This window comes from Hordeum vulgare, chromosome 1H (assembly GCF_904849725.1).
Source record: "Hordeum vulgare subsp. vulgare chromosome 1H, MorexV3_pseudomolecules_assembly, whole genome shotgun sequence".
Taxonomy (NCBI): Eukaryota; Viridiplantae; Streptophyta; class Magnoliopsida; order Poales; family Poaceae; genus Hordeum; species Hordeum vulgare.
In genome coordinates this window covers 52,011,303-52,083,391 of record NC_058518.1, presented here as the reverse complement: position 1 = coordinate 52,083,391, position 72,089 = coordinate 52,011,303, and the positions used below count along the sequence as shown (strand labels likewise).

General features: G+C 44.6%; 2 protein-coding genes across 2 annotated transcripts; both read left to right on the top strand.

Annotated features, from left to right (window-relative positions):
- Positions 1 to 29,943: 29,943 nt before the first annotated feature.
- LOC123419311 (ultraviolet-B receptor UVR8) lies at positions 29,944 to 47,735 on the top strand. The gene is made up of 15 exons (XM_045107154.1): positions 29,944 to 30,257; positions 30,352 to 30,428; positions 30,886 to 30,964; positions 35,888 to 35,947; positions 36,373 to 36,474; positions 36,560 to 36,653; positions 37,010 to 37,052; positions 37,129 to 37,174; positions 37,268 to 37,308; positions 37,422 to 37,524; positions 45,584 to 45,638; positions 45,719 to 45,785; positions 45,950 to 45,986; positions 47,009 to 47,088; positions 47,266 to 47,735. Exons 1-15 carry the CDS (start codon positions 30,008 to 30,010, stop codon positions 47,389 to 47,391), a joined length of 1,260 nt encoding a protein of 419 aa, XP_044963089.1. The 5' UTR covers positions 29,944 to 30,007; the 3' UTR covers positions 47,392 to 47,735.
- A 4,201-nt stretch (positions 47,736 to 51,936) lies between these two features.
- LOC123419150 (nitrogen regulatory protein P-II homolog) lies at positions 51,937 to 55,744 on the top strand. The gene is made up of 7 exons (XM_045107140.1): positions 51,937 to 52,224; positions 52,306 to 52,351; positions 52,445 to 52,472; positions 52,561 to 52,648; positions 54,694 to 54,761; positions 55,024 to 55,093; positions 55,418 to 55,744. Exons 1-7 carry the CDS (start codon positions 52,029 to 52,031, stop codon positions 55,528 to 55,530), a joined length of 609 nt encoding a protein of 202 aa, XP_044963075.1. The 5' UTR covers positions 51,937 to 52,028; the 3' UTR covers positions 55,531 to 55,744.
- Positions 55,745 to 72,089: the final 16,345 nt, after the last annotated feature.

Sequence of the window (72,089 nt, the reverse complement as noted above, 5' to 3'; positions counted from 1 at the left end):
ATAACTTAGGAATGGACTTCTCCATCCCTTGCATATTGTAGTTCATCACAAAGCTCTTGTAGCTAGGTGGAAGCGACTCAAGGATTCTTTCAATAACCGAGTCATCCGAAAGATTAACTCCCGGCTGAGACAAGCGGTTGGGCAACCCAGACATTTTGAGTATGTGCTCGTCGACAAAACCATTTCCTCCATCTTACAACTGAAGAACTTGTCGAAGACTTCATATCTCTCGACCCGGGCGTGATCTTGGAAAACCATTCTCAGCTCTTGGAACATCTCATATGCTCCATGTTGCTCAAAATGCTTTTGGAGCCTCGGTTCTAAACTGTAAAGCATGTCGCACTGAATGAGGGAGTAATCATCACTATGCGACTGCCAGGCATTCTTAACGTCTTGAGCTGCTGGGAATTTAGGTGCGTCACCTAGCGGTTCATCAAGGACATATATTTTCTTGGAAGCTATGAGGATGAGCCTCAAGTTACGGACCCGGTCTGTATAGTTACTTCCATCGTCTTTTAGCTTGGTTTTCTCTAGGAACGTGTTGAAGTTGAGGGGAACATTAACGTGGGCCATTGGATCTACAATATAGATTGTAAAGACAATTTTAGACTAAGTTCATGATAATTAAGTTCATCTAATCAAATTATTTAATGAACTCCCACTCAGATAGACATCCCTCTAGTCATCTAAGTGATACATGATCCATATCAACTAGGCCGTGTCCGATCATCACGTGAGACGGACTAGTCATCAATGGTGAACATCTCCATGTTGATCGCATCAACTATACGACTCATGTTCGAACTTTCGGTCTCTCGTGTTCTGAGGCCATGTTTGTACATGCTAGGCTCGTCAAGTCAACCTAAGTGTTTTGCGTGTGTAAATCTGGCTTACACCCATTGTATGCGAACGTTAGAATCTATCACACCCGATCATCACGTGGTGCTTCGAAACATCGATCCTTCGCAACGATGCACACTTAGGGGAACACATTTCTTGAAATTTTAGTGAGAGATCATCTTATTTACTATCGTCGTTCTAAGCAAATAAGATGTAAAAACATGATAAACATCACATGTAAATCATAAAGTGACATGATATGGCCAATATCATCTAGCGCCTTTGATCTCCATCTTCGGGGCGCGGCATGATCACCATTGTCACCGGCATGACACCATGATCTCCATCATCATGATCTCCATCATCATGTCTTCAAGAAGTTGTATCACCAACTATTACTTCTACTACTATGGCTAACGGTTAGCAATAAAGTAAAGTAATCATATGGCGTTTTTGATTGACACGTAGGTGATACGTCTCAAACGTATCTATAATTTTTTATGGTTTCATGCTATTATCTTGTCTTCTTTGGATTTTTTATGTACCTTTTATATCTTTTTTGGGACTAACTTATTAATTCAGTGCCAAGTGCCAGTTCCTGTTTTTTCTGTGTTTTTGACTCTTTTCAGATCAGATTTTGGAACGGAGTCCAAACGGAATAAAAACCCTGAAATGATTTTTTCCCGAACGGAAGAAGATCAGGGGGCCTCTGGGCCAAGCCAGGTGGGCTCCAGGGAGCCCACAAGCTCCCACTCCGCCACCAGGGGAGGCGACGGTGTCAGGGCTTGTGGCCTCCCTGGCAGCCCCCTGACCTAGATCCTTGGCCTATATATTCCCAAATATTCAGCAAAAAATCAGGGGAGCCTCGAAAATACTTTTCCGTCGCCGCAAGCTTCCATTTCCGCGAGATCTCATCTGGAGACCCTTCCCGGCGCCCTGCCGGAGGGGACTTTGGAGTTGGAGGGCTTCATCATCATCATCATCGCCCCTCCAATGACTCGTGAGTAGTTCACTTTAGACCTACGGGTCCGTAGTTAGTAGCTAGATGGCTTCTTCTCTCTCTTGGATCTTCAATACAAAGTCCTCCATGATCTTCATGGAGATCTATCCAATGTAATCTTCTTTGGCGGTGTGTTTGTCAAGATCCAATGAATTGTGGATTTGTGCTCAGATTATCTATGATATATATTTGAGTCTTTGCTGATTTCTTGTATGCATGATTTGATATCCTTGTAAGTCTCTCTGAGTCTTGGGTTTTGTTTGGCCAACTAGATCTATGATTCTTGCAATGGGAGAAGTGCTTGGTTTTGGGTTCTACCATGTGGTGACCTTTCCCAGTGATAGTAGGGGCAGCAAGGCACACATCAAGTAGTTGTCATCAAGGGTAAAAAGATGGGGTTTTTATCATTGGTTTGAGATTATCCCTCTACATCATGTCATCTTGCTCAAGGCATTACTCTGTTCTTATGGACATAATACACTAGATGCATGTTGGATAGCGGTCGACGTGTGGAGTAATAGTAGTAGATGCAGAAAGTATCGCTTTACTTGTTTTGTACGTGATGCCTATAGATACAGTCATTTCATAGATATCGTCACGACTTTGCGCGGTTCTATCAATTGCTCGACAGTAATTTCTTCACCCATCGTCTACTTACTTTCATGAGAGAAGCCACTAGTAAACACTACGGCCCCCGGGTCTATTCACATCCATCGTTTACACCTCCGCTTTTACTTTGCTTTGTTACTTTGTTGCTTTCAGTTCTCACTTGGCAAACAATCTATAAGCGATTGACAACCCCTTCATAGCGTTAAGAGCAAGCTTTTATGTTTGTGCTAGATCTTGAGATACTCCTCCACCGGATTGATACCTTGGTTCTCAAACTGAGGGAAATACTTACCACCGCTACGCTACATCACCCTTTCCGCTTCGAGGGAACACTAACGCAAGGCTCCAAGGCCACGGGGGAAATCCTTTGCATACTTGCCTAGGAAGTCCCTTAAGGCGTAGCCGTAGCAGAAGGATCAAGCCAAGTATTCTCCCGTCGACGTGCCTATTTCTGGCGCCATTGGAAGGTGTTTTGTTGCAGTAGCTGAAGTATTTCTGGCGCCGTTGCCGGGGAGGAGAAATCAAGATCTATCCAAGTAGGTCTCACAAACTCTTCTCTTGCATTTACTTTTGTTGCCAGTTGCCTCTCGTTTTCCTCTCCCCCACTTCACATTTGCCATTTTCATCTGCCTTTCTCCTTCGCCATTTTCTTTTGCCTTTGTCGTTTCTCTTTGCCGGTTTTCTTGCTTGCTTGTGTGCTTGTTTGTTTGTTGAAGTCATCATGGCTGAAAACACCAAACTTTGCGACTTCTCGAGCACTAATAATAATGATTTTATTAGTACTCTGATTGCTCCCGCCACTACTGCGGAATCGTATGAAATCAACGCAGCTTTGCTGAATCTTATTATGAAAGAGCAATTCTCTGGCCTTCCTAGTGAAGATGCCGCATCCCATCTTAATACCTCCATTGAGCTTTGTGATATGCAAAAGAAAAGAGATGTGGATAATGACATGATTAAGTTGAAACTTTTTCCTTTCCCGTTGCGAGATCGCGCAAAAACTTGGTTTTCTTCTTTGCCTAAAAATAGTATCGATTCTTCGGATAAGTGCAAACATACTTACATATCCAAGTATTTTCTGTCGGCTAAGATCATATCCTTACGTAACGATATCATGAATTTCAAGCAACTTGATCATGAACACGTTGCACAATCTTGGGAGAGGATGAAGCTTATGATTAGAAATTGTCCCGCTCATGGCTTGAGTTTGTGGATGATTATACAAATCTTTTACACTGGCTTGAATTTCGCTTCTCGTAGTATATTGGACTTCGCCTCAGGTGGAATGTTCATGGAAATCACGTTAGGAGACGCTACAAAACTCCTAGACAATATCATGACCAACTACTCTCAGTGGCACACTGAAAGGTCGCCTGCTAGCAAAAAGGTGCACGCTATAGAAGAGATTAACTTGCTTAGTGCTAAGATGGACGAGTTGATGAATTTGGTTGCTAGTAGAAACGCTACCATAGATCCTAATGAAATGCCACTATCTTCTTTGATTGAGAGTAGCAACGCTAGTTTGGACGTGAATTTTGTTGGTAGGAACAATTTTGGCAACAACAATGCTTTTAGAGGAAACTATGTTCCTAGGCCTTTCCCTAGTAACTCCTCTAACAATTATGGCAATTCCTACGGCAACACTTATGGAAATCACAACAAATTACCCTCTGATTTAGAGAGTAATATCAAAGAGTTCATCAACTCTCAAAATATTTTCAATGCGTCCATAGAGGAAAAACTACTCAAAATAGATGATTTGGCTAAGAGCGTTGATAGGATGTCTTGTGATATTGATGCTTTGAAAGTTAGATGCGCTCCTCCCAAGGTCAACTTGGATGAAACTTTGAAAGCTATGTGTATCTCTATGAATGAGAGCAAAGAAAGAACCGCCCAAATTCGCGCTAGACATGAATGGTTTAAAAGTGTGTGTTCTAGTGACGCAAATCACGAAGATCTTAAAGTGCTTGGTGTGTCTCCTCTTGAATCTTTGTTTTCGCGTGTCAAACCTACTTATGGAGGGGCTGGATATGAATCCACTTTGGTTCAAAAACACCCCAATGATTCGGAGTCCACCTATCTTGATTGTAAAGGTGTGGAGAGTGGAGTAGAAGAAGTCAAAATTCTGGGTAGTAATGAAACTCCCACTTTGGATTTCAAGGAATTCAATTATGATAATTTCTCCTTGTTTGAATGCATTTCTTTGATGCAATCCATTGCAAACTCTCCACACGCTTATAGCCAAAACAAAGCCTTTACCGCACATATCGTAGATGCTATGATGAAATCTCTTCAAGAGAAGCTCGAACTAGAAGTCTCTATACCTAGAAAACTTCATGATGAGTGGGAACCTACTATCAAAATCAAGATCAAAAAGTATGAGTGCAATGCTTTGTGTGATTTGGGTGCTAGTGTTTCCGCGATTCCAAAGTCTTTATGTGATATTATTGGTTTTCATGAGATTGAAGAGTGTTCTCTTAATTTGCATCTTGCGGATTCTACTTTCAAGAAACCCATGGGAAGGATCGATGATGTTCTTATTGTTGCAAATAAGAACTATGTACCCGTGGATTTCATTGTACTTGACATAGATTGCAATCCTTCATGTCCCATTATTCTTGGTAGACCTTTCCTAAGGACTATTGATGCTATCATTGATATGAAGGAAGGGAATATTAGATTTCAATTTCCTAGGGCATAGAGAACTTTCCTAGAAAGAAAATAAGATTGCCTTATGAATCTATGATGAGGGCTACTTATGGTTTGAGCACCAAAGATGACTATACGTGATTCCATCACTTTTTGCCTAGCTAAGGGCGTTAAACAAAAGCGCTTGTTGGGAGGCAACCCAACGAATTTATCCTTTTTCTTTCTGTTTTGTCTTTTCCACACTTTCATAATTCTGTTATGATTGTGTTTTTTGTGTTTCTTTTTGCGTTTGTGCCAAGCAAAACCGTTATGATTAGTCTTGGGGATGATCGTTTGGTCATGCTGGAAAAGACAGAAACTTTCTGCTCACGAAAAGAATTTTCATTTTGTTTCTGTAAGAGATTTTGAGTTTATTCTTTTTGCTTCTGATTTCTACGCAAATTATTCAGACTGTCGTAATTTTTCATATGTTTTGAAGTAACAGAGGTATACGAAATAAACAGATTACTACAGACTGGTCTGCTGTTAACAGATTCTGTTTTTGTTGTGTTGGTTGCTTATTTTGATGAAACTATGGATAGTATCGGGGGGTATTAGCCATGGAAGATTAAAAGTAGAGTAACCTAACATCAGCACAAGTAGAATTTAGGGTTTCTACAATACCTAAGGAAGTGGTGGTTTGCTTTCTTGTACTAATGTTATCACGAGTTTCTGTTTAAGTTTCGTGTTGTGAAGTTTTCAAGTTTTGGGTGAAGTTCTTATGGACCAAAAGATAAAGAGTGACAAGAGATCAAGCTTGGGGATGCCCAAGGCACCCCAAGAGATTCAAGGATGTCGTAAAAGCCTAAGCTTGGGGATGCCCCGGGAAGGCATCCCCTCTCTCGTCTTCAATCCATCGGTAACGTTACTTGGGGCTATATTTTTATTCACCACATGTTATGTGTTTTTGCTTGGAGCGTATTGTATCGTAGGAGTCTTTTATTTTTGTTGTGTCACAATCATCCTTGCTTCACACTAAGAGAGAGATACATGCACCACGGTGATTTTGTCGAGCTTCACTTATATCTTTTGGTAGACAATTCAGCTCACATGTGCTTCACTTATATCTTTTGAGCTAGATACTTTTGCTCTATGTGCTTCACTTATATCTTTTAGAGCACAGCGGTGCGTGGCTTGGTAGTTGATCTATGCTTTGAAAGTAGTCTCAAAAGTGGTATTTATCCAAAGGGATATGAAAACTTCCACCTTCATGTGCATTGAATAGTTAGAGAAGTTTGATTCATCTCAATTAGTTTTCAGTTGTGGTTATGGTAATATTGAAGTCATGCTAGTAAGGTGTTGTGGATCTAGAAATACTTGTGTTGAAGTTAGTGATTCCCGTGGCATGCACGTATGGTGAACCTCTATGTGATGAAATCTGAGCATGATTAGTATATTGATTGTCATCCTTTGCGTGGCGGTCGGGATCGCGCGATGGTTTATACCTACCAACCCTTCCCCTAGGAGTATGCGTTGAATGCTTTGTTTTGATTACTAATAAAACTTTTGCAACAAGTATATGAGTTCTTCATGACTAATTTGAGTCCATGGTTTAGATGCACTTTCACCTTCCACCATGACTATCTTCCTAGTGTCGTGCAACTTCCGCCGGTGCACAAAACCCACCATTAGCCTCCCTTAAAACAGCCACCATACCTACCTACTATGGCTTTTTCAAAGTCATTCCGGGATATATTGACATGCAACTACCACCATGACATGTGCCACCACATCTACATTGCCATTGCATGATCGTAAGATAGCTAGCATGATGTTTCCATTGATGTCTATGCCATGCTAGATCATTGCCACGGTACACTACCGAAGGCATTCCATATATTGTCATCGTTACACTAAGTTTTGAGTTGAAAGTGTGATGATCATCATTAATGGAGCATTGTCCCATGTGAGGAAATAAAATAGGCCAAAGAAGCCCACAAAAAAAGAGGCCAAAGAGCCCACCAAATAAAAAAATGAGAGAAAAAGAGAGAAGGGACAATGCTACCACTTTTTCCACACTTGTGCATATTAAGCACCATGATCTTCATGATTGAGAGTCCCTAGTTTTGTCACCACCATATAGCTAGTGGGAAATTTTCATTATATAACTTGGCTTGTATATTCCAATGATAGGCTTCCTCAAAATTGCCTTAGGTCTTCGTGAGCAAGCAAGTTGGATGCACACCCACTAGTTTTCTTGAAGAGCTTTCACATACTCGTAGCTCTAGTGCATCATTTGTATGGCAATCCCTACTCATTCACATTGATATCTATTAATGAGCATCTCCACAGCTCATTGATATGCCTAGTTAATGTGACAATCTTCTCCTTTTTTCTCTTGCAACCTCCACCACATTCCACACCATCTATAGTGCTATAACCATGGCTCACGCTCATGTATTGCGTGAGAGTTGAAAAGGTTTGAGAAAGTAAAGGTGTGAAACAATTACTTGGCCAATACCGGGGTTGCGCATGATTTAAATTCGTTGTGCAATGATGATAGAGCATAGCCAGACTATATGCTTTTGTAGAGATAACTTTCTTTTGGCCTTGTTATTTTGAAAGTTCTTGATTGCCTTGCTAGTTTGCTTGAATTATTATTGTTTCCACGTCAATAGCAAACTATTGTTTTGAATCTAATGGATCTGAACATTCACGTCACATAAGAGGAATTACAAAGGACATCTATGCTAGTTAGCTTGAAAGCATCAAAAATTCATTCTTTATCACTTCCCTACTCGAGGACGAGCAGGAGTTAAGCTTGGGGATGCTTGATACGTCTCAAACGTATCTATAATTTTTGATGGTTTCATCCTGTTATCTTGTCTTCTTTGGATGTTTTATGTACCTTTTATATATTTTTTGGGACTAACTTATTAATTCAGTGCCAAGTGCCAGTTCCTGTTTTTTCTGTGTTTTTGACTCTTTTCAGATCTGATTTTGGAACGGAGTCCAAACGGAATAAAAACGCCGAAATGATTTTTTCCCGAACGGAAGAAGATCAGGGGGCCTCTGGGCCAAGCCAGGTGGGCTCCAGGGAGCCCACAAGCTCCCACTCCGCCACCAGGGGAGACGACGGTGTCAGGGCTTGTGGCCTCCTTGGCCGCCCCCAGACCTAGATCCTTGGCCTATATATTCCCAAATATTCAGCAAAAAATCAGGGGAGCCTCGAAAATACTTTTCCGCCGCCGCAAGCTTCCGGTTCCGCGAGATCTCATCTGGAGACCCTTCTCGGCGCCCTGCCGGAGGGGACTTTGGAGTTGGAGGGCTTCTTCATCATCATCATCGCCCCTCCAATGACTCGTGAGTAGTTCACTTCAGACCTACGGATCCGTAGTTAGTAGCTAGATGGATTCTTCTCTCTCTTGGATCTTCAATACAAAGTTCTCCATGATCTTCATGGAGATCTATCCGATGTAATCTTCTTTGGCGGTGTGTTTGTCGAGATCCAACGAATTGTGGATTTCTGATCAGATTATCTATGATATATATTTGAGTCTTTGCTGATTTCTTATATGCATGATTTGATATCCTTGTAGGTCTCTCCGAGCCATGGGTTTTGTTTGGCCAACTAGATCTATGATTCTTGCAATGGGAGAAATGCTTGGTTTTGGGTTCTACCATGTGGTGACCTTTCCCAGTGACAGTAGGGGCTGCAAGGCACACATCAAGTAGTTGCCATCAAGGGTAAAAAGATGGGGGTTTTTATCATTGGTTTGACATTATCCCTCTACATCATGTCATCTTGCTTAAGGCGTTACTCCGTTCTTATGGACTTAATACACTAGACGCATGTTGGATAGCGGTCGACGTGTGGAGTAATAGTAGTAGATGCAGAAAGTATCGGTCTACTTGTTTTGGACGTGATGCCTATAGATACAATCATTGCATAGATATCATCACGACTTTGCGCGGTTCTATCAGTTGCTCGACAATAATTTGTTCACCCATCGTCTACTTGCTTTCATGAGAGAAGCCACTAGTAAACACTACGGCCCCCGGGTCTATTCACATCCATCGTTTACACCTCCGCTTTTACTTTGCTTTGTTACTTTGTTGCTTTCAGTTCTCACTTGGCAAACAATCTATAAGGGATTGACAACCCCTTCATAGCGTTGGGAGCAAGCTTTTGTGTTTGTGCAGGATCTTGAGATACTCCTCCACTGGATTGATACCTTGGTTCTCAAACTGAGGGAAATACTTACCACCGCTATGCTACATCACCCTTTCTGCTTCGAGGGAACACCAACGCAAGGCTCCAAGGCCACGGGGGAAATCCTTTGCATACTTGCCTAGGAAGTCCCTTAAGGCGTAGCCGCAGCAGAATGATCAAGCCAAGTATTCTCCCGTCAACGTGCCTATATCTGGCGCCATTGGAAGGTCTTTTGTTGCGGTAGCAGTAGGTCATACAACAAATTAAGACAACTCCTATGGCTCCTGCGAGTTGTCATACTCATCGACATGTAAGTCGTGAATCCTATTACAAGAACATGGGTTTATAGCAAGAACGTTCACCTACGTTACAGCCATAAGGGTGATATGCCAATTGGTATTTACCCTTCATAAGGACCCTCTTCATCGAATCCGATCCGACTAAATTGGGAGAGACAGACACCCGCTAGCCACCTTATGCAACAAGTGCATGTTAGGCGGTGAAACCAGTCTCACGTAAGCGTACGTGTAAAGTTGGTCTGGGCCGCTTCATCCCACAATGTCGCCTAATCAAGATAGGACTAGTAACAGTAAGCAAATTGACCAAATCATCGCCCACAACTTACTTGTGTTCTACTCGTGCATAGAATCTACGCATAGACCTAGCTCATGATGCCACTGTTGGGAACATAGTAGTAATTCAAAAAAAATCCTACATGTCACCAAGATCAATCTAGGAGATGCTAGAAACGAGAGAGAGAGAGAGAGCATCTTCATACCATTGAAGATCACTAAGTGGAAGCGTTGCAATGAACGCGATTGATGGAGTCGTACTCGTGGAGATTCAAATCGCGGAAGATCCGATCCAGGCACCGAATGAACGGCACCTCCGCGTTCAACACACGTACATCCCGGGGACGTCTCCTCCTTCTTGATGCAGCAAGGGGGAAGGAGAAGTTGAGGGAGAGCTCCAGCAACACGATGGCGTGGTGGGAGCTCGTGGTTCTCCGGCAGAGCTTCGCTAAGCTCAACGGAGGAGGAGGAGGTGTAGGAGGGGGAGGCTGCGCCAGGGGAGAGGGATAAAGTGTGTCGCCGCCCTCTCACCCCTCCTCTATTTACATGGGGAAGGGGAGATTGGGGCGGCTACCCCTAGATGCCCTAGGAGGGGCGCCGGCAGCCAAAGGGGTGGCATGCCTCCCAAGTTGGTGGGAGGCAGCCCCCACGCCCTAGGGTTCCCAGCTCTAGGTGCCTTGGGCCCTTGGGTGGTGCGCACCAGCCCACTAGAGAGCTGGTTCCCTCCCACTTTCGGGCCACGTGGCCCTCCAGGATAGTGGCCCCTCCCGGTGGACCCCGAGAACCCTTTCGGGGTTCCCAGTACAATACCGATAAACCCCAAAACCTTTCCGGTGATCAAAACTGGACTTCCCATATATAAATATTCACCTCTCGACTATTCCGGAACTCCTCGTGACGTCCGGAATCTCATCCGAGACTCCGAACAACTTTTGGTAACCACATACAATTCACATTACATCTCTAGCGTCACCCAACCTTAAGTGTGTAGACCCTATGGGTTCGGGAACCATGCGGACATGACCGAGACACCTCTCCGGCCAATAACCAATAGCGGGATCTGGATACCCATATTGTCTCCCACATCTTCCATGATTATCTCATCGGATGAACCACGATGTTGGGGATTCGATTAATCCCGTATACAATTCCCTTTGTCTATCAATATGATACTTGCCCGAGATTTGATCGTCGGTATCCCTATACCTTGTTTGATCTCGTTACCGCCAAGTATCTTCACTTGTTCCGTAACACATGATATTGTGGCTAACTCCTTATTCACATTGAGCTCATTATGATGATGTATTACCGAGTGGGGCCAGAGATACCTCTCCATCACACGGAGTGACAAATCCCAGTCTCGATTCGTACCAACCCAACAGATGCTTTCGGAGATACTGTGGTGCACCTTTATAGTTACCGAGTTACGTTGTGATGTTTTATACACCCAAAGCATTCCTACGGTATCCGGGAGTTGCACAATCTCATGGTCTAAGGAAATGATACTTGACATTAGAAAAGCTCCAGCAAACGAACTACACGATCTTGTGATATGCTTAGGATTGGGTGTTGTCCATCACATCATTCTCCTAATGATGTGATCCCGTTATCAACGACATCCAATGTCCATGGTCAGGAAACCATGACCATCTATTGATCAACGAGCTAGTCAACTAGAGGCTCACTAGGGACATGGTGTGGTCTATGTATTCACACATGTATTACCGTTTCCGGTTAATACAATTATAGCATGAACAATAGACAATTATCATGAATAAGGAAATATAATAATAATAACCATTTTATTATTGCCTCTAGGGCATATTTCCAACAGCGCCCCCCTAGGGCGCGCCCTGCACGCTTGTGGCCTCCCGGCAGGTGCCCTGCCCCCTACTCCAAGTATTCTGGGTTTATTCTGGTCCAAGAAAAATCGTTCCGGAGATTTTATTCTGTTTGGACTCCATTTAATATTCCTTATCTGCAATACTCAAAACATGAAAAAAAAGAAACTAACACTAGGCTCTGGATTAATAGGTTAGTCCCATAAATAATATAAAACAACATATTAATGCATATAAAACATCCAAAACAGATAATATAATAGCATGGAACAATCAAAAAATTATAGATACGTTGGAGACGTACCAACAACAATCTCCACAAAGGGTACAAATGCCTAGGTATTGCTACTGCAACAAAAGACCTTCCAACAGCGCCAGAAACAAGCGTGCTGACGGGAGACTATTCTTGTCTTGATACTCCTCAGCAACGGCACCAGGAATCCTTCTGCTACGGATACGCCTTTAGGGACTTCCTTGGCAAATATGCAAAGGATTCCCCCGTGTCCTTGGAGCCTTGCGTTGGTGTTCCCTCAAAGTGGAAAGGGTGATGTAGCACAGCGGCGGTAAGTATTTCCCTCAGTTTTGAGAACCAAGGTATCGATCCAGTGAAGGATTATCACAAGTACCTGCACAAACACAAAGAGCTTGCACCCAACGCTATGAAGGGGTTGTCAATCCCTTATAGATTGTTTGCCAAGTGAGAACTGAAAGCAACAAAGTAACAAAGCAAAGTAAAAGCAAAAGTGGAAACGATAGGTGTGAATAGACCCGGGGCCCGTAGTGTTCACTAGTGGCTTCTCTCATGAAAGCAAGTAGACGGTGGGTGAACGAATTACTGTCGAGCAATTGATAGAACCGCGCAAAGTCGTGACGTTATCTATGGCAATGATTATATCTATAGGCATCACGTCCAAAATAAATAGACCGATACTTTCTGCATCTACTACTATTACTCCACACGTCGACCGCTATCCAGCATGCATCTAGTGTATTGAGTTCATAAGAACAGAGTAACGCCTTAAGCAAGATGACATGATGTAGATGGACAATCTCATATCTACGATAAAAGCCCATCTTGTTACCCTTGATGGCAACAACATGATGTGTGCCTTGTTGCCCCTTCTGACACTGGGAAAGGTCACCACACGGTATGAACCCAAAACCAAGCACTTCTCCCATTGCAAGAATCATAGATCTAGTTGGCCAAACAAAACCCAAGACTCGGAGAGACTTACAAGCATATCAAATCATGCATATAAGAAATTGGCAAAGACTCAAATATATATCATAGATAATCTGATCAAAAATCCACAATTCATCGGATCTCGACAAACACACCGCCAAAGAGGATTACATCGGATAGATCTCCATGAAGATCATGGAGAACTTTGTATTGAAGATCCAAGAGAGAGAGAGAAGAAGCCATCTAGCTACTAAATACGGACCCGTAGGTCTGAAGTGAACTACTCACGAGTCATTGGAGGGGCGATGATGTTGATGAAGAAGCCCTCCAACTCCAAAGTCCCCTCCGGCACGGCAGCGGGAAGGGTCTCCAGATGAGATCTCGCGGAAACGGAAGCTTGCGGCGGCGGAAAATTGTTTTCGTGGATGCCCTGATTTTTTCTGGATTTTTAGGGAATTTATAGGCCAAATACCTAGGGCAGGGGAGCGCCAGGGGGGCACAAGCTTTGTTGCCGCAGCCTCCCCCCTGGCCACGGCAACAGGGCTCGTGGGCCCCTGTGGGCCCACTAGCTTGGCCCTCAAGCCTCCCGATCTTCTTCCGTTCTGGAAAAATTTATTTCAGGGATTTTATTCCGTTTGGACTCCGTTCCAAAATCAGATCTGAAAAGAGTCAAAAACACAGAAAAAACAGGAACTGGCGCTTGGCACTGAATTAACAAGTTAGTCGCAAAAAGATATCAAAGGTAAACAAAACATCCAAACTTGACAAGATAATAGCGTGAAACCATCAAAAATTATAGATACGTTTGAGACGTATCAAGCATCCCCAAGCTTAACTCCTGCTCGTCCTCGAGTAGGGAAGTGATAAAGAATGAATTTTTGATGCTTTCATGCTACCTAACATAGATGTCCTTTGTAACTCCTCTTATGTGACATGAATGTTCAGATCCATTAGATTCAACACAATAGTTTTCTATTGACGTGGAAACAATAATACTTCAAGCAAACTAGCAAGGTAATCATGAACTTTCAAAATAAGAAGGCCAAAAGAAAGTTATCCCTACAAAATCATATATTCTGGCTATGCTCTATCATCATTGCACAACGAATTTAAATCATGCACAACCCCAGTATTGGCCAAGTAATTGTTTTCACACCTTTACTTCCTCAAACTTTTTCAACTCTCACGCAATACATGAGCGTGAGCCATGGTTTTAGCACTATAAGTGGTGTGGAGTGTGGTGGAGGTTGCAAGACAAACAAAGAGAAGATGGTCACATTAACTAGGCATATCAATGAGATGTGGAGATTCTCATAAATAGATATCAATGTGAATGAGTAGGGATTACCATACAAATGATGCACTAGAGCTAAGAGTATGTGAAAACTCTTAAAGAAAACTAGTGGGTCTGCATCCAACTTGCTTGCTCACGAAGACCTAAGGCAAATTTGAGGAAGCCTATCATTGGAATATACAAGCCAAGTTATATAATGAAAATTTCCCACTAGCTATATGGTGGTGACAAAACGAGAGACTCTCAATCATGAAGATCATGGTGCTTACAAGCACGATTGTGGAAAGATAGTAGCATTGTCCCTTCTCTCTTTTTCTCTCATTTTTTTGGTGGGCTCTTTGGCATCTTTTATACATACATACATACATACATATATATATATATATATATATATATATATATATATACATATATGATTTTGGTGGGCATCTTTGGCCTCTTTTATTTCCTCACATGGGACAATGCTCCATCAATGATGATCATCACACTTACAACTCAAAACTTAGAGTAATAATGACTCTATATGGAATGCCTTCGGTAGTGTACCATGACAATGATCTAGCATGGCATAGACATTAATGGAAACATCATGCTAGCTATCTTATGATCATGCAATGGCAATGTAGACGTGGTGACACATGTCATGGTGGTAGTTGCATGGCAATATATCTTGGAATGACTTTGAAAAAGCCATAGTAGGTAGGTATGGTGGCTGTTTTGAGGGAGGCTAATGGTGGGTTTTGTGCACCGGCGAAAGTTGCACGGCACTAGAGAAGATAGTGATGGTGGAACGTGAAAGTGCATCTAAACCATGGACTCAACAATAGTCATGAAGAACTCATATACTTGTTGCAAAAGTTTTATTAGTAATCGAAACAAAGCATTCAACGCATACTCCTAGGGGAAGGGTTGGTAGGTATAAACCATCGCGCGATCCCGACCGCCACACAAAGGATGACAATCAATGGACTAATCATGCTCAGACTTCATCACATAGCGGTTCACCATACGTGCATGCTATGGGAATCACCAACTTCAACACAAGTATTTCTAGATCCACAACACCTCACTAATATAACTTTAATATTACCAAAACCACAACTCAAAACTAATTGAGATGAATCAAACTTCTCTAACTATTCAATGCACATGAAGGTGGAAGTTTTCGTATCCCTCTGGATAACTACCCATTTTGAGACTACTTTCATAGCATAGATCAACTACCAAGCCATGCACCGCCGTGCTCTAAAATATATAAGTGAAACACATAGAGCAAAATCAACTAGCTCAAAAGATATAAGTGAAGCACATGTGAGCTGAATTGTCTACCAAAGGATATAAGTGAAGCTCGACAAAATCACGGTGAGTGCATGTCTATCTCTCTAGGTGTGCAACAAGTATGATTGTGACACAACAAAAATAAAAGACTCCTACGATACAATACGCTCCAAGCAAAACACATAACATGTGGTGAATAAAAATATAGCCCCAAGTAACGTTACCGATGGATTGAAGACGAAAGAGGGGATGCCTTCCCGGGGCATCCCCAAGCTTAGGCTTTTACGACATCCTTGAATCTATTGGGGTGACTTGGGCATCCCCAAGCTTGATCTCTTGCCACTCTTTATCTCTTTGTCCATAAGAACTTCACCCAAAACTTGAAAACTTCACAACACGAAACTTAAACAGAAACTCGTGATAACATTAGTATGAGAAAGCAAACCACCACTTCCTTAGGTACTGTAGCAAACTTAAATTCTACTTATGCTGATGTTGAGTTACTGTATTTTCAATCTTCCATGGATAATACCCCCCTGATACTATCCATAGTTTCATCCAAATAAGCAACCAACACAACAAAAATAGAATATGTTAACAGCAGACCAGTCTGTAGCAATCTGTATACTTCTGTACTTCACAAATTCTGAACAATTATGACAGTCTGAAGAATTTCTGTAGAAATCAGCAGCAAAAATAATCAACTCAAAATCTCTTACAGAAAAAAAATGAAAATTCTTTTCGTGAGCAGAAAGTTTCTGTCTTTTCCAGCATGACCAAACGATCATCCCCAAGACTAATCATAACGGTTTTTCTTGGCACAAACGCAAAAAGAAACACAAAAAACACAATCATAACAGAATTATGAAAGTGTGGAAAACACAAAACAGAAAGAAAAAGGATAGATTCATTGGGTTGCCTCCCAACAAGCGCTATTGTTTAACGCCCTTAGCTAGGCAAAAGGTGATGCAATCACGTATAGTCATCTTTGGTGCTCAAACCATAAGTAGCCCTCATCATAGATTCATAAGGCAATCTTATTTTATTTCTAGGAAAGTTCTCCATGCCCTTTTTTAGAGGAAATTGAAATCTAATATTCCCTTCCTTCATATCGATGATAGCACCAATAGTCCTTAGGAAAGGTATACCAAGAATAATAGGACATGAAGGATTGCAATCTATGCCAAGTACAATGAAATCCACGGGTACATAGTTCTTATTTGCAACAATAAGAACATCATAGATCCTTCCCATGGGTTTCTTGACAGTAGAATCCACAGGATGCAAATAAAGAGAACACTCTTCAATCTCATGAAAACCAAGAATATCACATAAAGACTTTGGGATCGCGGAAACACTAGCACCCAAATCACACAAAGCATTGCACTCATAGTTTTTTATCTTGATTTTGATAGTAGGTTCCCACTCATCATGAAGTTTTCTAGGTATAGAGACTTCTAGTTCGAGCTTCTCTTCAAGAGATTTCATCATAGCATCTATGATATGCGCGGTAAAGGCTTTGCTTTGGCTATAAGCATGTGGAGAGTTTGCAATAGATTGCATCAAAGAAATGCATTTAAACAAGGAGCAACTATATAATTGAATTCCTTGAAATACAAAGTGGGAGTTTCATTACTACCCAAAATTTTGATTTCTTCAACTCCACTCTCCACACCTTTATCATCGAGATAGGTGGACTCCAAATCATTGGGGCATTTTTCAACCAAAGTGGATTCATATCCAGCCCCTTCATCAATAGGTTTGACACGCGAAATCAAAGATTCAAGAGGAGTCACACCAAGCATTTTAAGATCTTCGTGATTTGCATCACTAGAACGCACCCTTTTAAACCATTCATGCCTAGCGTGAATTTGGGCGGTTCTTTCTTTGCTCTCATTCATGGAGACACGCATAGCTTTCAAAGTTTCATCCAAGTTGACCTTGGGAGGAGCACATCTAACTTTCAAAGCATCAATATCACAAGACATCCTATGAACGCTCTTAGCCAAATCGTCAATTTTGAGTAGTTTTTCCTCGATGGACGCATTGAAAATCTTTTGAGAGTTGATGAACTCTTTGATATTACTCTCTAAATCAGAGGGTAATTTGTTGTGACTTCCATAAGTGTTGTTGTAGGAATTGCCATAATTGTTAGAGGAGTTACTAGGAAAAGGCCTAGGAACATAGTTTCCTCTAAAAGCGTTGTTGTTGCCAAAATTGTTCCTACCAAAAAAATTAACGTCCAAACTAGCGTTGCTACTCTCAATCAAGGAAGCTAATGGCATGTCATTAGGATCTAAAGGAGCGTTTCTACTAGCAACCAAATTCATCAACTTGTCCATCTTAGCACTAACCGAGTTAATTTCTTCTATAGCGTGTACCTTTTTGCTAGCAGGTGACCTTTCAGTATGCCACCGAGAGTAGTTGGTCATGATATTGTCTAGGAGTTTTGTAGCGTCTCCTAACGTGATTTCCATGAACGTTCCACCTGAGACGGAGTCCAAGATATTGCGAGAAGCGAAATTCAAACCAGCGTAAAATATTTGTATAATCATCCACAAACTCAAGCCATGGGCGGGACAATTTCTAATCATTAACTTCATCCTCTCCCAAGATTGTGCGACGTGTTCATGATCAAGTTGCTTGAAATTCATGATATCGTTACGTAAGGAGATGATCTTAGCCGGCGGAAAATACTTGGATATGTAAGCATATTTGCACTTATCCCAAGAATCGATACTATTTTTAGGCAAAGAAGAAAACCAAGTTTTTGCGCGATCTCGCAACGAGAAAGGAAAAAGTTTCAACTTAATCACGTCATTATCCACATCTATTTTCTTTTGCATATCGCAAAGCTCAATGAAGGTATTGAGATGGGATGCGGCATCTTCACTAGGAAGGCCAGAGAATTGCTCTTTCATAACAAGATTCAGCAAGGCTGCGTTGATTTCATACGATTCCGCACTAGTGGCGGGAGCAATCGGAGTACTAATAAAATCATTATTATTGGTACTCGAGAAGTCACAAAGTTTGGTGTTTTCAGCCATGATGACTTCAACAAACAACCAAGCACACAAGCAAGCAAGAAAACCGGCAAAGGAAAACGGCAAAAAGGCAAAAGGCAAAAGAAAACGGCAAAGGAGAAAGGCAAATGAAAATGGCAAGTGTGAAGTGGGGGAGAGGAAAATGAGAGGCAACTGGCAAAAAAGTAAATGCAAGAGATGAGTTTGTGAGACCTACTTGGATAGATCTCTCCTTCCCCGGCAACGGCGCCAGAAATACTTCTTGCTAGTGCAACAAAAGACCTTCCAACGGCGCCAGAAACAAGCGTGCTGACGGGAGACTATTCTTGTCTTGATACTCCTCAGCAACGGCACCAGGAATCCTTCTGCTACGGCTACGCCTTTAGGGACTTCCTTGGCAAATATGCAAAGGATTCCCCCGTGGCCTTAGAGCCTTGCGTTGGTGTTCCCTCGAAGCGGAAAGGGTGATGTAGCACAGCGGCGGTAAGTATTTCCCTCAGTTTTGAGAACCAAGGTATCGATCCAGTGAAGGATTATCACAAGTACCTGCACAAACACAAAGATCTTGCACCCAACGCTATGAAGGGGTTGTCAATCCCTTATAGATTGTTTGCCAAGTGAGGACTGAAAGCAACAAAGTAACAAAGCAAAGTAAAAGCGAAAGTGGAAACGATAGGTGCGAATAGACCCCGGGGCCGTAGTGTTCACTAGTGGCTTCTCTCATGAAAGCAAGTAGACGGTGGGTGAACGAATTACTGTCGAGCAATTGATAGAACCGCACTAAGTCGTGACGTTATCTATGGCAATGATCATATCTATAGGCATCACGTCCAAAACAAGTAGACCGATACTTTCTGCATCTACTACTATTACTCCACACGTCAACCGCTATCCAGCATGTATCTAGTGTATTGAGTTCACGAGAATAGAGTAACGCCTTAAGCAAGATGACATGATGTAGATGGACAATGTCATATCTACGATAAATGCCCATCTTGTTACCCTTGATGGCAACAACATGATGTGTGCCTTGCTGCCCCTTCTGTCACTGGGAAAGGTCACCACACGGTATGAATCCAAAACCAAGCACTTCTCCCATTGCAAGAATCATAGATCTAGTTGGCCAAACAAAACCCAAGACTCGGAGAGACTTACAAGGATATCAAATCATGCATATAAGAAATTAGCAAAGACTCAAATATATATCATAGATAATCTGATCACAAATCCAAAGTTCATCGGATCTCGACAAACACACCGCCAAAGAGGATTACATCGGATAGATCTCCATGAAGATCATGGAGAACTTTGTATTGAAGATCCAAGAGAGAGAAGAAGCCATCTAGCTACTAACTACGGACCCGTAGGTCTGAAGTGAACTACTCACGAGTCATTGGAGGGGCGATGATGTTGATGAAGAAGCCCTCCAACTCCAAAGTCCCCTCCGGCAGGGCACCGGGAAGGGTCTCCAGATGAAATCTCGCGGAAACGGAAGCTTGCGATGGCGGAAAAGTGTTTTCGTGGATGCCCTGATTTTTCTGGATTTTTAGGGAATTTATAGGCCAAAGACCTAGGGCAAGGGAGCGCCAGGGGGGCACAAGCTTGGTTGCCGCGGCCTCCCCTTGGTCGCGGCAACAGGGCTTGTGGGCCCCGTGTGGGCCCACTTGCTTGGCCCTGAAGCCTCCTGATCTTCTTCCATTCTGGAAAAATTTATTTCGGGGATTTTATTCCGTTTGGACTCCGTTCCAAAATCAGATCTGAAAAGAGTCAAAAACACAGAAAAATAGGAACTGGCGCTTGGCACTGAATTAATAAGTTAGTCCCAAAAAAGATATAAAAGGTAAACAAAACATCCAAAGTTGACAAGATAATAGTGTGAAACCATCAAAAATTATAGATACGTTTGAGACGTATCAGGTATCTCCACCGGCCATGTTTTTATCTCACGTGATGTGGTGTTTGATGAACATGTTTATGCCTTTGCGAGACTCCATCCTAATGTCGGCGCCCAACTCCGCAAGGAACTCGTTCTCCTTCCGTCTCATCTTCTTCCTACGTCACACACCATACAGGGGTGCTGTAGATTCTGACCATATGTCTTTGTCACCTAACCCCATTGCAAGTGTGGAAGAATTTGGAGAAGAAGTTGGAGACAATTCTCATGATTTTATGCAGCCACCAAACTCCCCAGGGCCAACTGATGCAGAAGATCTGGGCATTGATCCCGACACTCCCTCTAGCAGCCGTATCCCCTCGGGATCCCGTGCGGGTGCTGCCCGAGAAGAATCTCTCTTGGGTTTAGGGCGGTCGCTAGGTGGGTCGGCTATACGGTCCCTTGCTCTGGACAGGACCGCTACACATGTTACTAGTCGGCCCTCCTCCACGACCCGGACCGACCCACGTGGCCCCGGTGGGGCGATAGCCTCGACGGGCGGTGCACCCCTTCATGACCAGACATCCGCTGCCTCTCAAAGTTGCTCGATGGCAGTTCCGGGGATGTCCTTCGCTCGCTGGCCTCTGATTCGCTATAGTCGGATCCAGCGCTGGCTGCTACATCTGATGATGTTTCCTCTACGGTTGCAGGACCTCATGTCTCACCTTCGCAAAACCGCCTGCAACAACAGCTTGTCCGACCATGTGTACCTCCTCCTGCGCGTCTACATACCAGGTCGCAAAGTGGTATTGCTAAACCTAAAATTTACAAAGATGGCTGCATTCGTTAGGGCTCTTTTTGTGTCATAGGTGAACCACAAAACCTTGAAGAAGCGCTAGGTACATCCTAGTGGAAAGCTGTTCTGGATGAGGAGTATGCGTCTCTCATGGACAATAAAACATGGTGTTTGGTTCCTCCAGTCAAGAGTAAAAATGTGATTGACTGCAAATGGGTTTACAAGGTAAAAAGAAAATCATATGGCACCATTTAAAGGTACAAAGCTTGTTTAATTGCTAAAGGATTTAAGTAGCGGTATGGAATTGACTATGAGGACACTTTTAGCCCTGTAGTAAAAGTTGCTACTATCAGATTAATTCTTTCAGTTGCAGTATCTATAAATTGGTGTATGCCACAACTAGATGTGAAGAACACGTTCTTGCATGATGTTGTGGAAGAGGAAGTGTTTATGAGACAACTTCCTATGTATGAGCATCCTAAACTACCACAACATGTTTGCAAACTTGATAAAGCACTGTATGGGTTGAAACAGGCACCACGAGCTTCGTACTCTCGTCATTCCTCTAAGCTACAGTCTCTTTGTTTCTTTCCTTCAAAGGGAGACACCTCATTATTTTTTATCATCGCCATGGGATCACTATTTTTATGCTTATTTATGTTGATGACAAAATTGTTACAATCTCATCTTCTCAAGCTATTGAAGCTCTTCTCAAAGATCTTCGCATGGACTTTGCTCTCAAGGATGTAGGAAGTCTTCACTATTTTCTGGGCATTGAGGTAAAAAAGTGTCAAAGATGGAATTTTGCTATCACAAGAGAAATATGTGTAGGATATCCTTCAACGAGTAGGTATGATAGGATGCAAACCATCCCATACTCCCTTGTCTGTCTCTGGAAAGCTATATCTTCATGAAGGAGAGTCACTTGCATTAGAGGATTCAACGAAGAATAGAAGCATGTAGGGGCCCTACAGTATTTAACATTGAGTAGACTAGATATATCATACTCATTTAATAAGGTTTGCCAATTCTTGCATGCTCCTACTACTGTTCACTTTACAGGAGTCAAAAGAATTCTCACGTATCTTCAGGAAACAAATATCATGGACTTCGTCTCAGCAAGTCAGACTCAATGTTGGTCAGTGCATTTTCAAATGCAGACTCGACAGGATGTCCATATGATAGGAGATCAACGGGGGGATTTGCAGTATTTTTGGGCAGTAATCTGATCTCTTGGAGTGCTCGCAAGCAAGCTACTGTTTCTATATCAAGTACATAAGCTGAATATAAGGCATTAGCAAATGCCACTACTGAAATTATATGGGTACGAAATATGTTGATGGAGTGGGGTGCCCAACATACAAAGGCATCATCTCTCTGGTGTGATAACCTTAGTGCTACGTACTTGTGTGCTAATCCTGTTTTTCATGCCAGGACTAAACATATTGAGATTGACTATCACTTTTTCTGTGAAAGGGTAACCAATAAGCAATTGAATATCACATTCATACCCACTCGTGATCAAGTACCAGATGGGTTCACTAAACCATTGTCAGTTCGGCATCTCGAAGCTTTTAGACACAATCTCAACATGGATAGTTGTGATTGAAGGGGAGTGTTAAACATATTGTTACGGTGTCGTATAAACCGTTAGCTAGCTAGGTTGCGTGAGTTGTACTCTGTTAGGATTGTTGTGATTGTTTCTTGTAGATCAATCCAGCCTAACAACCCTTGTAATCTTTCCTCTATATATTAACACGTAAGGCATCCCTCCAAGGCACACGTTTAACCTATCTCTTTCTACATTGACTCATTCACCATTCTCATTTGTTGGAACCTTTGGAAGGAACGAAATGGTAGAGTGTTTGGACGAACGGGATACGACTGACAATATTTTCCACGAGCTCAACTTGTGGGTTCAGGCTGGATGGAGTGGAGTACAATAATTTTCTGTTAGGATTGTTGTGATTGTTTCTTGGAGATCAATCCAGCCTAACAACCCTTGTAATCTTTCCTCTATATATTAACATGTAAGGCGTCCCTGCGAGGCACACGTGTAACCTATCTCTTTCTACATTGACTCATTCACTATTCTCATTTGTTGGAACCTTTGGAAGAAACGAAATGGTAGAGTGTTTGGACGAACGGATGGTAGAGTGTTTGGACGAACGGGATACGACTGACAATATTTTCCACGAGCTCAACTTGTGGGTTCAGGCTGGATGGAGTGGAGTACAATAGTTTTCGGAGCACTTGCCTAATGTAACTTGGGAGTGGTGGATGTGAGGCGAGCCGACTTGTGGTTCCTTTCATCTTTTGTAACTTCAGTTGTCTTCTATAAAGTTATGGTAAAAAAATTATGTACTTTGAAAAAAATTTAAGACATGCTAAGCGAAAATGCCTTTTGGAGCTCGACCTCCATGGTGGCCTCTTTTTGAAAAAACCAAAATTCATATTTTTACAATTTAAAAAAATCTAAAAAATACAGATATACATGGAGGCATAACACACATGTGTGTTAATTTTTAGGACAAAATACGGTGAAATGAGGCTTGTGCAAAAAAAAGACAAATGAGGGTTTTTAACACATGATACTATTCATCCTCAAAGTTCAGAAATTTATCTTTTTATAAGTCGCATTTAAAAGTATTTCATCCTGAATTTTTACACATACATACATTTCATCCTTATATAGTTGCATATTTGTTTAGAATTTTTTTAAGTCGAAAAGTTTAAATTTTGATTTTTTTAAATAAAAGGCTTCATGGAGCTCGGTCACCAAAAGCTAAAGGCGCAATAATAAACTAGGCTAATAACACTTTGTGGTTTGTTAAGGGGCGTGCTAAGTGTTTGTCGGTGGATCTTTTAAAATTTTCGTCGAGTTTAGAGATGTTACATTTGACGCCCTCACTTCCGCAACAAAAAGTCATGTTGCGAGAATCCTTTTGCAACATAGATATCTTTTTTCGTTATTTCTTTTGCGAGGTGCAACATATATCTCATTGCAGAAACATTTATAACAAAGGTTCAGTTGCGGTTTTTATTTGTAACAAAAGTCCTGTTGAAAGCCATGTCTTGTTACTTGATGTTTTTTCAACAAATGTATCCTTACACAATTGTTATTTTAACATATGCCTTGTTGCACAAACATCGCCCGTGGCGTAACAGATGGGATGACGTGGCTCGTTGGGCTAGCAAAAATAGATTTTAACATGTGTGGGTGGATAGATGGGATCCAAAGACCGCGTGGGCGATGGAGCGCAATGTGTGATTGGTCAGTTGAATAGAATAATTTTCCATTTCTTAGGTTGTCCGTAATGGAAGTATCATAGGTAGTATCATGCATGCTAACTAGGAAATTTTGATGAGGTGGCATATAATTAAATGAAGAAAGAGAGGATTGAGTATCATATCATGATACCGTATCATATTAAATGATGTGCTACTATGTATTTTGCGTGGCAATAAATGACCTACCCTATAATACTAACATATGATACTATGCATTACGAATGTGGTATCATATGCATGATACTATATATGATACTAGCCATTACAACCAGCCTTAATGATTTACAGTCAATATAAGGAAAACGCTTTAAAGCAGTCGAATGCAAATAGCTCAATTGCCAACCCTTTTTTTCTTGCGATGCATGGCCTGAATGGGAGATAATTGCACATTTGCTCCTGGTAGTTGCTGGCGCGGTCCAAGTCGGTCCTGGGACTTGCGAAGTGCTCCACTACGATCCCGGTACACGAAAATACGTCTTCAATACAGTCCTTAAACTTGAAACCACAGTCCCGGCTATACACCACCCCATGTACCGCGTACTGCCCCCGTATGCCACGTCATCCTGGCCCCGCTTGTCAGGGAGGACCCACCCATCAGCTCGAGTGGATAAGGCGATGTACCATTTCGTCCTAAGGAAAAAAATCCCCAATCCCCCACCCGCAATCCCTAGCTTTTGGTCGGAGCGAGCGTGACCCCGTCGGCGGCGGTGGGCGAAGACGGCAGTAGCTCGTCGGCGGCGGTCGGTGATGGATCGAGGCGTCGATGATGGATCGAGCCGTAGCTTGCTGGCGAGGGCATATCCCCAGGAGGTATGGCGTCGGGGCGAGCCGTGTCTCCGTCCGGAGTGGAGCCATGTCATGCTCGGGCGCACTCCATCCATGGACGACATTGAGGCTCGCTACCGCGGCCTGGTCCTGCTGGCCACTGCGGTTGGTGATGGCGAGGAGGCTGTGACGGCGCCAGCTCTATTGGCCACAATGGAGGAGCATTGCGGCGTGCTGCCGACGGAGGTAACCATCTATGTTGCTTGTCCCCCGCATGACCTGTGGTAGTTGTTCTCAACGGATGAGAAGTGCACGGCGGTGCTACAGACGTCGATGAAGATCAAGTGCGACCGTCGGTGGATGAAGTTTGAGCGCTGGGTGAGAGAGGTGCGCGGCACTTCAGCTGCTCTCCCGTACAAGTGCAAGCTTAGTTTCGAAGACCTCCCGGACCAGGCATGGTCGTCGGAGTCAGTGAGAGGGCTCCTGAAGGACTTGGGTGGTGACCTGATACAGATTATACCGCCGAAGAACCGCCATGAACTGGAGGTAATGGCGTGGCTCCGTGATCCATCCAGAGTGGGCAAGGTTGTGCACGTGGAGATACCCGAGCCAAAGTTAGTATTGTGCACAGATCCTCCTCCACAGTCCTTGGAAGAGTTTGTTTGCCTTGAAATTGCAGCGTCTTATGGACCATCATCGCCGAGGAAGAAGAAGAAAATTGTGTATCCTGTGATCTGCCACATGAAGGAGGTCATTGATCGTGGTCCTCTACTCGCTGAAGACCTGCCGGGTGATTGGCTGCCAAACGAAGGGGAGGACCTGACGTGCAAGCACAAATTCACCACTGTGCTTGGCAAAGTTGATGGCACTATGTATGAGAATTGAGCAATGTGTGTGCTTTGTAGCAGAACCATTTGGTGTGTGATGTGCTTTGTAGCAGAACCATTTGTTGTGTGATGTGCTTTGTAGCAGAACCATTTGTTGTGTGATGTGCTTTGTAGCAGAACCATGTGTTGTGTGCTTTGTAGCAAAACTATGTTTATCTATGTGAATTGAGCAATGTAGTTGTGTTGTGCCTCTATGTTAACTTGTTATGATATTGCAATGGAAGATGTCACAAGTACACAAAATAAAAGAAGATGATATATCACATAACAACATAATACTTATGGTTCATATATCATATCCAGTTGTGCATGATCTGGAGCTGATCATAAGCACAACACAAAATAAAAGAAGCTACATGATCTTCAGTTTGAACACCTTCATTTAACTTTTCCTATCTTAGTTCATCAAGCATGTTAACTCTTCTGGGTTTTTTAAAACCTCTAATGCTTTGACTTGAGCTTGCTGCACTTCTCTTCACTGGGGCTGCACTTCTCTCCGCTTCTTGCCTTGTTGCCTCCCTCACATTTTTCTCTTGCAACTCTGCGTCAATCCTTGTATTTTCTTGCTGGTCTATCTGCTGCTTCCAAGCTTCTTGTCTTGTTTCCTCTTGTGTTTGCAAAAACAATTGCCTTCTCTCCATCTCATCAGATTGATTAATTAGAAACATTGCCTCTTCTTCATCATAAGCAGTTTTACACAGTCTTTTTTTCTCTTCAGCAATTCTCTTTTTCTCTTCTGCTCTCAATCTCTTTGCCTCTTCAGTTTTTCTTTTCTTTTCCTCCATAGCTTCTCTTCTTTTGTCTGCCATGGCCAACTTTTCCTCTAGGGCCTTTCTTTTCTTCTCCTCACTTGCTTTCTTTTTGTCCTCAGCTGCAATTCTCTTCTCCTCCAGCAGTGTTTTCTTTCTCTCCTCTGCAGCAATTTTCTTAGCTTCTAGTTCTTCTTTCCTCCTTTGAGCTGACAACTTTATTTTCTCCTCCTCTTCTCTTATTTTTGCAATTGTTGCATCAAACTTTGCCTGATCTGCTATCTCCCTTCTCTCTGCTGCAGCCTTCAACCTTGCCAGTGCAAGCACCTCTCTCTTCCTGTGAACTTCTCCTCTCCTACTTATTGTACTATGTTCAATTGCTGACTGTGATAGAGTTTGTTGCTGTATGAAGGCATTTTCTGGAAGAGGCCCTATCACAACTGATTCAGCTTGCTTTGTGTCTCTTTGCATGTTAATAAAACTGTAAGCCCACCGCCACCGACGGGGTCACGCTCGCTCCGACCAAAAGCTAGGGATTGCGGGTGGGGGATTGGGGATTTTTTCCTTAGGACGAAACGGTACAGCGCCTTATCCACTCGAGCTGACGGGTGGGTCCTCCCTGACAAGCGGGGCCAGGATGACGTGGCATACATGGGGAGTACGCGGTACGTGGGGTGGTGTATAGCCGGGACTGTGGTTTCAAGTTTAAGGACTGTATTGAAGACGTATTTTCGTGTACCGGGATCGTAGTGGAGCACTTCGCAAGTCCGAGGACCGACTTGGACCGCGCCAGTAACTACCAGGAGCAAATGTGCAATTATCTCCCTGAATGGCCCACCCACTTGCTCCCTCTCCATATTCATCTCCTTCTCCGTGCCCTCTCTTTCCTAATCCACTTTCCCATGCTCTTTCCTAATCCACTTCCCCATGTTCTTTCCTTATTCATTTTCTCCTCCCGTAAAATGCGGCTCGATGTGAGGCGAAGCTGTAGGGCGCCATTGTGCTACAACGTAGAGCTGCGGAGGGTGCCATGCTGCGATGTGCTACGGCATGGTGCTGGCGCCGTCATGTGCCGAGCCGATGGCGACGATGTGCTGCGAGACGGTGTTGCGGCGGCACCGATGTGCTGCGAGTCGATGCCTTGTTGTGCGTCAAGCCGACGATGTTACGACGACGATGACGGGCTGTGAGGCGGTGTGGCGACCGAGCCGCCATGTTGCGATGACCGGCGACATGCTGCAATGTCACTCGCTGGCGAAAGCACCGGTGCTAAGATCCTAGTTTAAAAAACTGGACCGGACCGGCGGTCGGATCGGAAAAAAACAAAACCGACAGCCTCATCGGATTTTTAAGCTAATAAAATCGTTCTACAATCGGACCGGAGAAAATCGACCGAACCGGCCGTTTTTTCGGAAAACCAGTGAAAAACCGGATCACTAAACCGGGAAAACCCAGGAAAATATTTTAATAGAAATTGGGAAAGTGAGATTCGATCCCAGATAGTGTGAGCAATATGCGAGGACTATCCACGACCCTATAACCAACTCAGGTACGCTAATTTGTTGTTCATTACATGACAATAAATTTATTTGACCATTGTTTCACACTATATTAGCACATATATTACTCAACATTAATTTTTTTCTTAAAAATCCAACAATCAAACCGATGAACTGGCGGTCCGACCGATAAAAACCAGAATCGATGGTCTTTCCGGTTCGATTTCCGGTTTGGTTTTTTAAACTATGGCTACCAGGCCGCTCGCTGAAAGCATCAGTTGCCGCGAGGCCGCTCGCCGGCGGGAGCACCGGTGCCGCGAGACCACTCGAGGGAAGCATCAGTTGTTGCAAGGTATGTCATCGATGGGAGCACCGATGCTGCGAGGCCGCTTGATGGAAGCATCAGTTCCTGCAAGGTCGGTCGTCGACGGGAGCACGAGTGTTGCGAGACAGCTCACCGGAAATCATTTGTTGTTTCGAGGTGATGCTGCATGCTGCTAGCCTACGAGCATGTGCTAGTTGATCGCGATGTACACAACATGCGAGGAGAAAGGGAGGAAGAGATTTTTTTTTCAAAAGAGTGAGGAGAAAGAATCACACGATTAATTACAACCTCATCCAACGGTTGATAAGAGCATCTCCAACAGTCCGTATGTTTAATCGTTGGTATAAATGTCCACGTCAGCAACCAACAACACATCATACAAGCTCTTCAGAGCATCTCCAACAGTCCGTATGTTTAATCGTTGATATAAATATCCAGGTCAGCGACCAACGACACATCATACAAGCGCTTCAATGGGTTGCATGTTAACCGTATGTAAAATAACTAAACGGGTCCACAAAATGTTGAAGAAATTGTCATACTTACCTTGGAGCTTGTGCCTAAACCGTTGCTTCAAGTTCACACGGTTCCATTCTCTCTCTTCTTTTATTACATGCCATGTCATCCAAATTGTGTATGTGACAATTTTACCAACGATGATCATACGACTATTGAAGATGCCCGTAATGGATTGCATGTTAACCATATGTAAAATAACTAAACAGGTCCACAAAATGTTGAAGAAATTGTCATGCTTGCCTCGGAGCTTGTGCCTGAACCGTTACTTCAAGTTCACAAGGTTTCATTTTTTCTCTTTTTTTATTATATGCAATGTTATCCAAATTGTCTATGTGGCAATTTTACCAATAATGATCATACGACTATTGAAGATGCCCTAAGGCGGCTGCTATTTCCGCTCCGACATCCGGCTGTCGCCTAGCAGCCGTCCATTCATTTGCAAAAATGCTATATCTACATAAGTAACTAACGTAAACTTATGTTCCTTACTTTCTTAACCAATCATCGGTCCCCTGATTCTTAAGGATGGGCTTGTGTTGTTTTTCATCTTCCAACCAACTCACGCCAGATCATTTTAAACGTAAGTTTACATTAAAAACTTAGGTAGATGTAACAAAGCTCATTCTTTTGATATGGGATCAAGAATATTCATTTTTTTCGTAAATAAACTGATGAACCGGAGGCCCCACGGTAAAAAAAAACTGAACCGACGGCAGTTGGTTTGTTATAAACTATGCTTGGAGGAGATAATCAGGTCGCCGACGTGGACTATCGGACGCCGTGAGCGACGCGACCACTCGAGAGCTCCAACGCGGAACGGCGATGTGGCGGGCGAGGCGGTGGCCACGGCCGCGATGGTTCTCGTCCGGCACGGCGGCGGCGGGGGCCGATCCGGGCCATCCGGCGCGGCGTCGGGTGGCGGCGCTGTGGGGGAACGGGGACCACGGGCGGCTGGGGCTGGGGGCGCTGGAGTCGCGGTGGAGCCCAACGGCGTGCCCCTTCTTCCTCGCGCGCCCCGCCGACCCGCCTGCCTCCCTCTCCTGCGGCGGCGCCCACACCCTCTTCCTCACCGGTACGCGCTCCCCTCGCCCTGCCTGCTTTCTTTCCTCTTTTCTACACCGCAATGTGAAGGATTCCGAGAGATTCTGGCCCGCCGTTTCCTCCAGAGGGCGGGCGCGTGTTTGCTACGGGGCTGAACGACTTTGGGCAGCTCGGGATAGGCTCCTCGATGCCTCATACTCTGGTACTGCTTCTTGTTTAATTGCAAGTTTTTGTTGGTAGCTTACCAAGCTAGCTGTCATATTCATACCTCTCTATGTCAATCAAAGGAACTTAGGCACAGTAATCCAAAGCCAGACGCTCCAGAAATACTAGCTGAGACAAATTAAATCAGTGTTTGTTCTTTTACCTTTTTTGCGAAAGAAAGTCTGCTGTATTAGTGTATGACATTCATATTAAATATTTGAATGTCATATAATTTTTCACACTAGTTGTTCGATTCCTCCCGCTTATAAGAGATTAACCAGATATAATCTCCAATCCATGAATTTACGGCCTCTATCGACATACAATTTATGTATGTTCCATTTTTCTTTTGGTTTCTTTTGTCTGTTTATTTATTTACCGTTGTAGCCTCGTAGGTCATTAGTCCACACATCCGTGTTCTTCCAATGACAAATAAGTTCTTCTCTTACATGTAGGACCCTGTTGAAGTCTCTGGGTTTCACGAGAAAGTTGTACAAATTTCAGCTGGCAACCATCATTCTTGTGCAGTAACAGGTGAGCGAAAAAAGTAAGACACAGTTATGTGCCTAGGTTTGCTTTACCAGCAGAAGGTTAATGTATATAATGAGAAGGGGACACTGGAAACAGAGAGACCACCTGTTATATGTTTATTAGTACGAAAAATCTGATGGCCAGGGGCATGGATGCCTGATGGAGCTCCTAGAGCACCCAGTTTTACTGTCCTAATAAATAATAAAATTGAGCGAGCTGTCCATTCATAAAGTTTGCTTTTAAGTAAATTATGTTATGTGCCTAAAGCCCTTCATCTGGGTTTGTAAGGCCTATTAATCTTGGCTTCAGTTAAACTTGTTAAAGTTTGAACAAGTTTATATAAAAAATAAATAAATATAATATTCAAAATGAATACATTATAAAAACATAGTTCATGATATATCTAGGCATATTGATTTGCTAGTGTGGATGCTGATTTTTTAAGACAATGATAATAGGCCTTATAAACCCAGATGGTTGGAGTATGTGACTGATTGATCAACCTTCACTAAGAATGAGCAAGTATCCTATCCTACTTATAAAGGTTGGAGTTGGTGGTGAGTTCATGTATGGGACCAACAATCTTCACAAATAAACAAATGCACTCCTGCCCATATGTGGACTAGCAACGTTCAAAAGACATAAATATAGAAATGTATTTTTAACTCACATGTGAGACCCAGCATAAATAAATAAATATGCTACTACTTTGATGTGAGATTAAAACTATTTTAAAAGACACGTAAATGCAAAATGAGACTCCACCTCAAAATCATGCTCTGAGTATTAGTTTTCCTTCCCAACCAATTTTTCTAGCTCTATATCATAGCATAAGACAGCAAGCAAATAATAATTCCAACCCCGATGATAGACCTCGTCCTCTTACGGTCTTACCTGATCGACAACCTTGTGCAGTCAACTTACTAATGTACAGCATGTGTTCAAATTTAAAATGTTTTCTAAAGTACCTACTATGGTCTCTTAAGATTCTCCAACGCCCGTCACATGATTCCTAATGGTACTTTTGCTTTCTTCTTAATCGTGAACCACACAACGGCCGCCAGACACCATTGTATTTCGGTGATTCCTAATCTGGTGGGCTAAATCCTCGTCTTCTTTATGACTTCGTAGCAACACACGGGCATCATGCTAGTGATCAAGTAATTTTGAGCTCCTTGTTTTTGTGTACAACGACAACAACGACAACAAAGCCTTTAGTCCCAAACAAGTTGGGGTAGGCTAGAGGTGAAACACACAAGATCTCGCGACCAACTCATGGTTCTGGCACATGGATAGCAAGCTTCCATGCACCACTCTCCATGGCTAGTTCTTTGGTGATGCTCCAATCCTTCAGATCTCTCTTTACGGACTCTTCCCGTGCTCCAATCCTTGTTTCTGTGTGGCGTACACAATAGTATAGGTCTTCAACATTACATTGCAGAAGAAGCTCATTGTAAATATTAGTGGACCCTCTGTGGCTCAGTACTATAGATCCTTATAAACAAATGAGACAGCAACTATAAATATGCAACAAAAATATACAACAATTGGGCTCATTTTCATAAAAAAGGATAGATATATGAAATTATGCACTTTACCTGAACCTAAATGTCCATCCACGCTGCTGAAATATCGTATTGAACATCGTACCTTATAGTTGTGAATAATTATATAAGATTATCATTTAGTATTGATGATTGAGTACTGCAGTGCACTGCACAATATGTTTCTTGACAAGTTAACACATCTTCTGTTCACTAATGTAGGACGTTTTGGATGTTTAAATTGAACTGCCAAAGCGTCCTAAATTAGTGAACAGTGGTAGCAGTTATTATCTCAACATTTCGTTGATACTTAAGAGTACTATACAAACTGTAAACGTTATGAGCTCACTATCTTCTACTCCCTCCTGTTCTCTAGAAGCTGCCATTTGGTAGCTTTCAAACTTTGATTATCAATATCTTTTAAATTATTCAGACAACAACAACAACAACAAAACCTTTAGTCCCAAACAAGTTGGGGTAGGCTAGAGGTGAAACTCATAAGATCTCGCGACCAACTCATGGTTCTGGCACATGGATAGCAAGCTTCCACGCACCCCTGTCCATGGCTAGTTCTTTGGTGATGCTCCAATCCTTCAGATCTCTCTTTACGAACTCTTCCCATGTCAAGTTCGGTCTACCCCTGCCTCTTTTGACATTATCCGCATGCTTTAGCCGTCTGCCATGTACCGGGGCTTCTGGAGGCCTGCGCTGAATATGCCCAAACCATCTCAGACGATGTTGGACAAGCTTCTCTTCAATTGGCGCTACCCCAACTCTATCTCGTATATCATCATTCCGGATTCGGTCCTTCCTTGTGTGGCCACACATCCATCTCAACATGCACATCTCCTCCACACCTAACTGTTACACATGTCGCCTTTTAGTAGGCCAACACTCCGTGCCATACGACATTGCGGGTCGAACCGCCGTCCTATAGAACTTGCCTTTTAGCTTTTGTGGCACCCTCCTGTCACAAAGAATGCCAGAAGCTTGGCGCCACTTCAGCCATCCGGCTTTAATTCGATGGTTCACATCTTCATCGATATCCCTATCCTTCTGCAACATTGACCACAAATATCGGAAGGTATCCTTCTGAGGCACCACCTGACCATCAAGGCTTACATCCTCCTCGTCCTCGTGCATTGTAGTATTGAAAGCGCACCTCATGTACTCGGTTTTAGTCCTACTAAGTCTAAAACCTTTCAATTCCAAGGTTTGCCTCCATAACTCCAACTTCCTGTTGACCCTCGTCCGACTATCATCGACTAGCACCACATCGTCCGCAAAGAGCATACACCATGGGATATCTCCTTGTATATCCCTTGTGACCTCATCCATCACCAAGGCAAAAAGATAAGGGCTCAAAGCTTACCCCTGATGCAGTCCTATCTTAATCGGGAAGTCATCAGTGTCGCCATCACTTGTTCGAACACTTGTCACAACATTATCATACATGTCCTTGATGAGGGTAATGTACTTTGCTGGGACTTTGTGTTTCTCCAAGGCCCACCACATAACATTCCGCGGTATCTTGTCGTAGGCCTTCTCCAAGTCAATGAACACCATATGCAGGTCCTTCTTTTTCTCCCTATATCTCTCCATAAGTTGTCGTACCAAGAAAATGGCTTCCATGGTCGACCTTCCAGGCATGAAACCAAACTGATTTTTGGTCATGCTTGTCATTCTTCTTAAGCGGTGCTCAATGACTCTCTCCCATAGCTTCATTGTATGGCTCACTAGTTTAATTCCACGGTAATTAGTACAACTCTGAACATCCCCCTTGTTCTTGAAGATTGGTACTAATATACTCCGTCTCCATTCTTCTGGCATCTTGTTTGCCCGAAAAATGAGGTTGAAAAGTTTGGTTAGCCATACTATCGCTATGTCCCCGAGGCCTCTCCACTCCTCAATGGGGATACAATCAGGGCCCATCGCCTTGCCTCCTTTCATCCTCTTTAAAGCCTCCTTGACCTCCGACTCTTGGATTCGCAGCACAAAACGCCTGCTAGTATCATCAAAGGAGTCGTCCAGATCAATGGTAGAGCTCTCACTCTCCCCGTGGAACAACTTGTCAAAGTACTCCCGCCATCTATGCTTAATCTCCTCGTTCTTCACCAAGAGTTGGTCTGCTCCGTCCTTGATGCACTTGATTTGGTCAACCTCCCTCGTCTTCCTCTCTTGGATCTTCGCCATCTTATAGATGTCCCTTTCGCCTTCCTTCGTGTCTAACCGTTGGTAGAGGTCCTCATACGCCCGACCCCTTGCTTCACTCACAACTCGCTTTGCGGCCTTCTTTGCCATCTTGTACTTCTCTATGTTGTCTGCACTCCTATCCAGACATAGGCGTCTGAAACAATCTTTCTTCTCCTTAATTGCCTTTTGCACATCATCGTTCCACCACCAGGTATCTTTAGCTTCTCTTCTACTTCCCCTGTACACTCCAAACTCCATTGAGGCCACCTTACGAATGCAAGTCGCCATCTTCATCCACATGTTGTCTACATCACCTCCTTCCTTCCAAGGGCCCTCCTTAACGACCTTCTCCTTGAATGCCTGAGCTACCTCCCCCTTGAGCTTCCACCACTCCGTTCTACCGACTTTGGCACGCTTGTCCCGCTGGACACGAATCCGAAAGCGGAAGTCAGCAACCACAAGCTTATGCTGAGGGACAACACTCTCTCCAGGTATCACCTTACAGTCTAGGCATGCACGCCTGTCTTCTCTTCTCGAGAGGATGAAATCAATCTGGTTAGAGCGTTGCCCTCTACTGTACGTCACTAGATGTGATTCTCTCTTCTTAAAGAGGGTGTTAGCTACGATCATGTCGTAGGCTAGCGCAAAGCTTAAGACATCTTCTCCTTCTTAAATTATTCAGACAAGATACTTAAAATCATATGGAACATTTTGTCTTGAAAAATACTGATAGTATATAATTTCTTGTTGGGTTGTGTAAATATGTTGAAGGGGAGCCTTGGCGCAGCGATAAAGCTGTTGCCTTGTGACCATCAGGTCACTGGTTCGAAAGGCTGCGTACAAAAGACCCAAAGTGGTCAGACCCTTCCCCAGACCCGTGGGAGCTACGTGCACCGGGCTGTCCTTTTTTGTGTAAATATGTTACAATAGAAAATAGTGACCAAAGTTCTAGTTTGGACACCATGCCAGTGTCCAAGATGATAGCTTTTCGAGAACTGGAGGAAGTATTCATTTTTATCAAATTTATTTATTACCACCTCCATAACTAAATATAAGACGTTTTTGCTGTTCAATTTAAACTGCAAAAAAGTCTTATATTTAGTTACAGATGGAGTATTTATGATGTACATCAGAATTGTTGTGAAATGAATTCATATTAATAAGCTTTTGTGCTATCTCTTTTCAACAGCGGATGGTGAGCTCTTCGTTTGGGGCAAAAATTCGAGTGGCCAGCTTGGCCTTGGCAAAAGTAATAACATTTTCCTTACATTCTTAGCACCATCCATGGCTATATCCCCACTTCATGCAATATGTGATAATTGAATGTTTGGACTGGTTTAACAATTTGGCGTTATCAACAGTGGCCTGTTTTACACTGGTGGGTGTGGGGTCATTTATCCAACTAAAATCTAAAACATCAATTTCCCTCAAAAGAAAAGAAAAATCTAAAACATCTGTGTCTAAGATTGACTTGTACATATTGCTTGAGCACTTAAGCTCCAGTTTGTCCTAGCTGTCTTTCCATCATCACATGTAGCATCATCATGCTTCTGTTAAGATTTACTCGCTAATATAATAGGCCATTGTTTCGTTCATCAATAATCTTGCTATTAAGCTGAACATTTGCCACCAGTTTAAAATTCTGAATTAAAGAGCCCTTCCTACTTGGTTTAGGTGCAGGAAAAGTAGTCTCTACCCCAAGAAAGGTTGACTACTTGGCTGATGTTAGAGTGAAAATGACTGCTTTGGGATCAGAGCACTCAATTGTTGTTACAGGTGAATGCGCTACGTATTTGCGTTATAGAACTTGAACATTACTGCTTTTGAGTGTCTGAAATTCTCCTGTTATTTCCCTCTTAAGAGGATGGTGAAGCCTTGAGTTGGGGAGCTGCTGGTGGTGGTAGACTTGGACATGGCCATAAATCTAGCTTCCTGGGATTCGCTATGACCTCAAAGTAAGATTACAAGTTTTTGGACAGCACTTATTGTGGACACACCACTCTATCTTCTGGGATAGCTCATGTTGTCATTTATTTGGAAAATATGGACATAGTAATACCTTAACCATAAGAATGCAAAATTCTCGATCAGAAGCTGGCACTTATGTACTTAAAAGGTAATGTTCATCTCATAACAAATTCACATGTCACAAACTTAATTGCCAAAGTTCCTAGTTTCGAGATGATGTAGTATGAGCTTGAGAAAAGCCCTGGGTGGTATTATGTTGGATGGTTTGGATTTGTTTGCACTATTTTAAAACTACATTTGTCTAGAAGGATGATTACTGATAATCTGATCTTCATCTGTGCAGTGAATATACTCCAAGGTTGATCAAAAACCTTGATGGCATCAAGGTATTTTGTTTTAAGTTTCACTGTCCTGATCAAATAATGATCCCCTTCTTATTGTTCATGTCCTTGCATTGAATAGATTAAAAGGATAGCTGCGGGAATGCTGCACTCAGCTTGCATTGACGGTAAGCTCATGGAAAAATTGTTTAAAGTAGTACACTAGTCAACTTCTGACCATGATTTCTCTTTCTTACGTGCTCCTTGCATCAAAATTGCAGAAAAAGGTACTGTGTTCATCTTTGGGCAGAAGACTGAGAAGGTGGTATCCAATCAGGCCTCCTGGGACGTTTTTTTACTGTTTTTATTGAGATTTTTTCTTGGCCATAAATCTAGCTTCCTGGGATTTTCCTTGTATTTAACCCAAAATTACAGGTACTTGGAAGATCAAATGATGCACCTAGACCAAGTGTTGTTGAAGAGATACAATTTTCAGAAGAAGTTGCTTGTGGAGGTTATCATACTTGCGCTGTAACAGGTATCAGTTGTGCATGCAGAAATCAAAAGAGGAGCATTGATTTCTATTCCTGACAGTAATTTGTTAGATCGCATCAGCTGTTTTCAGAATAAAATAAGTAATTAGATAAAAACTTTGGTCATATGCATTTGCACATATTTCTTGTGGAATAGATTCGGTCTTAAAATAAGGAGACCCAGTTCTAGAAGCTCCCACACCAGGTGGGGTCTAGGGAAGGATCATACGAGGAAAGCCTTATCCCTGCACAGTGCAATGCAGGGAGGCTGTGTCGAACCCAGGACCTCTTGGCACAAGTGGGGAGTACTTTACCACTAAACGAGGCCTGTCCTTCAAATTCGGTCTCCAAATAAAAAAACAGACCGGAGACCTTTCTAGTACGAATCAGTCCGAGTTTGCCTGAGCCAACTGCGAGCGATGCTCCGCTCCGCTCCCCTCTCCCTCCGCGCTCCGCTCGCCTAGCCACCGCGCCGCGCCGCCCGGACTGCCCCGCCGGCAGCACCCTCCCCGCCCCTCGCGCCATGGCTCTGGTGCTGGCTGACCCTGTCGACCGCCGGACGTCCCTCTCCGGCGAGCGCGTCTCCTATGGGGACTGCAGCTCTGGCTCGGAGAGCGGCTCGTCGGCGCGCTCGTACAGCGACGTCGCCCGCACCCCGCCGGCCGTCCCCGCGCCGTCGGCCGCCGCCGCTCCTGGCTGCGTTGCTCCCGCGGCCCGTCCTCCCGCCAAAGATCGCCTTGGCCCCCGCTCGGAGGTCCGCCGTGTCTCGGGCGGGCCGGTGCTGGACGCAGATGGGTTCCAGCAGGCTCGTCGCCGAGAGCATCGCCGTCGCCCGCGCCGGGAGGCCCCTGCCAGGCCCTCGACCTCGCGCCGCCGCAACCCTTCCCCCGAGGAGCTCGCGGGCCTCTGCTTCCGGTGCCTCCACCATCGCCACTGCGTCCGGGATTGCCCTAACGACATTCGCTGCCTTGCCTCCGGTCACTCCTCTCGGGACTGTGATGGTAGGCGGCCCGCGGCCGCGACCCAGCGATCCCCGCGCAACGCCCCGGTCCTGCAGACCCGGCTTCCTCGCGCTGCCCCTCCCCCAGTGGCGCGCCCCGCTCCCGTCCTGCTGGCTCCAGCCCCCTCCCCACCTCCGGCCTTGCCGGCCGCGGACGCGCCCCCCCCCGTGTGTTCATGGCGCAGACCGAGGAGATGGACGAGGCCGAGCTGGTGCTCGCCCGCGCGATGGTGGCTTCGGTCACGGGCACTCGCCCCTCCGTGTCCATTGACGAGGTCGCCGCGCTGCTCCTCGGCTCCCTCGAGCTCGAGGAAGGAGACTTCACGGTTCACCAGCACCATCCCGAAGACTTCCTGATCATCTTCTCCTCCCTGGCTATCACGCGGCGGCTTCGTGGCGAGCACTTCATCAGCTCCGCCCGCTTCTCGCTGTCGCTCCGGCCCTGGTGCAAGCTCGCCCACGCCGGTGCCGGCGAGCTCGAGTACCGCGTCGAGCTGGAGCTCCGCGGCATCCCCGCTCACGCCTGGTTGCTCTCCACTGTCGAACACCTGCTGGGAGACTGCTGCTGGATTGAGAGACTTCACCCCCGCACTCGTTCCCGCGACGACATGGCGGTCTTCCGCGTCTCAGGGCGCGCGCACGACCCGGCTGCCATCCGGCGCGCCGCCGTCCCGGAAATCGTCGAGCAGCTGCCCGGCCGCGTGCCCTCGGAGGCGTCGGCCGTCAGAACGCTCACGTTCCCGGTGGCCATCGCCCTCACCAAGGCCGAGATGATCCGACCCGCTCCAGCCGCTCCCCACCCCTCCGGCAATGGTGGCGAGGCTGACGATGCTACTGGCAGGCATGGCCTTGGGCCGAGCAAGGGGCAGGGCCCTGGCAATGGACGCGCGCGCCGGCGGGGCCGCAAACGTCGACGAACGGACGGGGCGCAGGCCGGGCGGATGGCATGGCAGTGGACGCTCTGGTGCTGCATGCCCACGGCGGTGTCTCCGGCCGCTCCGGCGGTGCCTGTACGGTTGCGCCCTGGCCGTCCTCGGCCGCACCGCGACAGGGGCGCCGCCCCACGCGCCAGGAGATGCTCGCCTGGCCCGGTCAGCAGGGGCCTGCACGCCCGCGCCAGGGGCCCGCAGTGACGCCCAAAGCCACTTTGCCGGTGGCCCCATCGCTAGCTGCCAACTCCCCCCCCCCTATGACGGCGCGACGACTGGCAGTGGGATGGGTGGCACGCCCCCATTCGCTGGACGAGGACCGGAGGGGGCCGCTGATTCAAACCCGCCCTTGACCGAGGATGCTTCGCCCGGGCCCGCCACTACTGCGCCCGATCCCACACCCCGTCGGGATCGCTGCCAGCTACGACCGGCTCCTGCAAAGCAACCAGACGGGACGATCCTCCCTGTCCCTCCTGCAGCCTTGTCTGGACCGAAGGGGGCGAGGATCTCCTTTGCCCCCCTGCACCGCCGCAGCCCCTCCCTGCAAAGCCCCAGCAGGCCCACGCGCGCACTCACGTCGGGGAGGCGGGACGCGATCTGCACGCTCCCGCCAATTCGGCCATGCCCGCCCCGTCCCCACCGGCCCCAGCTGTCACCCCGGGGCCCGCGGAGGTTGGTGTTGCTGCCCCTGCCCCTGCACGCGCGGTAGCTGACCTGGCCGGGCTGGCTGCTGCTGCGAATGGGCCCAGGACCTGGGATATCGCTGCCCCTGGGGCCGCGCCGGTTGAGACACCCGCGCTAACTGCCATGCCTGTCGGGACGCACGGGCCCGCGACGCCCACAGAGCCGTCGACCCTGCCGCGCGTGATACCGGGCTCTTCCCCCTGCCCAGGGCACCTCTCGATACTGCTGAGACCCACGCCCAGGCAGGACTCCTCCCCCCGCGCTGCTAGCACTAGCACCCGTGCTCTGGTCCCTGGTCGCTTCGCCTCGCCGCCGATCACCCTGCAGCGACGGCGCAACTGCCACGCCCCCAGCCAGCCCTGGACGCTGGGTGCCTTCCTCTCCGCGGCCACCAAGCAGCTCGATGCCGTTCTGCCCTCACCCGGGAAGCGGCAGCGCCCCGCCCTCAACTTCAGTCCCAGGAGGGGACGTTCCACAGCCGCCGACAAAGCCAGGGCTCCTTGCGCATCAGATCGGCGCGCGGTGGTGCAGATTCTGCGCACCCTCGGCATTGTGGGGGTGAACCAGCAGATTACCGCCACAGAGATGAAGGCCTATGACGATATGTTCGCCATGCCGCTGGGGCTTCCAGTGCTGCAGGCCATGGCCGCCTTGGTCGACCGAGCTATCCCCGATGACATGGCTACACCGGCGGGTGATGTCATGGTCCGTGCGCGCTAGGCTGGCGGCGACTGTTGTCGATCTCTCTTCCATGTATCGAGGTCCTCAGATAGTGGTCTGGAATGTTAGGGGATTAAACTCGCGCGCTAGGCGCTGCGCGATCCGCTCTCTGCTATGTACTACTCGGGCATCCATTGTATGTCTCCAGGAAACGAAAATGGAGTTGATTTGCTCGTCGACTGTGTTGGACACCCTCGGGTCCGAGTTCGATGGCTCTACCTATCTCCCGGCCGACGGCACCCGCGGCGGCATTCTCATCGCTTGGAAAACTAGGGCCATCACCATTTCCGACCCCCTATTTACCCAAAACGCGATCACGGTCAAGGTGCGCGCGCCTGATGGAGCCCCGTGGTGGCTTACCACGGTGTACGGCCCTCAAGGCGACCCCGAGAAGCTGCTGTTCCTGCAAGAGTTGCGGGACATTCGCGCCGCATGCCAGGGCCCATGGATGCTATGTGGTGATTTCAACCTCATATACCGGGATGCTGACAAGAGTTCGGGCAACCTGAATCGCCGCATGATGGGCAGATTCCGGCGTGCCATCAACGACCTTGCCTTGAAGGAAGTCTACCTCAACGGGCGCCGCTTTACTTGGTCCAACGAGCAATCGCCGCCGACGCTCGTGCACCTTGACCGGGTACTATGCACCTCGGAGTGGGAGGACTGCCATGGAGAGTGCCACCTCCGTTGCCTTGCATCCGTCGTGTCCGATCACTGCCCGCTGCTCTTGGACTGCTCTCCTATGCCCGTGGCCCATATGCGCTTCCGCTTCGAGGAATTCTGGCTCCGCCTCGACGGATTCCACGACACCGTCGCCACAGCATGGAGCTCGGTGCATGACCCCTGCCCCTTCCAGCGGCTGGTCCGACGCCTGCAGGCCACTGCCCGCGCCCTTACGAGCGCTCCACGGGCAGTATCCGGGACAAGCTGGCCATCTCCCGCGAGCTGATTGCCCGCTTCGACCTCGCGATGGAGACTCGCCCGCTCACCCCATCAGAGGATTGGTTGCGCAGGCAACTCAAGCAGTCATACCTTGGGCTTGCCTCCCTGGAGCGCACCATCGCGCGGCAGCGCGCCCGTATTACCTTCCTCGTGGAGGGAGATGCAAACACGAGCTTCTTCCACCGGCAGTGCACTTACCGCCGCCAGAAGAATCGCGTGCATAGCCTCCTAGTTGATGGGCAGGTTCTGACTGATCACGAGGAGATGGCCCAGGCCGCATTTGAGCACTTTGACGGGCTCCTGGGCACTGCGCTGGACCGAGGGCACACGCTTGACCTGGAGCAGCTCATCACGCCCAGCCAGCTGGGCAGCCTGGACGAGCCTTTCACTTCCGAGGAGATCTGGGCTGCGGTGTGCCGCATGCCGCCGCACAAGGCACCGGGGCCGGACGGGTTCACCGCCGAATTCCTGCGCGCTTGCTGGTGCATCATCAGGCAAGACATCCTGGACGTCTTCGAGCAGCTGTACGCGCTACGAGGGAGAGGGTTTGGTAAGCTCAACCAAGCCCTGCTCACCCTGCTGCCCAAGCGCGCGGATGCCCACAAGCTGGGCGACTATCGGCCCATTTGCCTGATCCACATAGTCGCCAAGATATTTGCGAAGGTTCTGTCGTTGCGCATCGCCCCCAAGCTCGATAGCTTGGTGAGCCGCAACCAGAACGCCTTCATCGCCGGACGCACGCTCCACGACAACTTCATGCTTGTCAGGCAGTCTCTGCGGATGCTCCAGCACCTGGGCGCACCGTGCATCATGCTCAAGCTCGACCTCACGCGGGCTTTCGACTCCATATCCTGGCCGTTCCTCTTCGAGGTCCTGCGCCAATATGGCTTCGGTGACAGGATCAGGGAATGGCTGTCCATCCTGCTCTCTTCGGCCAGCACGCGAGTTATGCTCAATGGAGTACCCCCCCCCCCCCCCCCCGATCTGGCACAGGCGCGGGCTGCGCCAGGGTGACTCCACATCGCCGTTGCTCTTTGTCATGGCGGTCGATGCGCTGGCCCGCCTCATGCATAGGGCGCTCCAGACCGGCATCCTCCGGCGCCTGCACCCCCGTCGCAGCATTCCGGCAATTTCTCTATATGTCGACGACGTGATGATGTTTTGCCACGCCGAGATGGAGGAGGTTATTGCTGTGAAGAGCATCTTGGGCATCTTCGAGACCGCATCTGGCCTGCGGGTGAACTACGGCAAGAGCTCCGCCACGACCCTGCATGGGGGTGAGGATGACGACGCCCTGCTGGAGGCGCTGGGCTGCCAGCCCGCGGAGCTGCCCATCACGTACCTGGGCATCCCGCTCTCCACTCGCCGGCCCTCAGCGGCACAGATGCAACCACTGGTAGACGCCGTCGCAGGCCGCCTCCCGTCCTGGAAGGCATGGCTCATGAACAAGGCAGGACGGCTGGCATTGGTTAAATCTGTCCTCAGCGCGATTCCGATTCACCAGATGCTGGCCCTTTCGCCCCTGAAGAAGACCCTGAAACAGCTTGAGAAGATACAACGCGGCTTCCTCTGGGCGGGGCGTGAGGCTGCAATGGGAGGGCACTGTCACGTCAACTGGCGCACTGTCTGCCGGCCGCTCGCCTACGGCGGGCTGGGCATTCGAGACCTGGAGCGCACGGGGCTAGCGCTCAGGCTCCGCTGGCTCTGGCTATCGAGGACGGATGCCGACCGTGCATGGCAAGGCCTTGACCTACAGTTCTCCCCTGAGGAGCGCGGCCTATTCCATGCATCCACCCTCATGCTAGTAGGTGATGGCCTCACCGCTCTGTTCTGGGAGGACCGATGGCTGCATGGGCAGTCAATTCACGAGCTTGCGCCACTCCTATACCTATGCATCCCCAAGAACAGAAGAAGAGTGAGGACGGTGGCGGAAGGCATCGCCGGCAATGCCTGGGCCCGTGACATTAGAGGTGTGGTGGGCCTGCAGGAGATAGGCCAATACTTGAGGACTTGGCAGCTCGTCGCTCGCATCAATCTGTCCTCGGAGCCGGACAAGCTCATCTGGAAGTGGACGGCCAACGGCATCTACTCGGCGAGGTCTTGCTACCGGGCAACCTTCCATGGATCATTAACATGCCACTCTTGGCAGCTCATTTGGAAAGGTTGGGCTCCCCCGAAAGTCAAGTTCTTCCACTGGCTTGCGGATCTGGACCGCTGCTGGACCGCAGCTAGGTTCGCGCGCCGAGGGCTCCCTCACCACACTCGCTGCCTCCTATGCGACCAAGAGCCCGAGACTATCCAGCACCTGCTGATCTCCTGCTCCTTCGCGCGGCAGGCATGGCATGAGACGCTGTCCTGGCTGCACCTCCCGGTCCCTCTGCCGATGCATGACGCTTCCATCCAGGACTGGTGGAGTAGGGCGCGAGACGCCACCCCCCACCGCTCCGCAAGACACTGCGATCTGTCGCGCTGCTGGTCCCCTGGATGATATGGAAGCATAGGAACGCGTGTGTGTTCGATCACATACCTCCGTCGCTGAACGAGCTCTTAGATAGGATTCAAGATGAGGCTAGGTGCTGGGCTCGGGCTGGGGACAAAGGGCTTAGGGTAGCCTTGCCCCCAACCTGGGATGTCCACTAGACCTACTTGTAACCGTGCTGTAACCTCCTCTTCGGAGGCTGTAAACTATCCCCCCTTTTCAATGCAAAGAAACGCAAGGCTTTTGCGTTTTCTCGAAAAAAAAAAAATTATGAATAGCTATACACTGATAATACATAACTCTTTACGGGTGACTAGGATCCCAGGTCAAAATGTATTCACCTCTACATTGCACCTGGTGCAGCCGTGCAGACGGACAACATATCTGATCAGGTCATGGTTTGTCCTAGATGCCGTGGTGTACTGGAACAAACTGGGCAACTACCGCCATGAAGATGACCGGACGACATGGAGTAGGGGATTGAGGAGTAGAACATAGATTAGGCCAGGAGGAAATGAGGGAGATAACAGATTGATAAACTATTCTCTTATTGCTTTATTAAGTTTGATACACATGCTAGTCCTTACATAAAGCGACTAACTCGATCCACAAATTGGATCTCAATTCATACTCAAGACACTCAAGATCAAACCCAAATTCTTCCTTCCTAATTAAATTGGACTATTCTTAATTTAACTAGTCTTTCTAGTAGACCAGACATATCCAACAAGGATACTTACTAATTGTCTATTCCTTTTCTTAACCTTCCTATCTCTAACATATAACCTATCCAATGCCCTAACAGATATGCCTATGTCATGTTCCCTTGTGCACCCACAAGGACACAACTATACCATGCACAGTATAGACTTGCATATATAGGTTTGCGTCAATAGCCACCTTATATGCACTTTAAAGGGTTCTATGCAGCTTGAGTTTTACGTTCTTGTATGTCCATTTTGTCTCAACAAACTGTCCCTCTATTTTCTCGAGTGATCAACTGAAGCAGTTCAATTGAACAAATTGCGGGCTTGGACATTGTTAAATCTTCATGTACTTCATGGTGGAAGTGTTTTATATATGAAATTTGTAACAGATTGTCATTGTGGAGTTCTGCCCTTGTAACTCCAATTTTGTATATTAATCCTTACTGCTTATTTTACTAGCATGAGTACTGAATTGCTAAGCAAATATTTCTATCTCCTGGCAAGGGACATGGCTTGGTTGGTGTTATATTATTACAATTTATCAGTGACAACTATCAGTTTTGTTCAACTGTTCTAAGGATCTGATAACCGTGGTTTTTGCAGATCGTGGAGATTTGTATTCTTGGGGTTCAAATGAAAATGGCTGCCTTGGTCTTGGGTACTTCCATCTACTCCTCCTAGAAGTTTGCATTTGTATCAAACTCTGAGATTGCTGACTTACATAATATCACTTCCCAGAGGTACAGGCATGGTTCGCTTCCCGGAAGTTGTAAGCAGTTCATTATTTAAGCTTCCTGTATCTAAGGTTGGTATGCAGTATGTCTACTCATTGGTTCAATTTTTTATTTATACTGCAATGTTTTTTCCCTTGCAAAGAAGGCTGCTCGTTTCTTTCCTTGCAAAGAAAAGACGATTCATTTCTCCCTTCACAAAAAGGAAAATATGACCTTCACTGTCTACCCTCTGCAGGTATCCTGTGGTTGGAAGCACACAGCTGTAATTTCAGGTATCAAATTGTTGCAGCATTTCTGTCGTATGATGGGTTCTAACTAGTAGCAAATTATACGATGAAGCAAATACTTATATTTTGACAAGGGGTGTCCATCATCAGGTTTACACGACTTATTTTCATGGTATTCTGTTGGTAGACAATTGTATCTCTCAAGTATGTAGCAACAACAAAATAACATGATAGTTCTACTAGACTATACCTGCACTGGGTACTGAGTTGAGGATATCACGTCACAATGATATAAAATGCAGGGTACACGCACATGGTTTGACTTAACTAGCTGTACACACAACTCAGAGAGACACAAACTCACAATTGTAAAGGGCTGAAGCAAGGGTGCTAGTATTATTGTTTGATGACATCTGGCTGACTTTCCAGCCCATTTTATATATCCATTTGAATGAACAACATATGTATCTTTTTGGAAATGAAAGCAGTAGGGAAGGCCCTACGTCGATTTGATTTATTTTATAATAAGAACCCAAATTCACATCCGTGAGGACTTGAACCCAGGTGGTGGGGTTGTACATCCACTTCCCCAACCAATCTTGAATTCTTGATATAGCTTTGTTTAAATTTGTTTCGACTAGATAAACATACTAAAGGTATATTTAGTATGAACGAGCTGTACACAGCTTTTAAGAATTGATTGCACTTCTTTTCTTGGCTTTTTGGTAGTATATTAAGCTGATACCTAAAGGTGAGCAAAAAAACTAACTGATGAATCTTGTTTTCTAGCCAACAGGTGGCCAGTCTAACCTGGTTCGAGTCCTAGTAACTACATTTTAATACAAGTGTATTGTGGAATTTCCAGAGTTTCATCTCATGATCTCTTGGTCCCGAAGCCTTAAGATAGCTCTAAAAACCAGTTGCAGCCAGTCTAAAGAAATAGACGTGTGCTTCCATTCTTACTACATACCTGAGAAAAGTTGCTGTGCTATCTTCAAATAAGATTTTATGGGTTGTCTTTTGTTGCCACATTGCTTGTGATACTCAGAACATTTCAAAACGTCCAGGTGAAGATATCTACACGTGGGGCTGGGGCGGTGCCAACGGTACATTCTTCGAAGAGGGCCATTCTTCTGGTGGGCAATTAGTGAGTTACTTGCTGCCACTACAACAGTTTATTAGTACCTGATGCTGATATTCTGCAATTTGTACCTGCTTGTGCAATTTCCATAAAATCATGTCGTATTGTAACAATAATTTTCCATTTCATCATGGTAAAACTGCTCGTTTCACCTGATTGTGCTGACCAGTGCCTCCTTTGCAGGGGCATGGAAACGACGTCGACTATTGCGAGCCGATGATGGTAGAACTTCACAAGAATGCAAGAGCTGTGCATGTATCATGTGGCTTCAATCACACCGGTGCGATACTCGAGTACGCGGAAAACTGACTGCTGTGTCATCTGCAGCACTGTAAGTGCAACCAGGCATGTTTGGTACTACTCAGTCATACCTGCACAAGGAAAAAGAATAAGCTGACCTCGAACGAGTGCATCTGGATGAACTCGTAAAACAGAATTACAGGTTAGTCTAGCTGTATAGTCTTCTTTCATACATCTTCATTGTGAGCTTGTATCTATGATATTTGATGGCCTGTAAAGAAGCGGTGTTTGACATTGCCCAGGCTGTGTGATGCGCATGGCCAGTTCAAAATGTAAACATGATTTGAACTAATAAAATAAATCATGTCTTGTACAGTTACAAACCTGCAATGTACATGGATCTTCCATTGTTATTTTTACTGGTGTTGTGATATTGCGTTTGACAATTGTTTTCGGTGGATGTCGTGGTTATTACGTGTGGAAATTGAAGGGCTGGGGTACATCCATGGCATCGGAGCTGAAGATCATATATGTCCACTACGCCTAAAGTTTATCTTTCCACAGCGATGAACATAACACCAATTTTGGTTTTTACAAACGCACACCTGAATACGCGTCCTTTTGTCTTGGTAGAAGAACGTTGAGAAGATGCTAAAACTCATATAGGCCACCAAAGTGACCAAGACCAGAACATAAAACAGACGGTAAGCAAAATAATTGCACTAAGAGCGTGTGCAACGTCACAAGGGACTAATAAGAAGTCTTGGAGGAAACCAAAACGTCGGAATTAGGAACAATACATGAATGGAATAAGGTGACAGTTCTCTCAAACTGATGGCTTGATTTGCTTCCTTTCTGCGGAAAATGAGCTTTGATTGGATTGTGGTTTCCTCCAAAAAAACACAGGAAATGAACCATCTTCCTATGAAATTGTGCTCGTTGCCTACAAATCCAATGCATCTAACAGGGGACTTTCCTTTGGAATCCTACTCATGTAGTTTTCCCATGAAAACCCTCCGAACCGAATGAGCTGTTAAAGAGTATTTGCAATAGGCTGGTGCTAAGGTTTTTTTTTTCTGGGATTCAGTTCAGGTACAAGCGTTTACTATGCGCACCCCTTATGTCCTAAACCACCTTTGAGCCTCTTTCAATGTGATAGGATTGTCTATGCATAAGATCATCTCTAACAGACCCCATAAAAGCACAAACCCTTTACAGTTTCGGTCAAAAAATGACACCTAGCAGTCAGTGGCAAATCTAGGGGGTGGACAGAGATTTCCACATAGGCTATATATATCACATAAAAAAATTAAAATAATATATTTCTATGAAGAACTACACTGTTGGACCACCCTGCCATGTTGACCTAGATCCGTCACTACTAGCAGATCCTGTAAAACTCGTTCGATCCTTTAAACTTTTTTAAAGGGCACTGAAAATTCAACCGTGAGAACCTCATATGTACAGTTTCAAAGGCAATATACAGTTCAACCTGTAAACCGGTCAAACCTCATCAGAGCGGACGCGCCATCGTGGAACTGGCCGAAATCTATCCGAAACTCACTGGGATCCATCGCCGCATGTCGGAAGAAGCCTCCACACGATGGAATTTGCAGCCGTAGGTCCGAATTGCGGCCGACTCGACCTCCATTCTCGAGGCGTGGGCATCCACGGGTAAGGAGGAGCACGACACCGATGGCCCGAATCAGGGTGAGGCGGCGACGAAGAAGGGCGTGGCGAGGGCTAGGGGAGGGGGGGGGGGACGCTGGGGATCACCTCTTAAATATAAAATTTGATTGGAAACCGTTTTCATCATTAAATCCGTTCGAAACTAGATCTCATATCGATATGTTTCGATGACTTTTTGTGGGTTAAAAGTTGTCATGTTTATTGCACATACATTATCATCATGAATACACTCAGGTTATCATGTTATATTTCAACTATTTTTTCTTCCATGTTTAAAGTAAATTTTGACATGTTATAAAAAAGAATTAAGAAACTAAACTTTTCATGATAATTACTAAAAAATTTCATGATCCATGAAATAATGTTGACATGGTTCATAAGTAAAAAAAAATGCCGTCAATTACTTAGAAATGCATGATCAGTGACTCAAATTTATCATGAACCATAAACTAAAATTGCCATGGTGAATTACTTAATTTTTCCATGATACATGCACGAAAATTTGTCGTGTTTCATACAAAAAATATTTTCCATGTTCAAAATACTAGAATTGCCATGATCAAAATACTAAAATTGCCATGATCTATAAACTGAATTTACCATGATGAAGTACTAAAAATTACTGTGATCCACGAATTAAATTTGTCGTGGTTAATTATTAAAAATTGTCGTGGTTAATTAATAAAAATTATTGTGAAAAACAGTTGAAATACAGTGATAACTCTAAACCTAGAAGAAAACTAGATGAAACATATTGTGGCAAATTTATTGTAAACACTATGACAACTTTAGTATAAACATCATGTCAACTTTTGACCAAAAAAAGTCGCCAAAATATATCAATAAGAGATCTAGTTTGAAGATCTCACCAAGACAAATTTAATGTTAAAAACGGATTTTCAATTAGATTTTTATTTAAATGAGAAATTATTTTTATGTCTAAAAAACCAAAAAAAAACATTAATGCCATATTTTGATGTGGCAAAATAGATGATTATATAGACATGTGAACCATATCATCTTATGTTATACTCCCTTCCTATCATAATATATGACATTTTAGCAGTTTATTTACGTCATATATTATGATACAGAGGTAGTATGTATGAACGTTATCATTTAAGTAGATATTTAATTATTTACTGGCAAAATGGCCCGTGCGTTGTTACGGAAGAAAAAAACATAATCTCCAATGATGATGACCACATTATGTTCACATATCATCGCTTGATTTAAAAATTTTGTGCACAAATGAAAAAAATGTTTCTTCTTTTAAATTTATTCACAAGTTGAAGCAATCTTTACATTTTCAAAAAATATATATCATGGTTATCAAAAATCTTGGTAACTCATAGATTTATTCTGAATTTCAATAATTTCTTTTAGAAAACATACAATAATAATCTGATCCATCCAACAGTTAATTCTTCAAAATTCACACAGGTATATTGTCACAAAGACTTAGAAGCATTAATGTTTAACTACATATATTAGATCTTTCATGAACAATTTTACAAATATGAGAACAATTTTAAAATCGAAAACATTTTTTACAATTTACAAACATTTACTAAAAACTGTGAATATTTTTTATATTTCGAACGGGTTTAAATATTTTCTTTTGAATTGACGACCAATTCAAGAAAAGCCGAACATAATTTTTGATGTTGGAGGATTTTATTTTAAATTCACAAACATTTTTTGAAAAGCATGAAGTTTTTCTGAATAAGCAAACATTTTTATAAATCAGTAATATATTTATTAAATTCATGGACATTGTTTTGGAATTTGCAAAAAAAAAAAATCCAGCGCTTTTTATGAGTCCTATTTTTATTTCAAAATAAAAATTTGTCAGCATTTTAATTCAAAATTCCTATTTTTTAATACGTAAAAGTTTTTGTAATTCTAAATTATTTAAATTATAAAAAAAGTGGAATGGAAAATTTTAAATAAAAAAAATAAACTATCAAAACAGGCATTAGCTATTTTTAAAATTTTAGGACATTTTTTAAATGCATTAGCATATTTTGCATTTGAAAGCATTTTGTTAAATGCCTTTAATAATTTTTAATACATGAAATTGTATTTGAGATCATGGACTATTCTTATTGTACAAACATTTTTTTAAAATTGCAAACATTTTATTGTACATGCAAGCATTTTTTACAAAACTCCGAGCAGTATTTGAAGTCACAAACATTTTAATTTTTTAAATATGTTGATTTATAATTTTCAGTTTATTAAAATTTCAAAGATTATTTGAAGTTCTAAATTATTTTAAAAAAAAACGGAACTGAAAATAAATAAATAAACGGAACTAAAAGCAGGCGCCTGTGTATGGGCTGGCCCATACGGTGTGCTGGATATTCTCCCAGCATGCAGAGCGTAATATAGGAGATTTTTACATGGGCCGGCCCAGTCCAATTTTTTTCTTTGTGGAACGTTTGTATTACTTACCGGTGATATGGTGGGTAATTTATGCAAACTTTAGGGTAATTTCCAAAACGGACGAACAGAAATCGTATTTGATTTATTATAAGGAAGAGATTTGGTAAAAAATTGTCATCCCACAACAATATAATTTATACTCCGTATTATAAAAAAGTTTGACCTGCCATATTAAAGCCCTGTCTAAAATGCCGTTTTATTTTTACAAGTGTAATATTTTATAGAGTTATTATACCTGTCATAAGTATAAAATCAACTGAAATCTAAACCGATAAATGAATGTGTGTATTATTTTTATAAATGTATTTGGCAAAAAAACATCCCAAGCAGGGCCTAAAGAATAATCTTGCGTTCGATTTTACCAAAATCCCACTTCGTATTTCCTCGGTCATTGACAGAGGTCGACCCTTCGTATTCCTCAACGGCCGAGATTGTAAAATCGTTATTAAACACGTGCTAGTACAGTGTCGTTTTATCTTCAGTCTGATAACTGTGGATTGTCTTGTCTGACCTTGTGACCGACTGAGGAGACACCAGACGACACTGAATCGCCAACAACTGCGTCCATCATGTCGCCGGCGACTTCTCCGGCCGCCGCGGTGGGTGCCATATCCGGCGGCCTACTCCCCCACACCGCATATATCCGGCGACCCTTCCCCACCTCCCGCCTCCTTCCCCCGCGTTGGTCCATCCTCCAGGTCAACGCGGCCCGTCGTCATCGCCGCCCGGCCACGCCCGCGCGCGCCCAGAGCGCTCCCTCCCCAGGTCAGGAGCCCCTCCCCCCCTCGCCGAGACGCGATGTTCCTGCATCGAGCTCAATCTTTTTCTCACCCATCACCTTTTCAGGGTACCTGCCGGACTCGGAGTTCTACAAGATCGAGGCCATCCTGAGGTCAGTGCGTCAGTACACCAGCGAGCTTCGGGGCCTTCCTGGTTTGTTTGTAGATTTGACTGACCCACGGTGAATCGTGCCGGATTGGTGCAGGCCGTGGAGGGTGCCGCATGTCTCGTCGGTGAGTGCGGGTTGCGGTTCCAAATGGTCGTCCAGTTCTTGCACGCACACGAGGTGTTCGTTCAAATAGCTGCACGGAAATTCTGCAGGGCTTGCTCGAAATGGGGATCAGAGGCGTGACGGTGTCCGATGTGCGGGGTTATGGCGCGCAGGGCGGGTCGACGGAGCGGTATGAAGGTATTATTGGCTCGGCTGTGGTTGCAGTTAATGTGTTCCCTAGAGCCAACATTGCATTGAGTTTTTTTCTTTTTGGAAATGGCTGCATTCATTAAGAAGAAAAGAGTTGCTCAGTTAATTGAGAAAAACCGAGCGAAAACCAGGTTGCCCAGTTCATTTTGGAGAACCGGGTGAAAACCATCAGAATCGCTCGGCGGCACACATAAGAAACCACACGCACACCACTCCATAGAGGGTCTTGCCGAGACAGCACGCAGGCGTCATCGCCATCACTCCTCCCCTAGAGGCCTCATCGTCATCCCTAAACCCTGAGCAAACGACCCTGACTTCGTCGTAGGCGATCGTCAACTCAACCCATACTGAAGAGGCCGTGTGGAGATGCGTGAAGGCCCGCGCCAGACCCTGCCACCGGCGACCAAACAGCACAGCTCCGACTCTAAGGAGAACCATGAAGGAGAAGTAGGCACGGCTGGCGCCGCAAAAGATCATCGAACGAACCACCTGCTGTTTGTCATCATATAACACCGGGGCCCTGCCACCGCAGCTTCGACTTCAAAGCAACGTTGCATTGAGTTGTGAAAGGAATGGGTCGCTAGTTGTCTTTATACTGGTTTTCATTAACAAATTAACGAACCATTTGAAAAAAATGCTGTAATTTGTCTTGCCTGATTTTGTTGGTATGTATTGTTCTGTGCTGGTAAATCCTTTGTGATTTGTATGTTCTCCACTTAAAAGAAGACTCCAGACAACATATTCTGATCAGTCAAAGTCACCTCATCACAAACCTCCTCGATATGATTCCACAGCTCCAGTGAATCACCATACAAGGTTCTCCTGAAATGAACTTGTTCAAGCCCTTTACCAAGAACTTCATTGGCAGATTTTTACGATTAATGGAACTTATTAGTATGGTACAGATTTTATATGTTGCTGTTAGCACCTGTCCCTGGAGATCCGGCTTGTGGGATCCCGGACTTATGTTGTCTGGAGTCTGGATGTTTTTGTGGGCCATCGGCATTCGGCTGATATAGCCTTCTGTGGCTGGGTGGACAGATGAGCCTAGCTCATGCTGCTCCGGTAGATCACGCATCGTAGTGTCCGCTTTCATTTTCTTGTTAGCTTCTAGTAGCCTGTAAGACATTGTGGTTTCTTTTAACAGAAATCGCAGTGGGAGCTCTCTTTATCCAAAAAAAAGAAAGAAGCTGCAGATAGGGGGTGAGCTTTCAGGAACTGGAAGCAACCCCTGATTGTTACAAATGTTGCACTTAAGATTACATTTTTGTTTCTTCTGATGCAGTATATTGGCTTGAAATATCTGTAACTCGGTTCCTATTCCATTTATAGCACCATTTTCTGTATTTTCTTTATCAAACATTCCAGCATCTTGATGGTTGGTCATGAGTACAAGCTAATTGCAAGAAAGGGAATGAAGTTGAATCACACCCAAGTTGATAGCAGAAGTAGAAAGAAGTCAAAGCTTTGAGAAATTATATTGACGTATCCCATTAGCACCTTCCTCTATTACCTGTCTGTTCTTTCTTTAGGTCCTTGATGAATGTTAACAGCCAAAGATTGAGCACAGTCGTTCTTGCATTTTCTTACATAAGTTCCCCATTAGTCTTGTGTATGCTTAAGTGTTGGTACATTGAGCAAATTATATGAAATCAGGTTCTGTATACGTAGAAACATATATTGGACAGATTATTAGTTGAAGTCAACTATCTCAAAAGATGTGGATTCAGTCCAGTGCTGTTTATCTCATGTTTGCACGGGAAAGCGCATACCCATGAACAAATTGGACTTGAAAATATAATGAGCAAACAGGAGAAAGTATTGAAACAACTTCAGGAGGAAAAGGCTGGGAATTAGAAAAATATCGGGATAAAGACATGGATTTTTTTTTTGAATTTTAGCATTCATATCAGAATTGGCATGTTACATGCCTAATTGATCAAGTATATTAGTCCTTTAGGGCTATTCAGTAACTAATTTAATTATGCAATTGTAAGTTCTTATGTTGATGCTTGCTCATTGTTGGTTTGCAGGGTCAGAATTTTCAGAAGATACATTTATTGCTAAAGTTAAAATGGAAATAGTTGTGTGCAAGGAGCAGGTAATTGCTTGTGCACTTGTCTATTAATCCTGAAAAAAGGAAAGTGTACATCTTTCATGCCCTCTGGTTGAGATAGCTGATCATAGTATCAAAATAATACAATTTTCTCTGGGATTCAAATAATCACCTTCTTTCTCTATGATACAATTTGTTTTGCTGTTCACTTATATATAGCGCTGTTAAAATATTTGTGCTGTCTATTCTGAGTATCTTTTTGAATGTTTTGTTTTGCACTATGTTAATTTGTTTTTGTACTGTCCAGGTGGAGCCAGTAATTGACAAAATAATTGAAGAGGCCAGAACTGGAGAAATTGGTGATGGAAAGATATTCTGTAAGTGCAAAGTTTTCTTGGCGACTGTTATAAGTCTGCAATCACGCTGTTGGGTTTAATCCTATTCCCGTACAGTTGTTGCTGTCGTTTAGTCTGAAATGCTTATCTCCAGGAAGCTAATCACAATACCAAACTATTAGTGAACACTAAGCAGAGTGTTGCAACAACATACATGCCCTCGAGAAATGTGTGCTTTTAGTCCTGAAGTGCTGTTTCACATGCATACTATCCCTGTGATTTCCTATAGCTGCATTTTGTCTTAGAAACCTAGGAATCATGATCTCTATGCTTAGGCCTCATCTGTTTTTGTGCCTATTTTCCCAGTGATACCCGTTGCGGACGTTGTAAGGATACGCACCGGGGAACGTGGAGCGCATGCGGAGAGGATGATTGGCGGTCTGTCAGACAAACTGCCCCCGGTGATCACAATCTCATGAGTAGAATTTGACTGCTCTTGCTGCCTCTAACTGTAAGTGCATCAATCGGTTGGTTGATCGGTGGCCGTGTGTGGGGGAATAATGTGTAACTTTGTATGTTGCGCGAATAAATCGGCGCAAGCGGGCATGTGCTGAATGTGGTTTGTATGTAAGAATTGGTTACTATAAACTCCCTGTTGGTGAGAAGATGAAAACCTGGATATAATTTGTGGGATCTCAGTGTAAAATATCACTTCTTTTTCATTCCTTATTCAGTGCTGGTTTGCGTCGGTGGGGTTCATGCGCCGCGTTCCTTTTTTTTTTAATTATTTGGATTGATTACCACATTGTTTCTTGAAGGGATTGCTTACCACTTTTTTTTTAGGTGTACCACATTTTTTTTGAGACAATTGAGGTGTACCACATGTATCACGTGGTTCATGCACCGCGTTCTTTGCAGCCCAGTTCAACCTGGCCCCAGATGTTAAACACGGGCCATATGGGAACGATCCGCATCGGCTGGTCCACTAGAGTGTTGTTCAATTTTTTTTGTTAGAAAAAAAATAAAAAATGAAAAAAGGTTTTTAGATTTAAAGAAAAAAAGGTTCATCCAGTTGAAAAAAAGTTGATATCCTTTAAAAAGGTTCATCCATTTGAAAAAAAGTTTATATCCTTAAAAAGGGTTCATCAATTTTGAAAAAAGTTCATTAATTTGAAAAAAAGTTCATCCAATTTAGGAGAAGTTCACTAAATTTTTAAAAGTTCAATAAATTTGCAAAAAGTTCATAAATATTAAAAAAAAATGGTTTATTGACCTGAATTTTTTCCCATAAATATTGAAAATATTCATCCATTTTCAAAATGACATTCATCAAATTTCAAAAAAGTTCATCGAGAATAAAAAAAGCTTATAAATCTTAAAAAGAATGCACTGATTTTAAAAAAAATCATCAATATTGAAATAAGTTCTGAATTTTCAAAAATAAAAACGTCACAAACACCTAGATTGGCCGGCCCAGTTTGAACGTCACAGGCGCCAGTTAACAAAAATGCACGTTATCTAGCGCTTGTGCCGCCAAATGGGAAATGTCAGGAAAAACCCTATTTACCGCCACAGGTACCGGTTAAATGCAAATTTTGCTTACCGGCGCCTGCACCGCTCCGCCGTGGCCCGATCCAATCTATGTTTTAGCCCGTGAACTTTTTTCCAAATCGATGAACTTTTTGAAAATTAATGAACTTTTTTTTGATATCAATGAAGTTTTTTGAAAATCAATAAACTTTTTTCTGAAATCGATGAACTTTTTTGAAAATCGATGAACATAATTTAAAATTCATGAACTTTTTTCCAAAATCAATGAACTGTGTTAAAAAATTGGTTAACTTTTTTTGAAAATCAATGAACTTTGTTTGAAAATCAATAACTTTCTTTTGAATTCTGTGAACTTTTTGAAAATATATAAACATATTTTAAAAATCGGTGAATTATTTTTATAATCATTGGAGGAGAGGAAGGTGGGCATGGAGGGGCGATCTAGGTTGTTGGAATGGAAGAAGTACTTGTTCTTCTTGGACACATCTACTCTCAATGAGGCGCAAAAGGAGTATATCAATCTTACCCGTGAAGAAGTCTTGATCCAAAAAGAGCCATGATTCGCGGCATGGGTGGCACGGGTGGCTTCGGAGCTACCGTGGGCGGCATGGGTGCCATGGGTGGCTTTGGAGCTACCATGGAGACCATGGGAGGGATGGGTGGCTTTGGAGCACCTCCGGACGGCATTGGCGACATGAGAGGCATGAGTTTTGCGTCTCTCATGGGAGGCATGGGAGCACCTCCGGGCGGCATGTCTTCCGGTGTGCCAACACCTTCGCCTAATGCCGTTGAAGATCTTGCCAACACCGCGTGCGACAATGAAGAGGAGGAGGAAGAATCCTCTTCGGATGATGAATCGGAGGAAGATGAAAAGGAAGAGGAAGGTGAAGGTGAAGACGAGGACAAGGCTTGATTCTTGATGGGCCATTTGTTGGTGTGAACTTTTTATGTGGGCATGAATTTGAACTTGTGGGCATGAACTTGGTTGGATGATCTTGTGGGCATGAACTTGGTTGGGTGATCTTGTGGGCATGAACTTTTTATGTCATCATGAACTTGTTTGTGTGATTTAAATTATGCCATGTCTTTGTTTTGATGTTTGAAATTCATTTTGTGTTCAAAATGAATCCAAAATGCAACATATGGCAAGCGTCGTCTACTCGCGCCGCTGCATTTTAGCGTGCGTGCTGGAGCCAGCGCTGGCCGTCGCGCCAAAACAGGCAAACGACGCGCTGCAAACTGTTTTTTAGCGCGCCACGGGTTGGACGGCTGTTGGAGATGCTCTTAGGCTGGTTTGCTCGAGGTGCACTTCAACTACGACAATAAGGCGGGTTGCACCTTTCATTAACTATTACGCATCCTATGGATACGACTGTTAGGACAACTTCAACGCCGCATAGTCAGACAGACACACCAAATATCCACACACATGAATAAAGGTAGAGGTAATCTAACCGCAAACATCAAATCCGAACTATGCACTATGGCTTATAGTAGGTCACATAGACTGGAGAAAAGACACAATGGGCCAACAGCTACACATGAGATGTGGAGGGATGTGGTCCAACTAATAGTGGGCTAGGTTGATTGTCCGGATACTTCTAAGATATAGTTCTTTTGTAACTTATTTCAGCTTATTGTAAAATTAAGTCAAAAGCTCAAAAGAAGTGGATTTGTATAAGCTAGCTTAAAATATTTTCATCCCTCCTTCCTTCACAATAAAAAAACTAGGAGGGAAGGACCTTCCAACAACTTCTGATTTAACCCCGAATGTGGCCCTATTGTTTGCTCAATTTACACCTAAAATGCCATTACGAGATCCAGTTTTCCTCCCGCAAAATAAACACAATAGGCGCTCCTTCCCGCAAAACAAAGAGGCCGCCATGCTAGGGTTTTGGCCAGTTCTTAGCGCCCTGCTCCTCTGCCGCTCCTCCTCCCCTCGGGCGAGCTCATGGATGGCCGGTATGACTCCATCCCACGTCGCTGCTCCTTCCTCGGGCGCTCCCCCAGCTACCCCGGTCCTAGAGCTCTTTCGGATCTATCCGACGGGCACCCAACTCCGGCCACCGGCGCCCCACTCCTTCGCTGCTCCTCCCGTTGGTGAGCACATGGATGGTGGGTAGACCTTCATCCCCCACCGCCACTCCTCCCGTTGGTGAGCACATGGATGGTGGGTAGACCTTCATCCCCCACCGCCACTCCTCCCTCGGGCGCTCCCCAAGTCGCCCCGGTCCAAGCATCTCTTCCCAATTGACCCGACGGGCGCTCAACTCTAGCCGCCGACAGCAGGGCACAGACAGCGGCGACCCCGTTCCCTCTGCTGCCCCGTTCTCCGGCAGCGACGATGTGGTTTGGTCTGATTGTTGATATGTTGTGCTAATACAAGGTCACTTCTTGCCATAATGTTCAAAGCAATATACATTGATGGTTTGTGTAGTGTGGGTGATTGCTTGTGAACAAATATTGATTCTGATCGTTTGTGGTGTTTGAAAGTCGATTTTATGTTCATATATATGGGTCACAAAATGATAAAAAATTATTGCAATATCTTTAATCCAAACAAACAATATAGTCGAAGGGCATTATAGACTTTTCACTCATTGTAACACACATAAGCTGGAAAAACAGGCACATAAAAGAACTGACTAGCTTATTATCTAGAGCTTATTTTCACACTAGTTTATCTTGACCTTATTTTCACAGGAGCTTATTTACACATCATAGCTCAAAAGAACTAGGCCTAAATGTCAGCTAATTTACTTTCAGTTTAAGAGATTTCAGACGTTAGACTAATTTTTGGATTATTTTTATGAATACAATATAGACACACACAGTTATACATACACACATATACTCATCTCTATGATGCATGTACGCACATCCTACCATTGTGAGCACCTTCAAGAGACCGAGTCGGCACATCATTTTGAGATTGATAAAGTCGCCACATACACCTTATTAGTTTTTTTCATGGTAATATATGTCTCATTCATATCATAAGGATCAAAGTACAAGTTACGTAAGGACTGACCTGACAAAACTGAAAAGATAGCAGCACATTGTTGAGCTTGAAATCAGTGTCCATCACCTGCCTCTGGCACCTAAATAGCAACCACCAGAGAGAAAAAAAATGATGTATCACCTCCTCATCCAAGCTTGAGGCGGCTCCATCACTGATATGCAACTTATTTGCGGGCCTCCAATGTGGATCGTCAAAGGTGATGTCATTGCTGTGGAACGAATTAGACTAGGGCAACACCCCGGGACACGCCATTGAACTCTAGATCTGACACCCCACCATGACTAAGAAATCGAAGGAGGAAACTATACTGCCATCCATCAACCATGAACCAAACACACGTTCCGTCTTCAAGATGTCGTCGATGCATACCACAATATGCATCCGCTTCTGGACTACCTCATAAGCTCTGCGTCGACACTGGAGGACACAAGTCCACCACAAGGATGCCGTAGCTGCCACGATATTCGTGCTTGAATAGACTGTTTCCTAAATCCATCACTGCCATAGAGACGATTGTTGTTAGAGCATATTTCTCCATATGTGGTTTTGGTAATTGATGACAATCCCTATGGACTAATAGTTTCCTTAAGTTATATTCGAAGGATTTGTCCATAGGCACTTCTTGAAGTCCATCTGTTTGTGTCAAGGAGTTTATATGATGACCAAGGTGGTATTCAAGGTATTATCCAAAGATTGGTCATAAAGACACAAGGTTGATCAAGACTAAGCAAAGAGTAAATCAAGATGATCAACACACAAAGTGTACAAGATGTACCGAGAGGGATCAAGTGATCCCATGGTATGGTACGCATTGTCCATAACGCTTTTGTGTACTAACCCATGGTCCTTGTGAGAGTTCTATGTGGGGTTAGGTGTGTCTCCATGGGTTTGCGTCAAGAGGAAGATCTCATTCAACCTATGAAGGATGACGTCAAGTGGTGGCCGGCATCAAGATTGCAGTGTGCAAGTTCAAGTGGAACATCATGAAGACATCATGCTTGAAGCTTTCCATCCATTGTGGTGGCAATGGACTTGTGAAGATGTGCTGAATAGTGGCTCACCCATAGTAAGTATGGAGGAGCAATCAACTAGTCTTCGTCAAACCAAGGCAATCAAGAAAGGTGATCCATCTTGAGGAAGCCAAGATCATCATTATCTAGCTCAAGAGGACTAGGTGCAAGGTATAGGTTTGCCCTTGATAGGTTTTCTATTTTAGGATAGATTCCGTACTCTCAAGGGGGGCTCTCAAGTGAGTAGCTTGATCATATCGTTCGTGGAGACCTCAAACCATTTGCATCCTTGCATCATACTTCTTGGTTCTTGTTTGGTGTTTTTCTTTGTTAGTTTTAGAGCTTATGGTCATATTCATGATAAGCTCTAGTTCATCGAAAACGGAGTCCATACGCATCTAATATGATGTTTTTGATGGGGAACGTCGCATGGGAAACAAAAATTTTCCTACGTGCACGAAGACCTATCATGGTGATGTCCATCTACTAGAGGGGATTTCCGATCTCGTACCCTTGTAGATCGCACAGCAGAAGCGTTAAGAAACGCGGTTGATGTAGTGGAGCGTCCTCACGTCCCTCGATCCGCCCTGCGAACCGTCCCACGAACCGTGCCGCGATCCGTCCCATGATCCGCTCCGATCTAGTGCCGAACGGACGACACCTCCGCGTTCAACACACGTACAGCTCGACGACGATCTCGGCCTTCTTGATCCAGCAAGAGAGACAGAGAGGTAGATGAGTTCTCCGGCAGCGTGACGGCGCTCCGGAGGTTGGTGGTGATCTAATCTCACCAAAGCTCTGCCCGAGCTCCGCAGAAACGCGATCTAGAGGTAAAACCGTGGAGGTATGTGGTCGGGCTGCCGTGGCAAAAGTTGTCTTAAATCAGCCCTAATAGCTCCATATATATAGGAGGAGGGGAGGGGAGGCTTGCCTTGAGGCTCAAGGAGCCCCAAGGGTTGCGCCACCAAGGGAGGAGGAGTCCTCCTCCAATCCTAGTCCAACTAGGATTGGAAGGTGGAGTCCTTCTCTCCTTTCCCACCTCCTTTTTTTTCTTTTCTCTTTGATTTTATATCTATGGCGTATAGGGCCTTCTTGGGCTGTCCCACCAGCCCACCAAGGGCTGGTGCGCCACCCCCAAGGCCTATGGGCTTCCGCGGGGTGGGCTGCCCCCCCGGTGAACACCCGGACCCCATTCGTCATTCCCGGTACATTCCCGGTAACTCCGAAAACCTTCCGGTAATCAAATGAGGTCATCCTATATATCAATCTTCGTTTCCGGACCATTCCATAAACCCTCTTGACGTCCGTGATCTCATCCGGGACTCCGAACAACATTTAGTAACCAACCATATAACTCAAATACGCATAAAACAACGTCGAACCTTAAGTGTGCAGACCCTCCGGGTTCGAGAACTATGTAGACATGACCCGAGTGACTCCTCGGTCAATATCCAATAGCAGGACCTGGATGCCCATATTGGATCCCACATATTCTACGAAGATCTTATCGTTTGAATCTCAGTGCCAAGGATTCATATAATCCCGTATGTCATTCCCTTTGTCCTTCGGTATGTTACTTGCCCAAGATTCGATCGTCAGTATCCGCATACCTATTTCAATCTAGTTTACCGACAAGTCTCTTTACTCGTTCCGTAATACAAGATCCCGCAACTTACACTAAGTCACATTGCTTGCAAGGCTTGTGTGTGATGTTGTATTACCGAGTGGGCCCCGAGATACCTCTCCGTTACACGGAGTGACAAATCCCAGTCTCGATCCATACTAACTCAACGAACACCTTCGGAGATACCTGTAGAGCATCTTTATAGTCACCCAGTTACGTTGCGACGTTTGATACACACAAAGCATTCCTCCCGTGTCAGTGAGTTATATGATCTCATGGTCATAGGAACAAATACTTGACACGCAGAAAACAGTAGCAACAAAATGACACGATCAACATGCTACGTCTATTAGTTTGGGTCTTGTCCATCACATGATTCTCCTAATGATGTGATCCCGTTATCAAGTGACAACAATTGCCTATGGTCAGGAAACCTTGACCATCTTTGATCAACGAGCTAGTCAACTAGAGGCTTACTAGGGACAGTGTTTTGTCTATGTATCCACACATGCACTGTGTTTCCAATCAATACAATTATAGCATGGATAATAAACGATAATCATGAACAAAGAAATATAATAATAACTAATTTATTATTGCCTCTAGGGCATATTTCCAACAGTCTCCCACTTGCACTAGAGTCAATAATCTAGTTCACATCACCATGTGATTCCAACGAATCCAACACCCATATAGTTATGGGGTCTGATCACGTCTTGCTCGTGAGAGAGGTTTTAGTCAACGGTTCTGAAACTTTCAGATCCGTGCGTTCTTTACAAATCTTTATGTCATCTTATAGATGCTGCTACTACGTGCTATTCGGAAATGCTCCAAATATCTACTCTACTATACGAATCCGTTTCACTACTCATAGTTATTCGGATTAGTGTCAAAGCTTGCATCGACGTAACCCTTTACGACGAACTCTTCAACCACCTCCATAATCGAGAAAAATTCCTTAGTCCATCAGTTACTAAGGATAAATTTTGACTGCTGCTAGTGATTCAATCATGGATCACTCTCTGTACCTCTCAACAGACTTTGAGTCAAGGCACACATCAGGTGCGGTACCCAGCATGGCATACTTCAGATTCTACGGCCAAGGCATAGAAGACGACCTTCGTCTATTCTCTTTTTTCTGCCGGTGTCGGGTTTTGAGTCTTACTCAAATTCACACCTTACAACGCAACCAAGAACTCCTTCTTTGTTGATCTATTTTGAACTCCTTCAAAAACTTGTCAAGGCATGCATCTTGTTGAAACTTCTATCAAGCGCTTTCGATCTATCTCCATAGATCTTTGATGCTCAACGTTCAAGTAGCGCAATCCAGGTATTCCTTTGAAAATTCCTTTCAGACAACCTTGTATGCTTTACAGAAATTCTACATTACTTCTGATCCACAATATGTCAACCACATATACTTATCAGAAATTCTATAGTGCTCCCACTCACTTCTTTGGAAATACAAGTTTCTCATAAACCTTGTACAACCCCAAAATTCTTTGATCATCTCATCAAAGTGTATATTCCAACTCCGAGATGCTTGCACCAGTCCATTGAAGGATCGCTGGAGCTTGCATACTTGCTAGTATCTTTAGGATCGACAAAACCTTCTGGTTGTATCACATACAATGTTTGCTCAAGGAAACCGTCGAGGAAACAATGTTTTGACATCCTATGTGCAATATTTCAAAAATAATGCAACAACTACTAACATAATTCTAACGGACTTTTAGCATCGCTACGAGTGAGAAAGTCTCATCATAGTCAACTGTTTGATCTTGTCGGAAACATCTTTGTGACAAGTCGAGCTTTTCTTAATAGTGACTTATCACCATCATCGTCTGTCTTCCTTTTAAAGATCCATCTTTACTCAATAGTCCTACGACCATCAAGTAGTTATTCCAAAGTCTACACTTTGTTTTCATACATGAATCCTCTCTCGGATTTCATGGCCTCCAGCCATTTGTCGGAATCCGGGCCCACCATCGCTTCTCCACAGCTCGTAGGTTCATTATTGTTCAACAACATGACCTCCAAGACAGGGTTACCATACCACTCTGTAGTAGTACGCAACCTTGTCGACCTACGAGGTTTGTAGTAACTTGATCCGAAGCTCAATGATCACCATCATCAGCTTCCACTTCAATTGGTGTAGGCCCCACAGGAACAACTTCCTGTGCCCTGCTACACACTAGTCGAAGTGGTGGTTCAATAACCTCATCAAGTTCTATCACCCTCCCACTCAATTCTTTCGAGAGAAACCTTTCCTGAAGAAAGAACCCGTTTCTAGAAATAAACACTTTGCTTCCGGATCTGAGATAGGAGATGTATCCAACTGTTTTGGATATCTTATGAAGATGCATTTATCCGCTTTGGGTTCGAGCTTATCAGACTGAAACTTTTTCACATAAGCATCGCAGCTCCAAACTTTCAAGAAACGACAGCTTAGATTTCTTTAAACCTTAGTCTATACTGTGTCATCTCAACGGAAATATGTGGTGCCCTATTTAAAGTGAATGCGGTTGTCTCTAATGCATAACCCATAAACGATAGTGGTAATTCGATAAGAGACATCATAGCATGCACCATACCAAATAGTGCGTGGCTATGACGTTCAGACACATCATCACACTATGATGTTCCAGGTGGCATGAACTGTGAAACAATTTCCACATTGTCTTAACTGCGTACCAAAACTCGTAACTCAGATATTCATTTCTATGATCATATCGTAGATAGTTTATCCTCTTGTTACGACGAACTTCACTCCGAAACAGAATTGAACTTTTCAATATTTCAGACTTGTGATTCATTAAGTAAATACTCTTGTATCTGCTCAAATCGTCATTGAAGGAAGAACATAATGATATCCACTGCGTGCCTCAACACCCATTGGACTGCATACATCATAATGTATCACTTCCAACAAGTTACTATTTTGTTTCATCTCAATGAAAACAAGGCCTTGCTCATGTGGTATGATTTGCATGTCACTAGTGATTCAAAATCAAGTGAGTATAAAGATCCATCAGCATGGAGCCTCTTCATGCAATTTATACCAACATGACTCAAGCGGCAGTGCCACAAGTAAGTGGTACTATCATCATTACCTCGTATCTTTTGGCACCAATATCATGAACATGTGTAACACTACGATCGAGATTCAATAAACCATTGAAGGTGATTATTCAAGCAAATAGAGTAACCATTATTCTATTTAAATGAATAATCGTATTGCAATAAACACGATCCAATCATGTTCATGATTAACGCAAGCACCAAATAACAATTATTTAGGTTTAGCACCAATCCCGATGGTAGAGGGAGCGTGCGATGTTTGATCATATCAACCTTGGAAACACTTCCAACACGTATAGTCACCTCGCCTTTAGCTAGTCTCCGTTTATGTCGTAGCTTTCACTTCGTGTTACTAATCACTTAGCAATCGAACCGGTATCCAATACCCTCGTGCTACTAGGAGTACTAGTAAAGTACACATCAACATCATGTATATCAAATATACTTCTTTCGACTTTTGCCAGCCTTCTTATCTACCAAGTATCTAGAGTTTCTCCGACTCAGTGACCGTTCCCCTCATAACAGAAGCACTTAGTCCCGGGCTTGGGTTTAATCTGGGGTCTCTTCATTAGTGCAGCAACTGCTTTGCCGTTTCACGAAGTATCCCTTCTAGCCCTTGCCTTTCTCGAAACTTAGTGGTTTTACTAACCATCAACTATTGATGCTCCTTCTTGATTTCTACTCTCGCAGTGTCAAACATCGCGAATCGCTCAAGGATCATTGTACCTATCCTTGATATGTTATAGTTCATCATGAAGCTCTCACAGCTTGGTGGCAGTGACTTTGGAGAACCATCACTATCTTATCTGGAATATCAACTCCCACTTGATTCAAGCGATTGTCGTACTCAGATAATCTGAGCAGACGCTCAAGGATTGAGCTTTTCTCCTCTACTTCGTGGACAAAGAATCTTGTCGGAGGTCTCATACCTCTTAACAAGGGCACAAGCATGAAATCACAATTTCATCTCTTTAGAACATCTCTTATGTTCCGTGACGTTTCAAAACGTCTTCGGCGCCTTGCTTCTAAGCCATTAAGTATTTTGTACTGAACTATCGTGTAGTCATCAGAAACGTGTATGTCGGATGTTCACAACATCTACAGACGACGCTCGAGGTGCAGCACACCGAGTGGTGCATTAAGGACATAAGCCTTCTGCGCAGCAACGAGGACAATCCTCGGTTTTACAGACTCAGTCTGCAAAGTTTGCTACTATCAACTTTCAACTAAATTTTCTCTAGGAACATATAAAAACAGTAGAGCTATAGCGCAAGCTACATCGTAATTCGCAAAGACCATTAGACTATGTTCATGAAAATTAGTTCAATTAATCATATTACTTAAGAACTCCCACTCAAAAAGTACATCTCTCTAGTCATTTGAGTGGTACATGATCCAAATCCACTATCTCAAGTCCGATCATCACGTGAGTCGAGAATAGTTTCAGTGGTAAGCATCTCTATGCTAATCATATCAACTATACGATTCATGCTCGACCTTTCGGTCTCATGTGTTCCTAGGCCATGTCTGCACATGCTAGGCTCATCAAGCTTAACCCGAGTGCTCCGCGTGTGCAACTGTTTTGCACCCGTTGTATGTGAACGTTGAGTCTATCACACCCGATCATCACGTGGTGTCTCGAAACAAAGAACTGTCGCAATGGTGCACAGTCGGGGAGAACACAATTTCGTCTTGAAATTTTAGTGAGAGATCACCTCATAATGCTACCATCGTTCTAAGCAAGATAAGGTGCATAAAGGATTAACATCACATGCAATTCATAAGTGACATGATATGGCCATCATCATGTGCTTCTTGATCTCCATCACCAAAGCACCGGAACGATCTTCTTGTCACCAGCGTCACACCATGATCTCCATCATCATGATCTCCATCAACATGTCGCCATCGGGGTTGTCGTGCTACTCATGCTATTACTACTAAAGCTACGTCCTAGCAATATAGTAAACGCATCTTCAAGCACAACCGTTAGTTTAAAGACAACCCTATGGCTCCTGCCGGTTGCCGTACCATCGACGTGCAAGTCGATATTAACTATTACAACATGATCATATCATACATCCAATATATCACATCACATCGTTGGCCATATCACATCACAAGCATACCCTGCAAAAACAAGTTAGACGTCCTCTAATTGTTGTTGCATGTTTTACGTGGTGACCATGGGTATCTAGTAGGATCGCATCTTACTTACGCAAACACCACAACGGAGATATATGAATTGCTATTTAACCTCATCCAAGGACCTCCTTGGTCAAATCCGATTCAACTAAAGTTGGAGAAACCGACACTCACCGGTCATCTTTGAGCAACGGAGTTACTCGTAGCGATGAAACCAGTCTCTCGTAAGCGTACGAGTAATGTCGGTCCGAGCCGCTTCGACCCAACAATACTGCGGAATCAAGAAAAGACTAAGGAGGGCAGCAAAACGCACATCACCGCCCACAAAAACTTTTGTGTTCTACTCGAGATTACATCTACGCATGAACCTAGCTCATGATGCCACTGATGGGGAACGTCGCATGGGAGACACAAATTTTCCTACGCGCACGAAGACCTATCATGGTGATGTCCATCTACGAGAGGGGATTTCCGATCTACGTACCCTTGTAGATCGCACAGCAGAAGCGTTAAGAAACGCGGTTGATGTAGTGGAACGTCCTCACGTCCCTCGATCCGCCCCGCGAACCATCCCACGAACCGTCCCGCGATCCGTCCCACGATCCGCTCCGATCTAGTGCCGAACGGACGGCACCTCCGCGTTCAGCACACGTACAGCTCGACGATGATCTCGGCCTTCTTGATCCAACAAGAGAGACGGAGAGGTAGATGAGTTCTCCGGCAGCGTGACGGTGCTCCGGAGGTTGGTGGTGATCTAATCTCAGCAGGGCTCCGCCCGAGCTCCGTAGAAACGCGATCTAGAGGTAAAACCGTGGAGGTATGTGGTCGGGCTGCCGTGGCAAAAGTTGTCTTAAATCAGCCCTAATAGCTCCATATATATAGGAGGAGGGGAGGGGAGGCTTGCCTTGAGGCTCAAGGAGCCCCAAGGGCTGTGCCACCAAGGGAGGAGGAGTCCTCCTCCAATCCTAGTCCAACTAGGATTGGAAGGTGGAGTCCTTCTCTCCTTTCCCACCTCCTTTTTTTTATTTTCTCTTTGATTTTCTATCTATGGAGCATAGGGCCTTCTTGGGCTGTCCCACCAGCCCACCAAGGGCTGGTGCACCACCCCCAAGGCCTATGGGCTTCCCCGAGGTGGGCTGCCCCCCCCGGTGAACACCCGGAACCCATTCGTCATTCCTGGTACATTCCCGGTAACTCCGAAAACCTTCCGGTAATCAAATGAGGTCATACTATATATCAATCTTCGTTTCCGGACCATTCCGGAAACCCTCGTGATGTCCGTGATCTCATCCGGGACTCCGAACAACATTCGATAACCAACCATATAACTCAAATACGCATAAAACAACGTCGAACCTTAAGTGTGCAGACCCTGCGGGTTCGAGAACTATGTAGACATGACCCGAGTGACTCCTCGGTCAATATCCAATAGCGGGACCTGGATTCCCATATTGGATCCCACATATTCTACGAAGATCTTATCTTTTGAATCTCAGTGCCAAGGATTCATATAATCCCGTATGCCATTCCCTTTGTCCTTTGGTATGTTACGTGCCCAAGATTCGATCGTCAGTATCCGCATACCTATTTCAATCTCGTTTACCGGCAAGTCTCTTTACTCTTTCTGTAATACAAGATCCCGCAACTTACACTAAGTCACATTGCTTGCAAGGCTTGTGTGTGATGTTGTATTACCGAGTGGGCCCCGAGATACCTCTCCGTCACACGGAGTGACAAATCCCGGTCTAGATCCATACTAACTCAACGAACACCTTCGGAGATACCTGTAGAGCATCTTTATAGTCACCCAGTTACGTTGCGACGTTTGATACACACAAAGCATTCCTCCGGTGTCAGTGAGTTATATGATCTCATGGTCATAGGAACAAATACTTGACACACAGAAAATAGTAGCAACAAAATGACACGATCAACATGCTACGTCTATTAGTTTGGGTGTAGTCCATCACATGATTCTCGTAATGATGTGATCCCGTTATCAAGTGACAACACTTGCCTATGATCAGGAAACCTTGACCATCTTTGATCAACGAGCTAGTCAACTAGAGGCTTACTAGGGACAGTGTTTTGTCTATGTATCCACACATGCACTGTGTTTCCAATCAATACAATTATAGCATGGATAATAAACGATTATCATGAACAAATAAATATAATAATAACTAATTTATTATTGCCTCTAGGGCATATTTCATACAGTTTTCAATGTTGGGAGTTTTTACCGGTCTTATTCGAGGAAGGGTTCTCACCATTTTCTTATGGGCCTGTTCTCACTTGCTTCTTATTGATATTTCTATCAAGATTGTGTTAGCCCATGTCGTTAGCTTTCTAACAAACTTGGTTTCATTGAATTCGGAGTCCGTATGCGAAAGTTAGGGCAATTTCTCTCGCGACCGGTAGTACCGCTTGTGCCGAGCGGTAGTATCGCTCCCACGAGCGGTACCGCTCCCACGAGCGGTAGTACCGCTCCGTCGGACTTTATTTGCGCATCCGTTTTGTCTCGGCATGGCTGGTGAACCTCCCGAGCGGTAGTACCTCTCCGTCGGACTTTATTTGCGCATCCTTTTTGCCTCGGCATGGCCGGTGAACCTACCGAGCAGTAGTACCGCTCCCATGAGCGGTAGAACCGCTCTGTGCGGGCTGTGAAGCATAACTGTTGGTTTTTTCCCCACCTATAAAAGGGGGTCTTCTTCCCATTGAACCTTATCTCTTTAGCTCATGTTCTTCCCCAATTGTTGACCTTCTTGGAGCTTGGTAACTCTCAATCCCTCCAATGATTCTTGCTAGTTCTTGATGTAAAAGAAATAGGAGATCTAGAGCCACATTTCCAGCAATCACTTTCTCCTCTAAGTGAGGGGAACCCCTTGGGTCTAGATCTTGGAGGTCTTTGTGTTCTTCGTTCTTCCTCTCATTTTCCTCCCTAGCATTAGTTGCTTTGGTGGGATTTGGGAGAGAAGGACTTGGGCACTCCGTGTGCCTTTGCCATTGCATTGGTGCAACGGTTTGAGTTCTTCACGGTGATACGTGTAAGTGAGAAGTTGAGAAGCTTATTACCCTTGGGTACTTGGTACCCCTAGAAGCTTGGTGGTACCTCGGAGCTCAATCATTGTGGTGTAAAGCTCCGGGCAAGCGTCGGGGTCTCCAATTAAGTTGTGGAGATTGCCCCGAGCATTTGTGGTCACCTCGAAGCCATATGCCATTGTGGTGAAGCTTCGTGGTGTTGTTGGGAGCCTCCAATTAAGTTGTGGAGATTTCCCCAACCTTGTTTGTACGGGTTCGATGATCGCCCTCAAGGGTCCCTTAGTGGAATCACGACATCTAGCATTGTGCGAGGGCGTGAGGAGATTACGGTGGCCTGATACGTCTCCAACATATCTATAATTTTTGATTGTTCCATGCTATTATATTATCAACTTGGGATGTTTTACATGCATTTATATGCTATTTTATATCATTTTTGGGACTAACCTATTAACTTAGTGCCCAGTGCCAGTTTATGCTTTTTCCGTGTTTTTTACCTTTTTCAGATAAGAATATTACACGGAGTCCAAACGGAATAAAACCCGCGAGATGATTTTTTCCATAACAGAAGATACCCAGAAGACTTGAGAACCAAGGCAGGGGGTCTCGTGGGAGGTCACGAGCCCCCTAGCGCGCGCCCCAGGGAGGGGGGGCGCCTAGTAGGCTCGTGGGCCCCCCTTGCCTCCTTTGCCCTACCTCTTTCTCCTATAAATTCCCTAAAATCCCAAAACCAACAGGGAGAGCCACGAAAATACTTTTTCGCCGCTGCAAGCTTCTGTTTCCGCGAGATCCCATCTGGGGACCGTTCTGGTGCCCTGCCGGAGGGGGATTCAGACACGGAGGGATTCTTCATCAACACCATTGCCTCTCCGATGATGCGTGAGTAGTTCACCACAGACCTTCAGGGTCCATAGCTAGTAGCTAGATGGCTTCTTCTCTCTCTTGGATCTTCAATACAAAGTTCTCCATGATCTTCATGGAGATCTATCCGATGTAACTTTGTTTTGCGGTGTGTTTGTCGAGATCCTATGAATTGTGGATTTATGATTAGATTATCTATGAATATTATTTGAGTCTCCTCTGATTTCTTATATGCATGATTTTGTATCCTTGTAATTCTCTTCGAGTTATGGGTTTCGTTTGGCCAACTTGATCTATAATTCTTGCAATGGGAGAAGTCCTTGGTTTTGGGTTCATACCGTGCGGTGTCCTCACCTAGTGACAGAAGGGGTAGTGAGGCACGCATCGTGTTGTTGACATCAAGGGTAAAAAGATGGGGTTTATATAATATTACATGAATTTATCCCTCTACATCATGTCATCTTGCTTAAGGCGTTACTCTGTTTTTGTGAACTTAATACACTAGATGCATGCTGGATAGCGGTCGATGTGTGGAGTAATAGTAGTAGATGTAGAAACTATCGGTCTACTTGTCTCGGACATTATGCCTATATGTATGATCATTGCCTTAGATATCGTCATGACTTTGCGCGATTCTATCAATTGCTCGACAGTAATTCGTTCACCCACCGTAATACTTGCTATCATGAGAGAAGCCTCTAG

What these genes read in the sequence shown, in the direction of transcription:
- LOC123419311 (XM_045107154.1), top strand. Translation starts at nt 30,008, where the DNA reads ATGTGGCGGGCGAGGCGGTGGCCACGGCCGCGATGGTTCTCGTCCGGC. An exon ending in TTAAGCTTCCTGTATCTAAG is followed by an intron (nt 45,786 to 45,949) that starts GTTGGTATGCAG and finishes TACCCTCTGCAG; the next exon opens with GTATCCTGTGGTTGGAAGCA. An exon ending in ATTCTTCTGGTGGGCAATTA is followed by an intron (nt 47,089 to 47,265) that starts GTGAGTTACTTG and finishes CCTCCTTTGCAG; the next exon opens with GGGCATGGAAACGACGTCGA.
- LOC123419150 (XM_045107140.1), top strand. Translation starts at nt 52,029, where the DNA reads ATGTCGCCGGCGACTTCTCCGGCCGCCGCGGTGGGTGCCATATCCGGC. An exon ending in GGGTGCCGCATGTCTCGTCG is followed by an intron (nt 52,473 to 52,560) that starts GTGAGTGCGGGT and finishes GAAATTCTGCAG; the next exon opens with GGCTTGCTCGAAATGGGGAT. An exon ending in GTCGACGGAGCGGTATGAAG is followed by an intron (nt 52,649 to 54,693) that starts GTATTATTGGCT and finishes GTTGGTTTGCAG; the next exon opens with GGTCAGAATTTTCAGAAGAT.